Here is a 71160-nt window from a genome sequence, read left to right on the forward strand (position 1 = left end):
AATTTTATCTTTTTGGACACTATTCTATTAAAAATAGGTATGTTTTGAGGACAAAAACTCTTAAGAAAATGATAAATTAAGATATGTTGCTATTGTATATTCAATAAGACCAGAGATTAGCTGTGAGTTATCGGTTGTCGAATAGGAGTGAGAACGTGTTGGATTGGTTTGGGTTTAAGGTGAAATTAGAACCGAATAAATTGAATTGTAATTGATTCGGTTTGGTTTGGGTATACATTTTTTTTTTGTGTATTCGAATTAAATCAAACCGATTAAAAATGGATTGATTTAGTTAGGATAATTAGGTATCCAATGAAATAGAAATTCATAAAAAAAATAAAAAAATGAAATTTTCATCTTGAAGATTCTGTAAGTACAATAAACATGTAATATTAATAGAAATAATTCAAACATGTTAAATACTAAATATATTAAAAATTAAACACATTAAAATCCAAACATATTAAACACTAAAAACATTAAAATTCAAACATATTAAAAGATATATATATATATTATTTAATTAATATATAGTCGGGTCTATAGAGTTATTTCAGATTTTGCACCCTTAAAATCGTTATTCGAACTAATTACTAGAATGAATCATTGATTTAGTTCGAATTAGATCTAATTACTCGTTGATTCTAGAACCAATTTAATTAATTTGATTCAAATTTAAACGAATAATCGTCGAATACCCGTAATTCGTGCTCACCTCTATTGTTGAACATTGAAGATTAACTTCAATTGAACCAAAAGATTAGTCATAATATACATTATTTTAGCAACATTCACACATTCCTCGCTATCTTATTATTTTTAGTTTGGTCCCCATGCTAAGTGCTATAACCATTTGTCAGTCAAACCATTCTTTATGGAACAATGAAGTTATTAATAGAGCAATAATTGAAATTCATAAGGCCATATGATAAGAAGATGACTACCTAGAAGGCCACCCAACAAATTCAGTTTTCTCATTCCAATGATTTGATTATCGATTAAACGCATCTCATCCAACTATACAACTAAAAAAATATATATATCAAAATAATATATATTTTAAACTCTTTCTTAAATTTGAGTTTCGAACAAATTTTCTATTATTAAGAGACGGTTACGGGTAACCCTTTTTATGAAATTTCCATTGAATCAGTAAAATGATTCAATTTTTTACTAATAAAATTCGAATAACAACGGTGGTTTGATGTTGAATAAAAAATGATCACACAACCCCCAATGAGCACATTAGGTTACCATTTCTGCTCATGATTGATCATAGAGTTCTCTCAAACGGTGCAACCGAGTGCGGATCATGTTTGGAGAATCTCTATTTATATACTTTAATTATGTGAAACAAAACTAATTAATTTAGTATTATGCCTAAAGTCAGATCAGTTATTTAATCTTATTTTATTTTATGTACGAACCTAATCTTTATTTATGTAGCTTCGTTTTCATAGTCCATGTATTCTTCTGCATTCGGACATGGATTAAGTTCTTTTTGATTCATGTTATCATCATCATCATCACTATCTATTTTAATCACAAACATATGGAAGTAAGTCAAACTGCTTACTCAGTAAGGAAAGTTTATTATTTGCACCGTCACATACAACTTTTTATATATCTTAGGACTTAAATTACTCCTTCTCCACACTTTAATTCAACATACAACTTTTTATTAATTATCATCATACTTTTAGGCTAGCTAGGAATAGTGATCAAATAAAATTTGAACTTCTTATGTTGCAATTATTGTTATTCGCTGCTCTATTAGGATATCATCAATCAGTTGTTGCTGTAGCCAACTACCTTTTTTTTGTGTGTGTCTAAATTAGATGTAGCCAACCACTGGTCTTAAAAAAGTTTGTTTCTTTTTTAATTTAACTAAAAAAAATCATTTTTTCTAACCAAATATCAGTCAATTTTTTAAATTATTCTTTTATTATAAATTTTAAACTCTAAATTTTAAATTTTAATTTTAAATTTTGAACTGCCAAAAAATGAGAATTAAATAAATAATTTATAATAAAAAATTAACTAATATTAATTAATTAAAATGAGTTTTCTATATTTATCTTTTTAGTGAAAGAAACAGAAAAAAAAAAAGTTAGATTCAACTATAATTTTCTTGTATGTATGAGTATGAATGTTTTGAACTTTAATTTTATTTCTATTGAATATTGATTTTGGTTTATTTTCATACGATAAAAGATTTTTTAGTCCCACAAATTATAATATTAATTTAGTTTCGATACTAATTAGAAAATTACTACTGGGCAGTATTAATTTGTTCTAAAGTAATTATAATGGGATTTGATGTATGAGATAGATGGTAAGACGCTGAGACATAGTTGAAGTTTTTGTCGATACTCTATTTTCCAAAATATCCTTCTAAAGAATAAAAATATGTTGGAAAATATCTTAAGTAATTCTAAAGTATATTAATAAGATATTATGTACACCATTGATTTTGCAATAATTTTAAACTGTCGCTAATCATAAAAAATTGTCGATAAATAGCGTTTTTCTTGTAGTGATGCTCATGGTATATTATTATATCACTAAGAATTTTACTAAGAAATTTTAGAGACACGTTTTAAAAATATTATAACAAAAAATTTCAATATAAAATATAGGTATATGTAATTCTTTTAAGTTTTTAATATATTAAATAAATTATATATACAAATAAAGAATAATTTTTTATTTTAACTCTTTTAACAAATTAAATGTCGACAATTTTTAGCTAAACTCTTATTCTTATTATAGCAACCATTAATTAAATTAAAACACATAACTACTATATAAAAAGACTTATATTAAATAAGAAGTGGTTTTGTCTAACTTAAAGTATGGAATTATAATATTTTGGGTACTCGTTAATATTCTCTTCTTGGGAGAAAACAAAGATAGTAGTATAAATTTGCACTTTATTTCTTTTCTCTTCTGTTACCATGCACGCTTGACGCTTCCTTCTCCTATGTGGTGCCTTTTACTCCACATAAATAAATATATATAATGCAATGAACTTAGTATAAAATTAAGCTTTTCTTATTTTGGTCATTAACGCTCACTCCTAAGGTCCAAGTTAAAACATTACCCTAAAAATACACATAATGCAAGGTCCAAGTTAACATGCATGGAATGGAACATCTCAAAGTGCTAAAGTGCAAAGTTATTAGGAGGAACCAAAATAGAAGAAGAAGAAATTATTTAATCATTGTTTGTTCTATTAATCTTAGAGTATATGTATTTTATGAAAAACAAATAGTTAGGGAGTCAATCAATTTTTTCGTTAATATTAGTTAATTTTTTAAAATTATTTTTATTTTAAAATTTAAATATTAAATATTAAATTCTAAATTTTAAGTCTTAAATCCTCTTAAAAATAAGAGTTTCATATTTTAAAAAAATTAGCTAAAATATTGACTAATTAAAATTAGTTTTCTATTCTTATAAAAAAATATTTATAATTATATTCTATTTTTATTTATAATGTTTTAATTTAAATATTTATAAAAAATATAAAAATAATGCTACCACTACTATTATTATTATTATTATATGATAACAAATGCTAGATAGGTTATGTCTTTTCGTCAATTCATTATATAAAATTTAATGGTGATACGTATATATATATACCATTTATTATAGTGATATGTCTATTTATGAAAAATTGTCACCAAAATAACAATTTTTAAAAAAAAAAAAATTCACCTATTTTATTAGAATTTGTAGTTTAAAAAAAAAAAAACAAGAGTTGATAAATATTATATAAAAACTAAGAAAATAATGAGGGTTTCACTTTACTATATCTAAATGATACCAATATACCATCTCTAATGTCTATGTGACGACGATAACTACTACGTACTACATGTTTATTAAGCGTTAAATAACTATACACATAAATATTATTATATTAAATTGTATATAATAAATTAATAGAAGAACATAATATATATTCACTATTTACCATCATAAAAAGTTTAATTGACAATGTTTTTTTAAATTAATTAATCTAAAATCAATATATTCAAGGACTTGGTTTTTATTTTACTCTTATTATAATATTATACATAAAATTCCATCGATGCCCCATACTTTGTCACATGGCTCTCATAGAAGTTATAAATCAAGTCACCCAAAAAAGAAGTTCTAAATCTGACGTTTAATTAATTGAGATAATCAGGTAAGAGATAAATGCAATTAAAATAAACTAAAGAGTTTTGCATGGTACGGTACAATTTGTATTGTACGAGGGTTCCTTGACTCTCAGTCTCAGGGCAGTTTGCATTCGAAAAATTAAACTAAGACTTTTTCAGAACCTATCGCTGCTTTAATCTAGCAAAATGTGTTTTAATTAATTAAATAATTTTCATAATTTCACTTGTAAGATCTCAGTCCTAGTCACATGTGATTTAAATAAAACTAACCCCATATGGGTTTAACCTCCAAAGCAAGGAAAGGGTGCTTCAGAAATGCTTATGCTCAGAGTTAAACTAATCACTCACATGTGAATGCAAAGTTGAAAATTTATAATAAACTCTATATCCTGGCAAATAATAAAAAATATATAGTTTTGTTATTTGGTTTAATTTTTCTATGCATGTGAAACAGAAAGTTCCAAATTCGCATTATATATATGTGTGTGTGTGTGGCAGTGTCTTATTAGTCTCTTATTAGATGTACTTAATTTAACTTATGTCATGTACTAATGTACATTTGCTATTATAAATTTAAATATGAACCAAGACATCCATCACAAGCACATCAAATTTTGAACAAATGTATGTTAAACCAAAATTTTTTATCAGTTCAACTGTTAAATTAAGGTGTTTTTTTATAGGATAAATTTATATGTAATTGTTTTGATACGAAATTAATAGTTAAAAATTGTTAGATGATAATTTAGTCAAATATATTAAATTATTTAATAATTTTTAAATATTAATTTTACATAAAGACAACTATACATAAATTTTTACTATTTTTTATATATAAATTACCAAAATAGTATCAAAAGTTTATATTATTGATAGAAATAATTACAAAAGATATAATAATAAATAAGCTTTTGAAAAGTTAAAAAATGTTGCAAAAATAACCAAATATTAATATACATTTAAGGCTTTAGAAATTAGATTTTGATGTGATCTTTTATAATTATTTTTAGAAAAATAAAATATTTTTATATTTAAAATTTGGTAATTTTATCTCCAATAATTTTTCATTTTTTATGAATAACTATATTTGTTTAAAAAAAAATATTTATAGATCAAATTTTGTCTTTATTTTTTTTATACATATTCTAAATATTTATCTAAATATTTTTATATAAATTCATATCAAATAGACAAAGTCAGGTGTCACTTATAAAAACAATATACTTTTTATTATGTTTGTTGTATTTTTAAATTATTCAAAAATTTATTTATCATTTATATTTTTTAAAATTATTTTTTAACGATATAAACTTTTAAGTATATTTTATTAATACTTAACCTTTTCTTACATACTCTGTTGCATAAAATTTTATAATATTTTATAATGATATGAGTTTATTTTGTATAATATACAGTGTTAACTTAAAAAACAATGAAGAATAATATTTGATTTAGTAGAATTAAAAATTAGTATATTTTATAATTTATAATTATTAATTAATTATTATTAATATTTTTAATAATATAAAATTATATCTAATTTAATAATGTAAAATTACAGATTTTTTTTGTTTATTAAATAAAGAAGTATAGAGAGTCAATGAAGTATCTGTACAATGTGTACAATGAGAGTTTAGGGATGTTTCGATTCGATAAGATATTAGATGTTTATTATTTCGATTCGATAAAATTATGGGTGTATTGTATTTAAAAAATTAGTAGTATTTTACTCTAGATGTTCATTTTTTAACTCATATTAGGCCAAATAAATAATCTATTATACACATTATACAAATATTTCATTGATTCTCTGATCAGATTCTTATTAAATAACAGAAATGTTAGGGGACCAGCAATTTTTGTGATTTGTAGTCATCAAGTAGTCATCAATGATGTTTTTAATGGTATGATATTTTATCTAATGATATAATATTATTCATTTTTATTTGGATGCATAGTTAAATGCTGGCTAGAATTTAACAAAGATGATAAACTTTCTCTGTTTGATTATTGAGAAATGAGAGTTACAAATACCAAGGTCTTAGTGGTCTTCTATAAATTGGAAGCAACAACCATCATCAATATCATGCAACCCCAAATCACTCTTCACTACTTTCAAAATCAAAAACAAATTCACCAAAAACCAACCATGTCCATCGATCCAAGGAAATCAAACAAGATCAGAGAAATCGTTAGGCTTCAACAGATCCTCAAGAAATGGAGAAGGATAGCAAGCAATAACAACAACAACAACAACAACCACGACGACCACCGGAGCACCGCCGCCAACACCGGCACTACTACGAGCAAAAGTATAAAGTTTCTAAAGAGAACGCTTTCGCTATCGGAACGTGACGTGGCGCAGACGGCGAATAACAACACGGTGGTTCCGAAAGGTTACTTAGCCATTTGTGTTGGTGAAGAGCTTAAACGGTTCGTAATTCCAACCGTTTATTTGGGGCACCAAGCCTTCCAGATTCTTCTGAGAGAAGCAGAGGAAGAATTTGGGTTCCAACAAACCGGTGTTCTTAGGATCCCTTGTGAAGTCTCGGTTTTTGAGAGTATATTGAAAATGGTTGAAGGAAAGAATAATGGTAGAAATAATAATCAGAAGGAAAAGGTTTCAACTACTACTGCGAATCAAGAATGCAAGCTTAGTGCTGAAGAGATTATGAGCTGTTGTTCTTCTTCCTCTGATAATCAACTTGCTTATTCTCACCATCCTCAAAGTCCTTTGTGCAGATAGGAATAAGGGACAAAACAGGAATTTTGCATATTTCTTTTTTTTTTCTAATTTGATCCTTTATGGAGGCCATTAATCCTATGTATTATGAGAATGAGTTTCAATTAGATGTAAAAGAAATTACTAAAGTGAATGGAAATTATGAAAACAATGAAGTAAGATCTTATCAGGGGCAGTTAAGGTTATGTGAAATTAGATAATTGAAAATTGTTAAATAACAATTTAATTAAACTTATCAAATTAGACGACTCTCAACTATTAAAGCAGCTAATGTACCTGAGTTAGTTTCCACCAAATAATGAGTACGAATTAATTCTCCAAGGTAGTGTTTGTTTTGAGGTATTGGAACAGAGACTGAGATTCAGTATCATGTTTGTTCGTTCAGAGATTGGTACTAAAATTTCTGTCTCTGTCCCTAAAATTTCAGTATTTCAGTACCTCTAAAAAGTGAGGACATAGGAGACTGAAATTTTTAGAGACTGAAATTTTAATAACATTTTATACCTAAAATACCGTCATTTCAATTAATTAATTCCAACTTTATCTTTTATACAAATTAAATTAGAGTTTTATTCTTATTTTAATTTTTGTCTCCCACTTTATACCAAACAGAATACTGAAATTTATTTCTATCTTTATCTTTGTCTCTCAGTCTCAGTCTTTTCATCTCTGTCTCTTAACCAAACGCTACACAAATGTTATATAATAATATAGGTTAATTATTGATCTTATTATTGTTAATATATATGAGGCTAAAAGTTGTTCAACTTTGCAGCAGGTTCATTATTTGTTCATCAATCCTGCAACAACCCAAAATCGAAGAACTCACACTACCAAACAGCTTTAAATCAAGTAGGAAACTAATTAACAATGATCATGCAATAGCTAATTTTTAAATTAAATTTGTTATTGTTATTTTAGTGAGGATGCTGGAGAGCTAATTAAGTTTTTAGGAGGTCTAGTAGGTCTTAGATTTAGTTTGGTAAAATTTTTATTTTTCAAAAGCAGTTTATAAAAAATTAATTTTTAAAAGATGACTTTTTAAAAGTTGCAACATTTATGTTTGGTAAATTAAATTAAAAATAATTTTCAATAAACACAAATAACAACAATTGTGTTTGGTAAAATAACTTTTAAAATTAAAAAATATTATAATAGATATAAATGTAAGTATTAAATTTGAAAATTAGTTAACATATGATATTATATTAGATTTTTAAATTTTAAAAAGCAAAAGCTAACTTTAAAAAACTCTATCTTAGGTGCACTTCGATATTTTAAAAGCTACAAATACAAACACATAGTCTTTTAATTTACCAAATATAAAATGAGTAGCTTGAATTTTTAAAAAACACAAATATTTTTTCAAAAAACTTTATCAAACCAAACTTAAGTATTTCAAAGTATTTTAAGAATATTATATTGATATTTTAATAATTTTAGTTATTAATTTCAATTATAAAATATTATTTATTAAAATTACCTATTACAATTTTAATAATACTAATATTTCTAAAATGGTTACAAATTTTCTTAATTATAGTCCTTTTATAACCAACGTGATTAAATTATATTTGTTCTTCCTTTATTTTTATCTGTCACCGTAAAAATCAATTTGATAGTAAGAAATAATAACTTAAAAGACTCTCAATTAATTGAAAGATCAATTATATATGCGCATGGTCAGATACTTTCGCTTTTGATTATGTGGTAGCTAGTGATTATGTCTCTTTTCTTTGACTTATTAAGCATTAATTGAAGCCTGATGAGAGATGAAGGTCAAAGACCAATACCCGCAGAAACTCTTGGGCCATCACTTTTTTGCAGTTTTGGTCATCGTTTGACCGCATAAAAAATATTAAATTTTATAATCAACTTGAGTTGGTCGAGCAGCCAACTCACTCGTCTGCTTAAGTAAGTGTCGGAGGTTCGAAACCCGCTTTGTGCATACAGTAATCCGTTGGCCAGTGACAGACCCTTAAATGGAGTTCAGATCCGCGACGAATTAGTCATTGATCGACCTGTCGAGTTGGGGGATACTGTAAGAAACCCAAAAAAAAAAAAATTTTATTCAACAAATAAATTTTAAAAAGTATAATATAAATTATATTAATTTATATATATAAATTCTAATAAATATATATTTAAATTATATATATTTTTTGTATATAATTTTTATAAATATGAATATAAATGATAACTAATAAAATATTAATCTAAAATAATATTATTTATTAGACATGTAACATTGTTTTAATAATAGAGTATAATTTTTTTATTATGCTACTTATATACTAAAATTAGTCATTAAAATCAGTTAATAGTATAAAATATATATTAAAATATAAATATATTTTAAAAATAAATTAAAATATATAAGTATTTATACAAAAATATATTAATAATTAATTTTAGTGATTAATTTTAATGTACCAATAGCATTTTTGAAAATGTTTAGAATGGAAGTTATTTAACTACCATAGTATAAAAATATTGCTTGTTGGTAATGTTGAAAAAAAAAAAAGAATTGCCACTTGTTATTAAATATGCGTTTAGGTGTAAAGCCCTTTAACTATGCTGGAGAGACTAACACGAGAGATAGGCCAAGACAATGAGGATTTGATGATACAATGCAAGAAAAAAGAATAATGAGTAGCAATTGAAAGCTTCTCTCTAGTTTCTTTCTAAGATTTTTAATCTATCCAAAAAACTCTCCTTCTTGAAATGTGTAGCATTATATGCATACATAAGTCACACAAAAAGTATAATAATAATAATTAGTAAGTGCTAAATTATCAAAATCTATCCAAAAGGTTCATATTGCAGATAAAAAGATGTAAAAGATATGAAGCATAAAATTTTTGTGAAAGATTTAAAAATATAACAAAAATATAAAATAATTTTTTTTATATAAGTGATAAATAATTTTTTTATATTTAGAAAATGACTTATGTATTTAATCTAAATTTTTGTAAAAATATTTAAATAATTAACTATTTAAAAGATGCAAGTAAAAGTAGAACAAAATTCAATTTTTAAACATTCTTTTTTTATAAAAAAATTTTGTTATTCACAAGCGAAAACGTTTGCAAAAAAATATTTATTTAACGTAAAATTACCAAATTTTAAAAATAAAATGCATTATTTTTTTAATTATGTTATAAAAATGTATTAAAATTTAAAATCAAATCTCTAAAATTATTTTTGAAAATATATATCTAGTTAATTTTTAATTATTTTGTCACCTTTTAAATTTTCTGTAATTATTTATTGTTAGTATCTTTTAAAATTTATTATTTTTTTAGCGATATAAATTTTGATGATTTTAACCCTCCATCTTGTTCAATCTAATTTGTTCCTAACCGTATTTAGCATCCTCCCCATCGAGGCTTCAGGGTTTGGAGATCTCCTTGTTTTACTACATTGACTTTAATTTTTTTTTTCCGTATTTTTTACTCTAAAACAATGTGCAAACTCTGCCTATAATACATTCAATGTGCCCTAATGCTAATTGAAAAGTTTACTCAAAATCAAAAGTGCATATGACCTTAGGGTCATCTAGCTAGATGTATAACATATGATAAAAGATAAAAAAAAAAAAAAAATCCTATTTATACATGTATTTTAGTATAGATATATGTGTAATTTAATTTATTTTTAATATATATTTTGTATTTTAATGTGTATTTTATATTAATAACTAATTTTTTTAGTGTATATTTAACATGATTGTAAAAGATAATAATCAAATTAATAACTTAATATTATAATCAATGATTCATGAGTTAAATCTTTTTGAGATCTCAGAGCACTGAAACACACATGAGATCTAAAATATGACAACTAGGTAGTACCATACGGATAATCTATGGAATTGTCTTATAATAAAAGATCAAAATGCCAGGTTTTGTGGATTATTGAAGTGTCATAATAAGCCATTATATTTTGCTAGTAAAATCGCTGAGATTACAAGTTGCAATGCAAGTATTAATCATACACATGTTTCACTGGTCACATAGCAATATAAAATTGCTGCCACTTGCATTGAAATCATGTTCGTACAAAGTTTTCTGGTGGCATATTATCAGGCTTCTATTATGCACATCACATGCATGCCATGCATCCCTCATTTTTTATCCCATTTCATCGGTTAGGTCGTGTTTGGTAGTTAACACTGCACCTAAAGGTGAAAATTTTTTAGTTCTTGTCCTTGTTATTATTATTACTATTATTTTAGAAGGTAAAAACTCAGGTGCAGTCGACTTTACGTGAAGTTGATAATTGAGAGCCGTTAGATGAAAATTTAGTCAAATTAGTCAAATAATCTAATGGCTCTCAACTATCAACTTCGTGAACTTGAGTTTTCACCATTTTAAAAACAACAAGTAAAATTAGAGATTAATTTTGATGCATTGACAGTGTACAATTATATAAATGATCATTTATATCGTTAATATAAAAGATAGTTATTTTTATTGATGTAGTATTATATAATTAATTAAATACACGTATAAATTAATCTATATATTCTATATTGACATCGCATTAAAATTAAATTTATAAAATTAATATCTTAAAATTAAAGCTTTAGAAATCAACCCCTCGTTATCCGTGGTTTGTCACGCATGCAAACTTAAAGAGTAAGTTATTACTTCAAATATGGAATCTTCTAATTAGTTCCAAGAAAACTCCACCTGCAGGTACAGTAGACATAGTACTTTGCTTTTCATAAAATAAAATTGGATTCAAATTTTAAGAATTGTAATTTTTTTTTTTAATTTCTATTATATATTCTAGAAGTAGGTAATAGATGAAGCGATTATTGACTATCAAGAATTCAAGATTTACATAGGGGTAGAATACGAGGGTAATTGACCTTTTTATTAAAACATTGCCGTTTTCCTTTTTTTTTTTTTTCAGAAAAAAAAAAAGAAAAATTCGAGATACTGTACTGCTGGCAAATCAGGCATATATAATATGATTATGAGAAATATTAGATAAGTAAATTATTTTAAACTAAATTAAACTAACTTTTTTCTTTTATGTATGTTCTTATTTTTTTAAGTTAGTTTTTATTATATTAATAAATTATTAGACCGATTTAATTAAATTTAATTACTAAAATAATTTAATAATGTAACATCATCCTCTTATTATTTCCATTTAAAAAAGAAAGATTCCACTCAAATCTGGTAGAAAATTTAATAGTGAAGTCAAAGAGGTATGGCCTTGTACATTGAAAGTGATGAATCGCTTGGTATATGCTGGATGGATGTTACAGTAATCTATTAATATTAAAAAGGATTTACTTAATATATGCGTTTAGAATTTAAGTTTAGTTTATAATTAGCACAATCATTCCAACCAAATCAGAAATTAATCCAATCAAGTATTAATAGGTTATTTGTTTAATCGTTGAATAATTAATTGAACCGTTAATTTTTTTTTTGTGATTAAATAGAAAAGAAAGAAAAAAAGAGACAAAACCAAATTAATTGGCTAGGGTCATATCTAAATCTATTAGATGTTGAAACTCACTCCATGGTTGGCTCCAATTCGAGTGAATGTCCGCGACAGAAGCAGCTGCTTTAGCCATACAATCTGCAACACTATTTGCAGTCCTCTAAATTAAAAGAATAGAGACTCTCCAATTCCAATTCATAACCTCCTGTATATGCTTTGCCAAATCCCATTCCGGAATATCCTTACCAAGCATTCTTTGGTTTACCAAGAAAAGAGCTTCTAAACAGTCTGTTTCACAAATAACCTCACGAAATCCACTCTCCCAAGCAAGAAGTAAGCCTCTCCAAATTGCATACAATTCAGCAAAAAGAGACACTGCACACTTCGACTTTCCCAGTGCAACCTTTCAACCAACATCCATCAGGATTGCGAATGATACAACCAAAACCAGCATAGCCAGAAGGAGGAAACCAACTAGCATCACAATTCAATTTAACAGAATAAACTGGAGGTGGAACCCAATGCAAACAAAGTGAAGGAGGAGACAGAGATTGATGCATAGCAAAAATAGTATGAAACTCCCATACTGAACTACGAATCAAACTCACCACTTTACTAGCACTCCATGAATCATCTATATTAAATAAGTCATGATTCCTGCTTCTCCAAATCCACCAGATGGTCGAAAAGAAAAGAAAAATATTTTCACTCCTTGCACCTCTATAGAGCCAATCATGTAAATTCGAGTTATCTGAATACAGGCCTAAAAGGTTCCAGACCTCCTTGGCACTAGGGCACTCCCGAAGACAATGAAGAATTGATTCAGAACCATTCTGACATCGATGACAGGTGCTAGATAAAGCTAAACCACGACCCAAACGAAACTCTGCCGTAGGAATAGCATTATGAAGACTGAGCCAAATCAAGAACTTGTACTTCTCAGGAATATGCAGTCGCCATACCCACAACCAATTATCATGCTCATTCCAGTCAAACTTTCTTTTGGCTAGCCAACTGTACCCACTCCTAGCTGAGTAAAGTCTAGAAGATGCCACACCCCACAACCAACCCGAACTCTCTCCAGCATTCAAATCCGGATTATAAGCATTCAAATGCTGTTTGACATCTTCTGGAATGATAGAGAAAATATCATGGAGATTCCATTGACCATCTTTCCAAACGTCTCTAATAGTTAAATCAGAGTCAGATATATGTACAAAAGGGACATCTTGAGCAATTGGACCCTCAATACTCCAATTGTCAAACCAAAAAGATTGATCAAGTGACCCAACGCACCAAGAGAAAGCATCCTTAAGAGCACCAAAAGCCTTTGAGATACTCTTCCAAACATGAGAAGCATTGCAAGGGACAGGGCCATCTAAAACTCCCTCATTCCTCATATACTTTGCCCTCAATAGAGCAACCCAAGGCTTGTCCTGACAATGAAAAAGTTGCCACACCAATTTACCAAGTAAAGATATATTAACACACGCAGGATCTCTAACACCCAGGCCACCAAATTTTTTTGGAGTGATCACGGTCCTCCAATTAACAAGAGAAAGACCTTTACCATCAACTTGACCCTTCCAAAGGAACTGTCTCATCATAGAAGATAATTTATCGCAAACCCAATTTGGAAAAAAAGATACCTGCATATGATAGACAGGAATGGATGCTGCAACAGAATTGATCAGGCAAAGTCTCCCTGCTTTATTTAGAAGCCTTCCTTTCCAATTAGCTAATCTTCCCCTCACCTTTTCAATCACCGAATGAAAAGAAGCCCTACTGGTACGGGAATGATTAAGGTTAACTCCAAGATATCTTCCTAAGTCCAAAGCAAAACGTATTGAAGAAACACTAGTAAAAATATCTCTTCTACGAGCAGTCACATTTTTAGAACAAAAAGCTTTAGACTTTTCAAGATTCACTTTCATGCCAGATGCCTTGCAAAAAATGTTAAGAGAATGCATGACCATTTGGACCTGACTCTTTGTAGCCTGACAGAAGAGTAAGAGATCATCTGCAAACATCAAATGAGAAAATTTTGGGCCACCCCTAGTGACAGAAACTGGTTTCCACACACCCTAGACCACCTTATGAGATATATAGCAAGCAAGTCTTTCCATACAAAGCACAAATAAGTAAGGAGACATTGGATCGCCCTGTCTAAGCCCCCTTCTAGGAGCAAAACTATCCAATCTATTCCCATTCCACATAATAGAAAGAGATGATGCACGGACACAAGTCATAATCAAATTAACAGTGATGATAGGAAAACCAAAAGCAATGAGAGTACTCTCCAAAAACCTCCAATCCACCCTATCATAAGCTTTTTCAAGATCAATTTTAAAAGCAAGAGTACCTTTCTTGGATTTTGTGTGCTTCATGAAATTCAGAATTTCTTGGGCCACAATAATATTATCAGGAGCACCACGACCCGGAATAAACCCTCCTTGTAAAGGACTAACAATATCTGGAAGAAAAGGCCGAAGTCGGTTAGTCAATACTTTTGTGATAATTTTATAAACAACATTACACAAGCTAATAGGCCTGAAATCCTTCATAAAGGTAGGGTTATCAATTTTAGGAATAAGCACAATCAGAGTTTCCATGATGCTAGGATTTAAGAACTCTCCCAAAAAAGCGCTCCGGACAATATTCCAAATCTCAGTGCCTACTATCTCCCAATATTCTTTAAAAAAATAAGCTTGAAAGCCATCTGGACCAGGAGCCTTAAAAGGGCTCATACTGAATACTGCTGACTTGACTTCCGCAAAAGAGACAGGGTCAATTAACCTAGCACAAGCCTCAGTACTTAGAGTGGGCATCGGAACATCCCCTAAACAATCAACCTCAACCTCTTCCGTTGTACCAAAGAGATTCTTGTAAAAAGAGAGAGCTTCTTCCTGGAGAATATCTGGATCAGTAGACCAAGACCCATCTCTAACATATAATCCATGTACTCTATTATGGTTTCTACGTACCAAAGTCTGAAGATGAAAGAATTTAGTGTTTCTATCCCCATACTTGACCCACTGCTCTCTAGATTTCTGGTACCAAAAAAGTTCCTCTTGCAACAAAAGCCTATTGTAATCTTCCCTCAGTTCAGCTTCTTTAATTCTCAGAGATAACACATCGGTAACCTCCAAACGCCGTTGAATCTGATCAATCTGATATTCCAGCTTATTTTTTCGCACAAAAATATTTCCAAAAATCTTTGAGTTGAAGTCCAAAGAAGCATGTTGAACCATCTTAAGCCTTTCGGTAACACCTCCAAACTCTTGATTCCAAGCCTTACTAATAACATGTTTATAAGAAGGATGTGTTGCCCACGCAGCTTGGAACCTAAAAGGACGTGAACCTTTCACTCTGGGGCTACCATGACAACGAACTAAAATAGGACAATGATCAGAATGAAGCCTACTAAGAATTTCAGAATAACCCTCAGGAAACATTATCATCCACGCCTCATTAACTATAGCTCTATCCAACCTTTTAGCCAAGTCCCTGCCAGCCTGAACTGCTCTATACCAAGTATATCTCCTACCAGTCACTTTAAGATCAAAGAGCTCACAGTCATCTAGAGTAGTAGCTAATAGACTAGCTCTGTGAGAAGAAAAATAAGCACCTGTACTCTCATCTGGTGCCACAATCTCATTAAAATCACCAACGGCCATCCATGGTCTATTATGGCCTGAATTAATAGAACGCAAATGATCCCAAAGCATACATCTTTTTTCGAATTGAGGACTCCCATATACTGCACTACAAAGCCAAACTAAGTTACCCACACTCACTTTTACTGTGATACATTGGTCAATTTGATCAATAACCACACAAGAAGCATTAGCAATAGAAGATAGAAACCAAATTCCACCCCTGTGTCCTACTGCTTCCTCAATACCAACACAATGAAAACCTAACTTATCCCAAAAATTCTTCAAATTATTAAACATGGTATGAGTCTCAAAGAGAAAGAAGAAAGATGGTTTATATATTCTCACCAAATTTTTGCAATGCACACGGGCCATCTTGTTAGACGCACCCCTCACATTCCAGGCTATGATATTGAAACTATCCATAAAAACAGCAAAAAGAGAGCTCCAATAACAAACTCGAGACTCAACATGATGTCCCTGTCTTCGTCGATCCTGCCTTTAATGGACTCTCAAGTTGCAGCCCAATTTTCTCCGTCAAAACTTGCACCATACCCGCCGTCGATGCTCCATCCTTATCTACTGGTGAATTCTGCAAAGAGTTTGGGCGAGGACGCTTTCGCACAGTGCCATTTGTTGTCTCACCTTGCTGCTGATGATGAACATTGTGCCGGGTCCCCGAAGAAGCCACACTAACCGGTTTTCCAATATTGATGCCCCTGCTTAAATTTACTTTGGATCCAGTTGCATGTGTTGTACGTTGGTGATTAGGCCTTGTCCAAGTATTGGTAGCCTTGTTAGGAGTCTTCTTTACTTTTGGTTGGACCTGATGGGTGCTAAGAGAAGGCTTTTGACCCATTTTATACTTTCCTTTCCTAATCACTTGAGTCCAACCTTCCAAATCCTCATGTTGTGCATGGTCTACATGAACAGCATGCAAATCACTCTCCACCAAATCCGGGACAGTAACATTTACAGTCTCATCTCCAAGATTCTTGCCAAAATGAAAACTTGCCTTTTCCACATGTACTGGATTTTTTGAATTTGAGCTTTCTGGCTGCTTTGCTACATCGCTGATCACCTTGGCATTAGTTCCTCCTCCTGCATTGCTGTCAGTCTTGCACACCTTCATATCATGACCAAACTTGAGACAGGAGCCACAAATAAGGTGAAGACTTTCATATTCAACCTCATATTCAACACCTTCAACAAGAATCTTCTTAGTCAATGGCAATCCTAAATCTATCTGAACACAGGCTCGAGCATATCGTCCTCTTTCAGCTAATTTTGTTGCCAAATCAACCTTAACGGGAATGCCAACTGTAGCCGCAACACGGAGCATTGCATCTTCTTGGTAGCACCAAATTGGTAATCCGGAAATTCTAATCCACACTAAAGTTGCTCCAAAACAGTTTTCACTTGATCTAAACTCTTGATCCCAAGGCTTCACAGCCACATAATTTCCCTCGATCATCCACGGACCTCCTAAGAGAACCTTTTCTCGCTCCTCAGCTACATCAAACTTCACAAGAAAGTAGTCAAATCCCACGTCCAATAAATCAAAACCTCCCTTAATCCTCCATACCGTTCGGAGTTTATGAGACAATGCAGTGTAGCTATAATGTTTACCTAGCACCTTAATCACTATAGCATCCTTATAAGGTTCTGCCAAGCAATTCTTAGCTTCTTGGGTAAACGTGACACTCGGTGGCAAGAGATCTCCTTGCTTCCCAGAAACTACCGCAATGTTATCTCCCGATAGAGTTTCAACAAGTGAAAAAGCTTTAGCAATCTTGGAACCCACAACTTTGTCCCTGAAAGAAACCTTCAAAGGCTTAGAAACCCCTCCCGAAATATGATCCTCCTTTTCCCCTGATGCAATCCCTCCCCCGCTCTCCCCCTTATCTCTTCCGCCGACATTACCGGCTGCCTCACCGTGTTTCACCCTCAAAGTCTCATTCAACCGTTAATTTGAACCGTTAATTTGATTATAATTTAATAATTATATGAATTTTTTATAATAAATAATTTTTTATTTTTAACCGTTGTTTTTAGATTTCAATAATTTTTTTAATTATTTTATTTTTAATTGTTATTTTTAACCATTGCTAACTCGATTCAGCTGTTTGAGAATAAATTTGAGACATGTCTTTATATCTGTTAGTTGCCTTAGTAGCTAAACTAAAAAATTTGGGCAGATACAACTAGAAGTCTGTCGCGCTTTCATAGTTATATTGATGTATGTGTCGTGTTATTAATAAGAACATTATTAAGTTGGCTGATTTATTATAGCTACTTTAGTCATAGATTTTTTTGGCGTTTTTCAAGTTTCAAACTTAATAGGTTTGATACATTTCATTAGTTGTTGGTTTTGAGATACTTATGTTTCTTATGTCGATTAATGATCATTCAGTTACTTTACTATTATTAAACTAAGAATAAATGACTATATGTACCCATGAAAGATGAAAACGCTGACAATTGTATCCATAGCAGATCGAAACTAACTTTGAAGATGCGGTCTGTGTGACAGAAATACCTAACCTTGGTTTGACACTAGCTTCGTTCCTATACGAACCTACGTGGCACTCGACCCCCCCCCCAAACCCCTATCTATGTGGATTAAACCTTTTTTTTTTGCTAACTGTTTGGTTTTTGAGGAACATTGCGCGGGAGAGGAAAGTGTGCCCTAGCAGAGATTGTAGGTCGCGATCGCTTGCTTTCCCAGTTGGAGAAGTCTTGTGAAACACTCCCAAGCGAACAAGGTGAATCCTGGGGTTTCGTCATCGTCATCCCCAAGTCGGAGAAGACAGTACGAAGCTAATACGTAACCCAGGGGTCTCTTCGTGGACGGCGCAGAGGTTACTACCTTTGCTGCACAGCGAACAGAGGTATCTCATAGCCATTGTTGATTAATTTCATGTCATTCCCATTAGTTAGACATATTCTTGTACCTAATCAAATCCTGTAATTGCTGAGAATTGCTAGAAAAGTTGGTTTAGGGTTTGTGTTACCTGTGGTTAGATACAATCTTTTCTTAGCTTGTGTTAGTTATTTTCACTTCCAGGAATGGCCACCATCCATATAATATTGTGTATCAATCATAGAGGACGGTTTGAGAGAGGGCCTGGTGGGTTAATTAGTTTTACTGGTGGTGAAGTCACAGAAATCAATAGGGTGAACGTTGATACACTGAACGTTTTTTTCATATCTGATTTGTTGAAGGACATTGAATATACGTCCGAATCTAATTTTTACTGGCAAGAACCTGGGAAGGAGCTTGATGATGGGTTGAGGGACCTAAGGGTTGATATGGACGTAGTTAGAATGTATGAGGCAGCCGTGAAGAATGGTAACAAAATAAATATTTATACAGAGCATCCGGTGGACCAGCCTGTGTTAGTTGAGGAGAACAATCTGACTCCGTCAAAGAGGAGAATAAAGACATGTGCCAAAAGGGTTCCAACACCAAATAAGAGTCCAAAGAGAAGATTGCTAGTAGTGGAAGATCATGACGATGCTAAAATTGTAGGTAATGTGCAAGTTAGGAAGGAGGACCAAATAAGGGGTGAGGCCCAGGATAGGGAGGAGGTCCATGAAGAAAATAAACAGGCTGAAGTTGAGGCCCAAAAAGAGGATAGTCTCAGTATGCCCCAGGAGACAGCAGATCCACCACTAGCATCATCCCATGAAGCAGGACAGGTTTCTCAGCCTCCTCCAACACCTGTCCTACCAGATCAGCCACCATCAAGTCAGTCCCAACCTTCCCAGCCACCATTTGAAGAAGATCAGTTTCCACTACACAATGATGGTTCAGATCCAGCCCCGCAGTCTCAAGCCAATGTTTCTAAACCTGTTGCACCTAAACAACTTACTCAATACACCCCACAGCCATGTAGGAATCCACTTTCACAATCGATCCATGATTTAGGACGATCCTCTGATTCCAATAGGACCCCCAAAATAATCAAAGCAATCCTTCAGATGAGGTTGATGGATGGCCAAAGGTGAACAAGAGGAGATCAACAAGGAGGCCTCCCCCTACAGGGCAATCCTTCATCCCGAACCCTGATCCGGACAAGCCGCCAACCTTTTATGTGCCAGTTGAGGATGATATTTTTCTGATTAAAACCCTGGACATCATTGCTATTCGTCAGAGGACTTGCATAGCATAGCAAGTGACGATGATACTAAGACTCCAGTTTTTCCTCAGAGCAATGCTGATGCCCCGGTTAGCCAAGTGTGGTTGGAATTGGGGATGGAGTTTGAGACTCTCAACCAGTTCAGGAAGGCTATCCGAAAGTTTAATATCCACATTGGCAGGAGCATATTCTTTGCTCGTTGTGATTCAACAAGGTCAAAGGCTATATGCTACGATGAGGATTGTCCTTGGCAAATCTACTGTGCTAAGAGAACATTTCTCGCAAGTTATTAGGTAAAGACATTTGTAAATGAACACACTTGCAGCAGAGATAATCACTGTAAGTCAGCAGATGGAAAATGGGTAATAGATGAGCTAGAGGAGAGGATTAGAGTTCAACCAAACTTGACAGTGAGGGAGGCTGACCAATACTTCAGAGCTGAGTATGATGTACTCATCAATGAGAAGAAAATTTACAGATCTATGAAGAAGGCGAAGGAGAGGATTGAGGGTTCTGAGATTGCACAGTATGCAAGACTTCGTGATTATGGTAATGAAATACTAAAGACTAACCCTGGCTCGACGGTAAGGATACACACGAACCCTATGCCTGATTCGAATCCTCTGTTTCTGAGGATCTATGTATGCTTTGATGCGTGCAAGAAGGGATTTGTGGGTGGTTGTAGACCTTTAATAGGGTTAGATGAGACCTTTCTTAGAGGGTACTATGGGGGGCAGTTATTGACAGCAATAGGACAGGATGCAAATAATCATATCTATCCTATTGCCTATGCAATAGTGGAGTCAGAAAACAAAAAAAAGTTGGAAGTGGTTTCTAGAGATACTTCAGGAGGACGTGGGAGATTTTCAGGCGAACATGTTTAACTTTATGTCAGATATGCAGAAGGTACCTTTTTTTATTAATGTAGTGCAATAAAATCTGGTGTATTTTGAAGAGAGTCTTCTTCTATATCATTATGCTTGTTTAGTATAGTTGATGTATACAATTGATGTATATTGATGTGGCCAAATGTAAGTTTAATTGTGAACATATGTTAATTGCTGATAGGAGACTTTAGAAAATGTTCATGAATTCTGGTATGTTAATTGCTGAAATGATACTTTAGAAAATGTTCATGAATTCTGCTATGTTAACTGCTGATAGGAGACTTTAGAAAATGTTATTGATTGTTGATATTTTGATTGCTGATAGGAGATTTTAGAAAATGTTCCCTCGTGCTGACATGTTGATTGCTGATAGGATACTTTAGAAATGGTTCATGAATTCTGCTATGTTAATTGCTGATAGGAGACTTTAGAAAATGTTCTTGACTGATGATATGTTGATTGCTGATAGGAGATTCTAGAAAATGTTCCTGGTTGCTGAAAGTGTTAATTATTTTATACCCAGCTACGTTCACCCTGTTTCTAAATTAGTGTTGTTATGACATTGATTTTGATGTATGCCTGCAGGGGTTAATACCTGCTGTGCAGGAGATGTACCCGAATGCAAACCACAGGTTTTGTACCATGCATATATGGCAAAATTTGGAGTGACTTAGAGTTGAAAATGTGTTTGTGGTCATGTGCTAAGTCAACCACAACACAGGACTTCAATGCTGCCATGGATAGGCTAAAGAAGATCAATGTTGGGGCATGGGAATACTTGGATAAGATCAGTCCAAAATAATGGAGCAGAGCACATTTTAGTGAATATCCGAAAGCAGACAACTACACAAACAACAACTGCGAGGTGTTTAATGCCAAGGTGAAGAAGATGAGAGGCAAACCAATAATTACAATGTTAGAGGAGGTGAGGTGTTATGTAATGAGGATTATGGCTAGGAATAAGAAGGCCTTGGTTGGGTATAGTGGAAGATTAACCCCAACCCAGCAGAGCAGGTTAGAAAGGGAGAAGAGAGAGAGCAACAAATGGAGGCTTCTACCAACCGGAGATGATGCGGGCAATGTTTATGAAGTCCAATGTCTCCCCGTGAAGGTGAGTGTGGATTTGGGCAAGGCTACGTGCAGTTGTAGGCTATGGCAACTAACTGAACTACCGTGTAGACATGCATGTGCTGCGTTAGCTTACCAGAACAGGCAACCCGAAGAGTATGCCCATAACTGGCTGACCATGGGTGCATATAATGTGGCCTATCAGTGTTCTATGCGTCCAGTTCCAAGCCAGGAGTTCTCGGAGCACCTAGACACCCTACCCATTCTGCCACCACGGTACAGAAAACCAATAGGGAGACCTTCAACCAAGAGAGATAAGAGAAACGATGCCCCTGCTGATAAGAATGACCCTCACCACACAAAGAGGAGGATTGGGACTATTGTGTGCAAATACTGCCTCCAGGTATGCGTGTCCATAACTGTTGTTTATTGATATCAGTTCCGAATGTAATAATTATCTAATTATGATATATGCGCAACTTACATTAAGTATTCTTTGCTTTAGGCTGGTCATGATAAAAGGAGTTGTAAAAAGAGAAAAGAGGCAATGGGTGAAGGGAGTGCTGCTTCACAAGTGCCTGAAGGGGTTTCTAATGAAGACATGCTGGAAGAAATGTTCTGGGAGGACACATTAGAGGCTGCAGATGCTGAAGCAGCAGCCACTGAGGACAGAAACGATTCTGCAACACCACACCATGCTCAAGTAAGTGCATTACATTAGTTAGAATTCGTTAGTTTGCTGCAACAATCACTTATTGAGCTAAGATCGGTTTGTTTTCTGGATTTTGGCACACCACAGGGAATGCCGCCACCAACAACCACACAACAACAACCTCCAACCAACAATGCAATAACCAGGAAACAGGTTAAAAGGAGAAGTGTTAAGCGACCACCTCCCACTGAAAAAATATAGCAAACACCTGCCCCATCTGCCAATAAACCATCTACCACCCCATCTACACACAACTCTGAAACTACACCACATCCACTGCAAGGTGCTAGTGCAGGGACATCCACACAGTTTGTGCAATTCATGTCAACACCGGGAGTGACTACGGGTGCTACAAGCCGAGGAATAGCTGCTAGGGGTAGACTTCAAAGCAGGGGACGTCAAAAGAAAGATGCTTTCAACGGATCAAAAATCGGTGTCTCAAGTGGGAGCAGTAACTCAACTCCAGTTTGATAGAAAGTCATGGGTTTGGAGACCCAATCAAGACAGGAATTTGAATCTTGATTAATGTTATGTTTTCGTTTTTTTAATGTACTCGACTTTGATCATGAAACTCATGCTGGCATTTGGTTGTTTTGTTATATTAAAGAGCAACTCAAGACTCTTGTATTGTGTAATCCTCATGGTCTGGTTTAGGATCAGTTAGTTAAACTTTATTTGAGGGTGTGTTTTTTGAGCAACCAAACTTGCCTTCTTTGGCTTATGTCATAACTACCATTTTTTGAGAATCAGAATTCACTATTTAGAATGCTTATTTTATCAGTCTTTTAACAGCACCTTCTTTTGATTTTGGAAGAAACCTTGGAATGGACACCGAAAGCATATTGTTGTTATGTTTCTTGTTCTAGTTATACTTGCTTCCTTAGGAGGAATAGACAGAGTCAGGTGAATTTACATTGGCATTGGCTCAAGATAAAATTTACCTAAATTTACATGTTTGCATCAACTACAAACTAAACAAAACGCTACCAGAGATCAAAGATTTCGTGCCTATGTTAATGCATCAGAATTAATAAAAACCAGATCAAAGTTACCATCACTTAAGCATCATGTCATACCAAAGTTCCCAACTCATACACATGTTACAATTTCATCACCAAATACAACTCACAAAATAAATAGAAGGCAACCCCCAACGCAATGGTTGAAAGCAACAGTTTCATTCCCCTAAGTTCACCCCTGACTTCACCCTTGAATTTTTCTAACTTCCTAGCCATCATTGAGGATGCTTGCTGATTTTCCACACCTTTCGTGACAGTCAGACCATCTTCATGCCTTGAATAAGACTGATTGGAATTTCTTTTTGCTAAAGCTCTTGCTAGGCCCTCCCATCCTTCTTCAATTTTATCCACCCACACAAAGTATTTGCAATCTCTTGTCTGAAAAAAAAAAATCAAAGTGTGAACAACAATGTCAAAAATAGATTTCTAACCTGAACAACAACACCGCGTGTACATTACCGCCCACCCAGGACATTTAATGAACCATCTATTAGGGTTTGTCATGGTGCCAGACTTTATCAACACAACATCCCTCCCACACAAGCATTTGTCGTCGAGCATCTTTTCCTTCATCCTCTTCGAACTCGATGAACTGCTGCGACTTCCATCAGTTGCAGGAGAGTTAAATCTTCGCAAAGACATGCCAGGGCTCGCGAAAAAATTCCTTCTCTCCTTAGGTGCACTTGACACTGGATGAGGTTGAACTCGATTACATTTATTGGGGTGTGGTTCGAATTGGGGAAGATGACTCCCTAGGGTTTCCACTTCATGGGTTAATCCTTATAGCAATATTCAAATCCACGTAGATAGGGGTTTGGGGGGGGGGGTTCGAGTGCCACGTAGGTTCGTATAGGAACGAAGCTAGTGTCAAACCAAGGCTGGGTATTTCTGTCACACGGACTGCATCTTTAATGGGTACAAAGTTAGTTTCGGTCTGCTATGGGTACAATTGTCAGCGTTTTCATCTTTCATGGGTACATATGGTCATTTATTCATTAAACTAATGTATTGGATGACAGGTGGTCAGAATATCAGTTAACATTGAGCGAGAAAAGGGCCTAAAATGGCACATTGTAAATTGAGAATAAACTTAATGCAAGCGGGGGATATAAGTGTTAAAGTGGCTTAAGTAGAGAGTTTTTGCCTGAGATTTTTATTGTTAAGTTATGACCTTTAACACTATTTTCCTTTTACATTTCACATGGATGTCCTATAGCTCACTCGAAGTTGTTCAGGTAGTGCATTCCAAGATACTAGAGTCTCGACATACGATGTTATGGAGAGCAGTGATTGCATTAATATACTTTGTGGTTATAGAGTAGCATCAGGTGGATATGGTGCTACCACAGCTGGAGGAATACAATATCGACCTCGTGTAGCTCTAGACATGTATTTCTTAATGATGAAGAATGACAGGGGATGATCGTTGGTTTTCTAGCACCTTATAATCTTAACACCTCCATTGGGATATTAGAGTCCATTATGTTCTCCGGTTTGATGTTGTGCCAAACCCAGATCCATCACAGTTATACTTGAAGTGGTAATATGAGTATGGTAGAGGTTTTTGTCACTGGAGCTCTTCCTTGGTAACTCCAGAGCTATTTCGATTCTGACAGAGACTGCACAGAGAGAATAAAGGACATGCACCTCCCATGGATTAGGTACCTGATGTCTTAGACAGACGTCGTGTTGAACGGCAACTGCATTGGTACCCGAGTAAGTGATCGTGAATGGAGGTAGATCGAGGATAAAATTGCTGCAATGGAGGAAAGGGATCGACTCCCTTAGACAAAGTAGGGGTTGTGGTGGGCGTGGAGGTGGTGGCCATAAAGAGAATGTGTATTTTGTTGGAGGCTCGATTTACATGTAGAAACCTTAAATCTAACTTAATAGCTTTGATTTATATAGAGTAAAGTCTAAAATGAACATGCATGTAAGCTTTTTGATTCTAAGACATTCATGTAATATTGTATTTTGGGTTAACTACAAAAAATGCGCTCGAATTATTTAAACGCGGACAAAAATATGCCCAAATTTTATTATTGACAAAAATACCTTCAAATAATTTAAAAATACAATAACAATATCTAACAGTAAATATATATTTTAAAAAAATACCTTCAAATTGGTAATTATAACAATGCCTTCAAATTGAATTTCGATGCAATTTTTTGCAAGAATGATTATAAAAATAAGATATTATTATACATAAAAATTGGTAATTTTTTGTTAAGTATATATTTTTTTATAATTTTTTTATTAACAACCAATAATACTTTTAAAAAATTACAAAACAATATATACTTAACAAAAAATCATCAAATTTTAAGAATAATAATATTTCATTTTTCTAATCATACTTGCAAAAAATTACATCAAAATTCAATCTCTAATGTATTTTTTGTGAAATACATATTTAATGTTAGTTTTTTTGCAAGATTATCTAACATTAAATATGTATTTCTCAAAAAATATATTAGAGATTGAATTTTGATACAATTTTTACAAGCATGATTGAAAAATAAGATATTATTATCTTTAAAATTTGGTAATTTTTCGTTGAGTATATATTTTTTTTTGTAATTTTTTTGTTGACAACTAATAATACCTTTAAAAAATCACAAAAAAAATATACCTAGAAAAAATTACCAAATTTTAAGAATAATAATATCTCATTTTTTTAATTATGCTTGTAAAAAATCACATCAAAATTCAATCTTTAATGCATTTTTGAAAATATATATTTACTTTTGGGTATTATATTGTGTTTTTAAATTATTTAAAGGCATTTTTGTCAACATGAATCATCTGAATAATTCGGAGACGTTTTTGGTAGTTAATCCTTGTATTTTATTCTATTTGATTAGGTGAATTACTCATATATATATATATATATATATATATATATATATATATATATATATTTTTGGTTTCCCACGGTATCCCCCAACCCGGCAGGTCAAGGACTAATCCGTCGCGGTACTGAGCTCCATTTAAGGGTTTGCCGCTGGCCAATGGGTTGCTGCATGCACATGGCGGGATTCGAACCCCCGACACTTGCTTAAGCGGACTAGTGAGCTAACCACTAGACCAACCCAACTTGGTTTACTCATATATATATATACTGACTCAATAAATAAAAGTCAGGCCCAATAAAGACAAAAAGTCCACCCAAAAAAATGGCCTTTACTAAATACGTGCTTATCTATATATAATTGTCTTTCCAAATTTTTTGTACTATCTCTATCTTTCTAAAAGATTGATAAGGAAAACGGTTATCTATTATGAAAGATGGAATTACTCCAACAAAAATAATTATCAACTCTCTACTATAAATACACTTATATTCTATAGATATAATACTAAAAAACCTACTTAAAATCGTTGCTAATTAACGTTCAAGCTCAAATTAACGTTTCAACCCATGATATATTTGAGGTCAATAACTATTTTAATAATTAACGGATAAACAACTTGGTATAATGGTATTAAGTTATGGCAATCAAATTTGAATAGTGAATAAACTAAGTCTTATAATAATAATAACAGCTACAACAATAAAAATCAACATAACATCTACACGAGAATTTATATCAATCCTTGGAGGCTTGGACCCAAATAAATGCATTTTTTTGACAACCTGATCTAGCTGGGCCAATATTCCTAAAAATTTAATAACACTGTTAATATCAAAGGGAGAAACAAGCCATCTTCAGCCATTTCGACCAAATCCTATTCTTATGATGTTTAGCAACAAGGAAGACAATTTCTTTAATCCATTTAGACCAAGTCCTATTCTTATGATGTTTCCTTGTCAGTTTCACTTCAAGGTGTTTCCTTGTCAGTTTCACTCGAGTGGTTCAAGCCTTCAAGGTTCACCGTGGAGAGATAATAACATTTATTTCAGTTCTAATTTATTATAAACTAATTCTTTTGAATTGAATTAACTCCAACTTTTCAATTCAGTTCTATCACACTTCGTTTCCAAACACACTGTTGACCCTTCAAATTGTAAAAAAAAAAAATTAAAAATGTAAAATGTAATTTTTAATCTTTTATTATTCTCTTTTATATTTATTCTTAATTCCACTTATAAAATTATAAAAAATCACATTTTATTCTTTTAATTATTAAAAAAATTGAGAAACTATTTTCCCAATTTACTTTAGACTAAAATCCCTCCCTATTCTCTGCACCATTCTTTTAACATATTATAATTTATCAACAAATTTTAAAAATACAAACCATTAACTGCCATTACTTAATTTAATTTTTCAAACCATAGCAGAGAAACCTAAGTTGCGTGGACAACAAAATTAATACAAAATCAATCAAGAAAAAAAAAGGGGGAAAACCACGGAAAAAAAAATAACTAATAAATAATTAAATAATATACTTGAGCTTACTAGACCAGCTTCAAAGAAAATCTCAGCAAGTCTGAAGAGCAAAAGGATTTAATTTTCGAGCAGTTTAACGCCCCTCTTGTCATTTAATCGTGTCAAGGAGGCTGCCTGAATTACTACTCGATAATTAAATATTTTCAATTATTTCTTAAAATTATCCAAATTAAAGCATGTATCAACCTTACACCAAAAGTGATACGCTAGATCGATTGAATAAACTTCGTAGGTATCGTGGGTGAAGAAGAGGCTGATTGGGATTTTTTATAGGGAGCTGCATTCATCTCTAAAGCACGAGATTATAGAAGCCAAAGAGCCAAACTCCAGCCCCATAAAAATCACTAAAAGAAGAAAAGAACAAATATCAAACATTAAACTAACAGAGAGAAACTCAACTGCGCCTGAGGAAAACCCTAACCTCTGTTGAAGAATTTAGGGATGCCATGGTATATATAGGAAGAGAAAGAAGATTCAAAAAGGTAGGGTTTCCGTGAAATTTTTTTTTGGTCTTAGCTCTTAGGTAGGGTTTGGATGACGACTGAACTGATGCGGCACTTACTCTAAAATGGGCTCATTTTGGCCCATTGGAAAAGCTGTACAACTGTATTCCAAAATTATAAAAGAAAGGGGCCGAAAAGGCCCAACCAACCACACGCACATGGCGAGGTGCAAGTTGAAAAGAAATGACGAACTTGAGTGATCAGTTCATTCGTCCGTTTAAACAAATGTCGGGGTTCAAATCTAATTTTGTATATGCAGCAACCTATTCACCAGTAGTAAACTCTTAAATAGAGTTTAGATCCGTGACAAATTAGTTCTTAAACTGTTGGATTAGAAAATACCATACACAACTAAAAAAAAAGAAAAAGAAAAAGAAATAAAAACTCGATCAAAAGCAATGCCATCTGGAAACATATCTCTTACCCAAACAATTATGCAACATCTCAATAGACAAAGAGGTGAAACTCACAATTTCCAAAATCAGCTAATTAATTAATATTAGTTTCTTAACATTCTTCTATATTATTTACTGCCTTTAATTATAACTACTACTTAATTTAGGCTAAAATGAAATTATAATTTTAACATTTTCACTACTTGACACTATCAAAGTCAGCATATAATATATAACCATTTATATATTCTAATCTCCTTACGGTAAATATAGTAATTGTTGTATTTAGTAATGAACATGATGAGATTGATGACCGTAGTTGTGACTTGTGGTAAAAGTTAGAACTATTTATTTCTATTTATAATGTTAAAAGTAAAATTATGTACTAGAAAATAAAAAATGTGTACTAATTATTAATATTTTGACTTTCCAGCATATATGCTATTAAATATTCTCAACAAGACTAGAGAATTTCTTTCTCATTATTTTGATTATGGATGGATTTCAAACAAGTTTGGCACGCAACACAACTCATTTCACTCTCATTCTCACACACTCCTAAATCCAAATCCTCGTCACTCATCTCTATCCATTTTTTCTTTTTAAATCAGCATCATCAAATCCATCAATGCCTCATTATTTTGTCCATATTCTATTTATGATGACGAGTTCATGACAATGATGATAAGTTGATAACAACATAAACCCACTCATACATTATTATTATTATTATTATTATGTATATATTTATTTTTTATATTCAGTACTACTTATTGTTAATTATTAATTTTTATAGAAATTATTTTTCCCATTGCTAAAATGCTATCAATTAATTAATTAAATCAAGTTTCCAATCTGGATCCTATTTTTAAACTACAAGTGATTAATTATTAATTAATTAATTAATCTACTGGTTTAAGAAATTAGTTTACTTATCTTGTGTCTCATTCATCCACATTTGATCCAGTTAAATTCATATATAAAAATAGTCAGTTAGAAAAGTGATAGTAATTTAGATTTTGATAGAATTAAAATATCTATTATATCCTTTATACTTATTTTACCTTTTTTCTTTTAAATTAAAAATAAATAAATTTTAAATTTTGAAAAGAAAATAAATTTATTTAATTCAAATTATATTATATCAAAATAAGATAAATAATAAAGGAAAAACATAAATTTTATATTTATTTTATTTATATAAAAAATATATAATATTGTTTCATAAATATATGCTTACACAAAATTGATTTTATTTAAAAATTTTTTTTTGTGTTTTTAAAATTAATTACAAACTTGTCTTATTTTTTTAATTAAATTAAATTTTTAATTCAAATTAAATAAATTTATTATTATATAGCTCAAATGGCATAATCTTTCCGTACTCATCTAAAAAGTCACGAATTCGAGTTTTTCTATCTTTGGTAAAAAAACATTATTGTTAAAAAATATTTTAGTCTTTTAAATTAATCCTAAAAGAGTATTTTATCTTTTTAATTCTTTTAACTTTTTATATTTTGTTTTTGTGATAATTTTATAATAATTTTTTTGTGATTAATTTTATAATAATTTATTAATAATAAAAAATAAAACAAATATAAATTAAAACAATAAAAAAAAAATTTAATCTAACCAAATTTTAATGCTCATCCTTCTCTCTTTAATTACGGAATGTTAAAATTATAGATACAAACTTTTTCTCTTTCTTTTAGTTAAGAGATATTAAAGGTCTATATGATTTTGGATTACCAAATCACGTGCCTTGAATCTTATTTATTATCTTAGCTTTCCGAAATTGAAGGAAAACGGAGGAATTTACAAACTAAAAAACACAACAAAAAAGAGAGAAAAGAAAAAACAAATCATTCCGAGTTTTGATCTGAAAAAAAAAAAAGATCAAAATGAGGATTGAGGAAGCAGTTTCAGCTTCGAGCAAGCACCTCGTCTTCGCTTACTATGTTACTGGCCATGGTTTTGGCCACGCCACCAGAGTTGCCGAGGTTTTTCTTCTTATTCATTCCCTCTTTTTTTTTAAATTTATTTTATTTTTTCTCAATTCTCTCCTTTGTACTCGTCCATCACTTTTCGGTTCAATGCCGCTATTGTTCGCTCTCCTTTGTATCCTAAAAAATCGAATTGATTTTTGTTTATGCGCTTTTCAATTTTTTTTGAAAAGAAATCATTTTTTTTGTGGAAACGGATTAAATATTTTATCATTTGTAAATTGTGATGAATTAAAAGTGCAAAGTAAAATAGGAGAATTAGCTGATTCATCATACATGTTTTAAGATTAACTAGTTGAAAATTTGGCTAAAAAATTCTCCAATGATGATGATTTCAATTGAAAATATATTGTATCTTGTGATTGTAATGTGAATTTTGGTTTGGAATGGATGAGTAGGTGGTTCGGCAGTTGATCCTAGCGGGACATGATGTGCATGTAGTAACGGGTGCTCCTGCATTTGTTTTCACCTCTGCAGTTGATTCTCCTCGATTGTTCATTCGTAAGGTCAGTCTTTTATTGTTATCATCAATGCCTTCTGAAACCATAACTCCTCTCTTCTTTTTTTTCTCTCTCCTCTTCAACTTTTCTTTTAGTTCAACTTTAAACTTTCTAAGTCTTTTTTTTAAAAGAAAAGAAAAAAAAAAAAAAAAGAAAAGATGAAACAAATTGATAATTAAAAAAATAATTACTTTTTGATTTGTATTTTTATGTTTTAGATTTTATAAAAATAATAAAATTCAGAAAAGAAATAAAAAAGAGTACGCACTAGTTAGTGCTCAAACATTGGTGGCTATGGAGTACACATGGATTTAGATTTTTCATTTATTATTATAGGATCAAATTTAAAAGTAAACTAATCAAATTTGAATTATATAAGCTGTTGTAATTTTTATTGGATAAGTTTATTAAATTTTGATAATATAAAATTTTAAATTTTGAATATTAAAAACTAAAAGTAACTAAGTAAACAAGAGGGAAAAAGACAATATTTATAAAATGTTATTTAAGTAAGAATAATACATTATCTAAACATGTTAAAATTAAAAGGATAAATTTAATAATAAAAAAAAGTTATATTTTATACTATTATTTAATGTAGTTCAAATTGGATTAGTTTTGATTGGATTTTATTTGATTTGAATACTCCAATTTTTAAGGCTAAAACAATCCCATCAACTAAATGAATTATTTATATGAAGTTATGAACTGAAAAACATATTTAATCCCTATTGTGAACCCAATGTAAACTCAAAATTTGTGTTATTATCTTTTTCAAGTTTTAAATGACCATATTTCTATTGTTTATCTCTTAATTGGAGTTTAGAAAAAAAAAAGGCAATTTTTAAACTAAATATATAGACATGCACATCTTCAAATGGGTAATGCAAGATTTTTAGAAGGATAAAATGCTCAAGTGAACTTTCAAGTGCTACCTGCAAGGGGGCATGTTCATAAACCCAATGAAAAAGTGCATGTTAGCTACAGCTAGAACAAATGTTGAAGCAGTTCTAGAGTATCAGGGTTAGTTAGGCATCTGAAACATTTACTTTTTATTGCTTTGAGAATTTGTATCCTAGTTTTGTCCAAGGGAAATCTCTTAAAAATCAAAGACTGGTTTCAAAGAGAATGCATATTTATGTATTTATATAAAACAGGTGCTTTTGGACTGCGGAGCAGTTCAGGCAGATGCTTTGACAGTTGATCGTCTTGCCTCTTTGGAGAAGGTATAGAAACCACCAAATTATATTACTTATAGTTGTTATATTTTGGCAATACTTTCTGCTTCTGTTTATGTTGCTGATCGCTTGAGTTGTATTTGGATTAGTATTCTGAGACAGCAGTGAAGCCTCGTGCGGAAATCTTGGCACAAGAAACAGAATGGCTGAATTCAATTAAAGCTGACTTAGTGGTATGGGACATACTCTCTCCTTTTTTGATTGGAATCGACAAGTAAATCGCAATGTTTTGATATTAAAATATAAGTCAAGGGGAGCTGTCTTACTCTAAAAGCTAACAACTGACAGCAAAACAGTTAAACAAAACAGCATTACACAATGAATTATGTTTAATGGATCCTTGCATAACTAATCTGAGATATCAGGTATCTGATGTTGTCCCAGTAGCATGTCGTGCAGCAGCAGATGCTGGTATTCGGTCTGTCTGTGTAACCAATTTTAGGTAACTCAGTTGCATCCTTTTTCCTTCATAATGTTATTCACTTTTGTTACCTAAAGTACTGTTTAAGGTGGAGGGACTATGGATTGCAAGAATATATGCTGTTTGCCAATGATGAATGAATATTTAAATCAATGCTGGGGATTGATTTTAGTTGCCAGTTCAATGCCTTGATTGTCTGTAGCTGGATAATCAAAATTCGCAGTTGCTCGTCATGTCTTGTGCTTGTCCTTACCCTCATTCCATATCTTATGATTTCAGTTGGGACTTCATCTATGCAGAATATGTCATGGCTGCTGGAATACATCATCGCTCAATAGTGTGGCAGGTTATAAAAATTTTCTTTAGGAAATTATCTGCTCCCTTTTGCACATTATTTGACAGAAGTATTAGAAGTTTCTGATTGTCTACCTTGTATCCAGTGTTATTTTGTATTTTTTTAAAATGCATTTGTGCTATTCTTATCCAGATTCTTTTGGGTGTTAGGGACATATTTTTGAAAGTAGAATTCTTTTGAACTGTAATTAGTCTACCTTTTCTTTTTCATGCTATATTTTGTACTTGAAACAAGATATATAACTATATCTGCACATCATTGATTCAGATTGCTGAGGACTATTCCCACTGCGAGTTCCTTATCCGACTCCCGGGATATTGCCCAAGTAAGCCAGTTCTTAGATAATTAAATTACAATAGCCTAACATTAAATGAAATCCTCCTAAATTTCGTCTTGGATATAGTTAATGATAAATGTGGCATCTATTTTTGTAGTGCCTGCTTTTCGTGATGTTATTGATGTTCCTCTTGTTGTGAGGAGGTTGCATAAATCTCCAAAAGAGGTACTGCCAAACAAAACTTTGCGGAGCTGTTTCATAGGATGGTTTAACTCCTAATCCATGAACTTTTAATTTTCTTTGTTGAAGGTGAGGGAGGATCTTGGTGTAGCTGATGATGTGAAGTTAGTTATTCTCAACTTTGGTGGACAGGTTATTACTTAAATCTTTATTATTATTATTATTAATAGTAGTCTTTTCTCTTTCTTTCTTTTTTCTATTTTTTAAAAGAAAAACAGAACTTGAAGGCAATTGTTCTAGGCTTCTTTGTTTTTCTTACTCGTTTTTGTACTACGCACTGCGTTGTAAGCGGCTGTAAAAAATCTCCCACAAAAATTTTTGCTTTCTTCCTTCTCCTGAACTCTATAAAGCCAGTTAACAAGACAAGTCTTTAGTGCACACACAATCTTTGCCAAACATACTAAACAATGCATTCAATAAAGCCAGTTAACAAGAACTGTCATTTGGATATTGCATGTTTTCACTCTGTAATTTAGATTTTGATAAAATATGGTAGTCCCTAAGAATTTGAATGTTATGCCTTTGTGTCTATGAGAGTATGTGAGCCAAAAATTCTAAATATTGAAATCTTGTGATATTTGTGGTTCTAAGACTCTAAACAGAATCATGCTCACCATCTGACTTCCGACTTCTGCCTATATGATTTTGTTTTTCTCCAGCCAGGAGGATGGCAGCTAAAGGAGGAATTCTTGCCACCTGGCTGGCTGGGCTTGGTACGTACTCCTTCTCCACCATTCTGTTTTGAGTTGTCACATTATTTTTTATTTTTACTTTTTACATACATGTTATTTGGTGATCCAGGTTTGTGGAGCTTCTGAGAGCACCAACCTTCCTCCAAACTTCAGAAAACTTGATAAAGAAGCATATACTCCTGATATTATTGCAGCATGTGATTGTATGCTTGGTCAGTTTGAGGCTTTAATTTTTTTAAATATTAATTTTGTGAGTTGTTGTTGTTGTTGTTACTATTATTATTGTTATTATTATTTCAGGAAAAATCGGATATGGAACTGCAAGTGAAGCCTTGGCATATAAGTGTCCTTTTGTCTTTGTACGTAGAGATTATTTCAACGAAGAGCCTTTCTTGAGAAATATGCTTGAGGTACTACCTCTCTACTTTCTTTATATTAGTATAAAGTATTTTTCCACCTCTTGAGTGCCTAAGTAATTATCTATTTTTTCTTTGGTAGTTTTATCAATGTGGCGTTGAAATGATTAGGAGGGATTTACTCACTGGTCACTGGAGACCTTATCTTGAACGTGCAGTAAGTTTGAATCCCTGCTATGAAGGAGGCATTAATGGTGCTGAGGTATCATCTTATTCTTGAATTAATTGACTCATTTTGCGTAGGTGCTTTCATAATGCTTTATTTGTTAACTATCATGTAAACTTTAAGAATTTCCCCCCAGTATAGTTTCCGGAATAAACCAGAGTGGCTACTTAATGGAAAATGTTGAAACTAAATGGATGGTAGGAATTTCTAGTTATCGAATATACATGAAATGAATTGTACCTGGTGCGCTTGGATCCATACAGGTATCTGACATAATCAAAATCAAATTTTCTTATGATGATCCATTGCACATGCCTTCTGAGGTCATCATACATGAAATAACTTAACTAAGCAGATCATAAATATAGATTGTTTGCTGGTAAACTATCTGCTGTATATCAGTGTAATGCATGTTTAAATTCTTCTATTGTTGCTCCTTGCTACACCTTCGTTTGCATGTAGTAACGTGTCATGTTTAAAATTTTCAAATGTAGATGGCTGCCCACATCCTACAGGAGACTGCATTTGGGAAAAATTATGCATCAGATAAGGTAAAGGACTATTGATACCTATTAGTTATGGTTTTAGTTCACAAGCTTCTGGTTTCATGAAGATTTGGAGAAAAGACTGAACATGGACTTAATAAATGTGCAGCTTAGTGGGGCAAGAAGATTACGTGATGCTATTATTCTTGGGTATCAACTGCAAAGGGCCACTGGCAGAGACGTCGCAATCCCAGAATGGTATGTAAATGCTGAAAGCCAACTTGGCCGGCGACCATCAGATCGGCCAGCAGATTTTGAAAGTGCTTTGGTTGAATCGTAAGTTTCATTTTACTTCAAGTGCTCGTAATCTTTTTTGTGACTATAAAAAGTCTCTTTGGTTTTATAAAAACGTTCTTGTTTTAAATGCCTCTTTATTTCCTTGTATTCTTTCTTCAGTGTAATAGATGACTTTGAGATTCTGCACGGAAATGTTCAAGGTTTTCCAGATACTGTGGCTTTCTTACATAGCTTAACTGAATTACATGCGAACCCCAAAAGGCGGGAGAGTAGGGCTGCAGCTTCTCTGTTCAACTGGGAGGTCTTGACCATTGCCATTTTTTTATTTGTTTTATTTTTGTGATATTACACTACAGATGTCCTTTTTGTTATTGGTTCTTTCAATTTTTGATGTTGAATCATTATGACAGGAAGAAATATATGTGACAAGAGCTCCTGGAAGGTTAGATGTCATGGGTGGTATTGCTGACTATTCTGGAAGCCTTGTTCTTCAGGTTGTATCTCTATCTCTCCTGTACAAGCATAACATTAGTGATATGTAAAGTTAAGCATCAGCACAAAACATGTCCCGGAACTAAAAGGTCAATACTTTAATTGACAATTACTTGAAAGAATAAAAGTCTCATAGGTGCTTCTTGTTGAGATAGTAATGTTACCGTACAACATATATTTTCATTATTTGTATATTCCAGTGCTACTGATAGAGTTTTGCTTAAAAAATCTTCCAAATAGTTGAGTATTCTTTCTATAATAATGTAAAAGAGTTAATTGTCCTAAAAGTTAAAGCTATTAATTAGGTAGAGCCTTATAAATAGTTACTTCAGAATGTTATTGACCCAACAGGTTATTCCAGAAAATATAGACAAATATTCACTCAAAGGAGCCTGCTGTGTTGCTGTGCAAATTCAATTTGAGATATCATATTGACATTGCTTCTTTTGTAACATTATCTTGTAGATGCCAATCAAAGAAGCCTGCCATGTTGCTCTACAAAGGCTCCATCCAAGTAGACATAAGCTGTGGAAACATGCTGCGGCTCGACAGAATGACAAAGGAGGAGAGGCTACTGCTGTTTTACAAATTGTATGTTGAAAATGTGCAAAGCTTCTAAATAGTTTGTTCAATTAACAATGACTGCTGGTTTATATATTTTAGAATGATATGCTTGACAGTTCTGATCACAAGAATCAAAAGATACAGCAAGCCCAGTTGAAGAATATAGATTTAGCACCCGATGAGGCCTATCAATATAGGCTCTCTGGAGAAATAATGCACAAATCAATGTGATTCCATATTATTGATATGAAATATGCTATTTCTATATAGTCTAACCCGAGAAGTTGAAAACTTGTGAAGCTTAAATTGTAAAATAAGATGGAATATGGGGGGTGTTTCTGAACTCACTCTATTTGGATGTTCTTTTGAACTATTATGAATATGTGTTTCTGAATGATACAAGATTTGACATTATAGGTTGGAAGGAAATATATAAATAGCTTTATCAGTTTTAGTAAATGATTACTTCATGTGCAGGTGTCATATGGCTCAGAGCTTGGCTATCGTAGTCCAACATTTGACATGGATTTGTCTGATTTCATGGAAGATGGCAAGCTAATGTCTTATGAGAGAGCAAGGAAATATTTTGCTCAAGATCCATCCCAAAAGTGGGTAGTAGATATGCATCACTTTATATGCATCTTAGGCATTTAGAACATTCTATTATTATACTAATTGAATGATTAACTTCACAGATGGGCAGCATATGTTGCTGGGGCAATTTTGGTCTTGATGACTGAGATGGGTGTGCGTTTTAACGACAGTATCACCATGATGGTAACTCCTAATTCTCTATTAAGTTATTGAATACTTGGTTTAAACAAAACAAATATGGAATAAGTTATAACTGTTAAGGTTTATCTGCTTCTCTAACAAATGAAGGAAACAAAGTATATTGAGAAACAAAGTACTTAGAGATGTAATTCAGTATATACTGTAAAGGTTTGAAAACTTTCATTTTCTTGTTATGCATAGATTTCATCAGCAGTCCCTGAAGGGAAAGGTGTATCATCTTCTGCATCTGTGGAGGTCGCCAGTATGTCTGCAATTGCAGCTGCTCATGGTAATAAGCTCTTTTCCAATGTTCTGTTTACAGGGACTAAACTTCAAGCTCTCCTTTCTTATCACACAAGATTCATTGTTTCTTCTCATGAAAGAAAGCTACACCCAATTTTTCTGCAAACAAGATCATTTGAATTCTTTTTCTTATATATTTTGTTGGGAAAGAGTTAATTTTTCTGTGATCTTTAATGGTCATGTTTAGTGAAAGCGAAACGGATCCTTATTTTGTGCAAGAAAATATTGATTCCATTATTTTCTATATTTGCAAATCAGGATTAAATATCGACCCAAGAGACCTCGCTATACTTTGCCAAAAGGTTGAACTTCATCCTATATTCCAATCAAAATTCTCTATGATATTTATTTATCTCTTGCATGCATTTCAATTAATCAAACTTCATTCTCTTACAATATTCGTTAGGTGGAAAATCACATTGTAGGAGCACCATGTGGCGTCATGGATCAGATGACTTCGGCATGTGGTGAAGCCAACAAACTTCTAGCTATGATTTGCCAGGTATGCATCAGTACAAGCTACAGGGAACAGTGTTTCTTATTCTTTAGACTTGATATCATTGGTGCTGCTTGTTATTGATGCAGCCTGCAGAGATTGTTGGCCTTGTAGAGATTCCCAACCATATCCGTGTCTGGGGAATTGATTCTGGAATAAGACACAGGTATATGGACTAACAATATTTGGGTTTTTCCATTTATGTTTGACCCTTTCTATAATCTTTCACATATACTGTCTTTGAAATGCTGATCTTTTACCACCCTTGGAAAATATCAACCTATTCCATATTCCCCGTTATTCTATCTTCATGGTGTTTGAAACATCCTAATTCCTAATTGTCATCTATTTCAGTATTGGAGGTGCAGACTATGGTTCTGTCAGAATTGGCACCTTTATGGGTCTGAAGATGATTAAGTCTAAAGCTTCTGATGAATTGTCTGATATGCAAACTAATGGGCTGAACAATGATGAAGTGGAACAAGATGATTTAGAACTACTTAAACAAGAAGCTTCCTTAGACTACTTATGTAATTTGCCTCCTCACAGGTAAATTCCATGTTTATTTGAAAGGAAATCATGAGTAGTAATGGCTTTGAAGGAGTAAGAAAATAATTAGATCATAATCTATCAATTCACTTCCCATATTGCTGGTGTAAGTAGTAGTACCACACTATACATTCGCGCAAATATAGAATTCCTTCTTTATACGGATTTCATTTACAGATTTGAGGCTCTTTATGCTAAGCAAATTCCAAACTCCATTATTGGTCAATCATTTTTGGACACCTACAAAAATCACAATGATCCTGTCACTACTATTGATGACAAGCGAACTTATGGAGTGAGATTTCCCACAATGCATCCCATCTATGAAAACTTCAGAGTTAAGGTAAGTCTTGCAACCTTTTGCTGTAATAACCTGCTAATTATGTAATCAGGCGAGCATAATAGTTTTTATTTTCCACTTGGAATTGCTAAATGCATCAGTCATTTGTTCCCTATCTTGCATAATAGTTTCTTAATCAATTCCTTGGTGTGCAGACCTTCAAATCACTTCTAACGTCAACAGCTTCAACTGATCAACTTACTGCCTTAGGAGAACTGCTATATCAGGTACAAGCATGATTTCAGTTGGCCAACTTAGTTCCTTAATATTTTGTATTGAAGAAAACTAAAATATAAAGAAGGAAAACAGTTTGGCTTCTAACTAATTATGATTTGCAGTGTCACTATAGCTACAGTGCTTGCGGACTTGGCTCCGACGCAACAGATAGGCTTGTACACTTGGTGCAGGAGGTGCAGCATAGTGCAGCCTCTAAAGCAGAAGACACAACATTATGTGGAGCAAAGATCACTGGTGGAGGTTCTGGTGGAACTGTTTGTGTAATTGGTAGAAACTGCCTCAAGAGCGGTGAACAAATTATTGAGGTATCTTAGTTTCAAATTTTATTATGAATAGTATTCCATTGTAAATCACTTTTCAGAATTTTCTTAAACCTTGAACAAATTTTGATTTCAGATCCAGCAGAGGTACAAGAAGCAAACTGGTTATTTGCCTTTTATTTTCGAGGGTTCATCGCCTGGTTCAGGAAAGTTCGGGTACCTGAAAATACGCCACCGAACTGGTTCCAGATCCGATGTCAGGATGGGTTACACCAGTGACGAAGGGAGTCCGATATGATCGGGTCTTGCATTATTCAAGCACCTTGGAAATCATTGCTTTTAAGATGTTGTACACTTTCACCAATTATTAACATTCTCATTAGTAATTTTATATTTATGGTCAGAAGCAAAGTTCCTGGCCGGTTTATAATATTAAAGTGGTGAAGTTGGATTATGTAATTACAGCATTACACCATTGGTGTAATATTATGAAACTCACTTGGATATACCATTTGCGCACCTTTGATAAAGTTTCTTATCCTACTATTAGCTGTTGTCAAATTAATTTTCTTCTACAGTCACAACTGGCAAAAAATGTGGTAGCAGTTACATGAATTCTTATTCTTATTACTAAATCTATTGCTAGGTACACGTCTGCATGACTGTTAACGCCCAATTTGTGAGAACTTTTGTTTTCTTCTTGTTCCAAACGCTCTATACTGAACAATAGCTTAGTCCATCCAAACGAGGTGTAGCTGATAATGGTCTAGCTCGTCGGAAAAAGATCATAGAATAGATTGGTAAAATGAAAAAATAAATTTAATCCAACTAGAAGGAAATACTCCAAATTTTCCTACCAATCCGAAGTGAGTTCCACTAGTTGCGACTAATATTATTAGAGTTGTTAGTAGTTGGAGAGTTAAGATAGTAATGGCTAGTAGTTAATAGATGGATATTTATGAGGTTAATAGGTAATATCTCTATAAATAAGTTGACTATCGTATTATATAACAACAATTTCAATACGACAACAACTTTACATATAATATTATCTTTTTATTCTACTCTTTTTCCAGAAATTTAACAGATACCTTAAATTAAATTCTTGAATTTGTTATATCTCTTTGAACTAATATAGTTTTGTAATCAATTCACAGTTGAACAGAAGGCAACGCATAGCGAATAGCTTACATAAGTTAATACTTAATAGGAGAGTTTGGTTTTGAAATGTGTTTAATTTGTCCGGTTCATATGAGAATGAGTTTTTTTCGTTATAACACAATAAGCCATTGGAATCCTTGATTCGGGTTAAATTATGAGCAGTAAAAAAGAATTATTGATGGCATTATGAGCAACGATATTTTATTTTATTTAGAAACTCGCTTTAGTTATCTTCTTCTCTTGGCGGAGTTAAATGGCAAAATCTATTGTTAATTAATTATATATTATTAAATATTTGTTTAAAAGATTTATTTTTATGCACCAATATGCACCAATATGCACCAATAATGTAAAAAAAATTATACAAATATTTAATCAAAATTACATGTTTAGATGGTTTTTCAAATGCACAAAAATACGGAGAGATTTAGTAAAATATAGATACAAAACTAAAAGATAAATTATTATTATTATTATATGAAATGGGATATTAATACTACGATGGCGTTTGAGCAATAAGCCGAAAAGGGAAACCACTGCCTCTACGTTTCCACTCTTCCTTCGCACCATGACCGACACCAACAACGCCAAAAACGACGACGTTGATGACGACGCCGTCATTCGCCGCACGCGTTCCCAAGCCGCACCAGATTGGACGGTTACCGAATCTCTAATCCTCGTCAATGAAATCGCCGCCGTCGAAGCTGACTGCTCCACCGCGCTATCGTCCTACCAGCAGTGGAACATCATCGCCGGGAACTGCGCCGCTCTCGACGTTGGCCGGAACATGGGCCAGTGCCGCCGGAAGTGGGACTCTTTGCTCTCCGATTACCAGAGAATTAGGGCGTGGGAGGAGGAGGAATCCAAGAAGAAGAAGAAGAAGAACAATGCGCGCGGTGCGTGTTCTTATTGGGCGTTGAAAGGGGAAAGGGTTCGGACGCTTCGGTTGCCGGAGGATTTTGACAGAGAGTTGTATAGGGCGGTTGATGGAGTCGTCAGGGCTAGAGAAGAACGAGGGGAGGTTCTGGTTGAAAGTGATAACGAAGAAGCTCGAAATGAAGTTCTCGATGTTACTGTGGAAATCGGTACGGTACGCTTTGTTAATTTTTTTTTTCTTCTTCTATGATTATTTTAATTTTTTTGCTTTGACGAAGTTTGTTTATTTTCTGGAAACCATAATTATGCTGGAAACCAAGAGTTATCACTCAGTTCATCGTCTAAAGATTAATAAATATAGGTCACATTTAATCAATTGGGTTGGTCGAGTGGTTAGCTCACTAGTTCATTTAAATGCAGATGTTTGAATACTACTTCGAGCATGTAGCAATTTACGGGCCCACTGACAAACTTTTAAATGGAATTGATTAGTCTTTGCCTGCCTAGCCGGGAGATACGTGAGAAATCAAAAAATAAATATAGGTCACATCTAATAACTATTGCAAAAATCCTCAAAATAAATATAGGTCACATCTAATATATATTGCAAAAATCCTCGTTACCTAGGAGTCTTTAGGTATAGAAAACTAGAAATAGCATTACTCTTCAAAATTGGTGAACCTATATATATATTTATAGGTGTCACTGCTATGTGGAATATGTTTGAACTGAGAAGGAAGGAGATAGCAATTTGCTACTATTTTGTAGAACAACAGCTCCTGTCCCCTTCTGTAACATGTTTGTCTCCACATTTTCTTAAAGAAAACCAATTTCTATTAGAACATTGCCAAGCATCTTATAGGTGCTTGTCTCTGCAGTTCTTAGAAGTTTTCTGGTGATTTGAACTTTTATTAATGAATTTGACAATTAGGGTCCAAACGGAAACGGCAACGAAGTAAATCTGAGAGACACCCGGAAGATAAACATAAGAAATGCATCCCAGTTGAGTCTTCAGGAGACCAATCTAGAGAACATGATCAAAGAGGTTGCCATGTACAAATGTCCAACAAAAACCATGAAGAAGAGCTAGAGAAACATGATTCAGATGATGAATATTTGAAAGATTTCCTAGAAGATAAGTCCAAGTCGAAATCTAAAGCAGAAAAGACTCCAAAGGATAAATTAGAAATCTCAGTGAAGACCCCTGCCGAAGTAGAGCTTCAAGAAAATGATGATACAGAGATGCCGAAGCCAACCTGTTTAGAAAAGGTAGCTAGTAGCAGCAGAGAAGAGAATGAGGAAACAATGGCCCTGAAATTGGTAACAAGTAGTAGCAGAGAAGAAAATGAGGAAACAGTGGCCCTGAAATTGCAGGAATTGGCAGTGAAGATTCAAGCAATTTGTAATGAATCGGCAGACTGTCAGGCAGCTGGCTCACAGAATGTTGAGGACTACCTTACTGAATTTACAAGATGCCAAGGGGACAAGCTCATAGAAAATCTGGCAACTTTTGCAGATATCGTTAAAAAACTATGTGGTCTTCTCCAGGAGTGTAAATAAGCAGTTCAATTCAGTTGATGTAATTGCTTTTGTTTTATCCTTCTTGGTTAATGTTATCATTTATCAAGAGTAGAATTGTCATTTCATGCCAAAGATTTATTTGCTTTGCTATAATCTGTAGCCCCTAGTATTCGTGTTAGTGAGATGCCGAGCAGTGAGGTATCCCATCTTTAGGATTAGGGTATATTTTTGGAAGATGGATAAAAATGAGAAAATTTTGTTGATGAAAAATCCTTCCTTTTTATCCCTCTATGAAATAGACGGGCAGATTAAATAATGGTCAAGCACTCAAGTCAGAAAGATGTAGATGCACTATATGCCGACTCCACTGGGGATCGAACCCAGAATCTCTGGTTCCGTAGACCAGCGCCTTATCCGTTGGGCCATGGAGTCTTGAGTAATATTTATTGATAACTAATATTTATTGTTTAAATAACTAAGCCACAAAAACTTTTCCCACTAACATTTAAACGGTTAGTTGGTGGTGAAAGTTCAGATGCAATTAACTTCATTTGAAACTGATAATTGAGAAATAATTTAGTCAAATTTATCAAATTATTTAATAATTTTTAATTACTAGTTTTATATAAAATTAAAATCCACTTGAAGAGTAAAAGTTTGTTAAACTTGGTTTGAATTTAATAGTATTTTGAAGGTATGAATTTAAAAATAGTTCATACAATATTATTTTTTAAGTTGGATTAGTCCACCTTCACTGTGATCATTATTTCGAGACTCCTGTCGTCGCTATCAATAACACCAGCAGAATGGAAAAATGAAATTAGTTGAATTTGGTCCAAATAAAAAATATATGAGGTAAATTCAGGTTATAAAATTGCCTATTCTTTCTACTATTTACCACTTTTTCAATGTCTTCAACATTTCCAAAATCACAAAATTTGGAAAAGTCTATGAAAAATAAAGTTGCCTCACAAAAAAAAATTCTGTGAAAATACTTACATGAAAAATTTTGGGTGATAATTTTATTGCACAACAGATTCTCAGACACTTCTGACACTTGTCCTTACTGCCTAATCCAAGAAGAAACCATCTGCCATGGTCTCTTAGCATTGATTAATGAAAGTGTGTGGAACGATCACCGAGAGTCCTTCTCCCATTGGTGGCAGAAAGCTTGCATGGGCGGAGCTGAAAATCCTGATAAACGCCGACTAAACACATTTCTGGTAGTGCTTTGTTGGAATTGTTGGAAGGCAAAGAACCGGTACGTCTTTGACAAGAAAATGAGTTATGCAGATCAATTGGCTCAAGACTCCCACAAACTTACAAACAAGATTCTGAAAGCAAGTCTTGCTTGAATTTTTGGTTTACCGTGTTTGAGTTATTCGCATTACTCTTTCTCTTTATTTTCTTTTGTTTTGGCACCTGTGTTAGTATCATTTTGGAGGTTCCCACTTCTTTTATTGTTTCTAATTTGGATCTTCTGATCTTTTTTTAGCTCTAATAAATAACATATATCTTTGGAGAAAAAATATATAGATAATTTATATTTATAAGTACACAATTTTATTCTAATTTATATTTGATTTAGCATATAAATACAATAATAATAACAAAACAAAACCAGGGCACACATATATATTTATAGACATTCCTTGCTGGGTACATATGATAAACATTCTCTCTGGACTTGACTAAATTAATAATGTTAAGCTTAAGACAACACAACCACCTTACTCAGAATCCAAAGTACCAGAGACAACTCAAAGGCAAAAAGAGTATGGAGCAATCCTCTGTCAAGTGTAAACCCATACAGCGTTATTCCCCCTTTGTTGTGCTGCAAGTATGTCACTGCAATGAAAAATAATGGGACTAACATAAGCATCATAGACCAAGAGGTTTCAATCTCTTTTTGAATGACATTCATATTTTTTGGACCAAACATGACTTTTGTCTTTATCGTGTTCAGCTTCCGCATGTATTGCCAGCTAAACATTATTTCTTATGTAGGATTTTCAAACTTGCATATCTTGTATGTCAAGAACTAAAATTATTTTCATAGAGATGGACTTATTGTATAAATTGCATGCCTGTAATGTGCACATTATGAAAACATGCACAAATAATCCAGCATAATCACTCAGTTAAAAATTAGCTAAACAACAAAGTACTGTCATGTTAACTAAATTAAAGATCATAAAATATCTCACCTAAGGCTTCCCTGATTTGGAATGTAGACAGTTGTTGTGGGATTACTGATATGCGTATGTCTGAGGAATCAGAATCACTATTATCACTGGCTAGTCCATCAGGTATTTGGGCCTTGCAGTGTTGGGATTCAGCAGAGGCAATGGTTACTAACAAGTGCCATCTCGTGGCTATGGCCACTATCCCTTGAGCTCTGTGTGTTATTCTTGCAGCACCCACCAGGCACAGCATGAACCCACTCAACTGCACTGCTGAACATATCTACATATATATATAAAGATAGAAATTGAAATTCAACTCCATCTTTCATGAATAGATAAATAATAGAATGGTTATTACCAGAAGATCTCCAGAATTGAAGAAGGTCTTGTCAGATTTAGAAGCAAGAACGAGCAAGAGAGCACCCAACTGGCTAACAGTGATGGTGACCAAGCAGCCAATGATGAAGAACCTGTATCTATGGCTTGTGAGCCACAACTGCTTCCTGATCCTCACATGTTCCCCGAATATGAGACTGGCGTCGGAGCCGCATCCTTCAAAGAGCTTGTGAACCCCTTCAAACCTCAGCCTCTGGAGCTCGCAGGTCAGTCTAAAGAGCACACACAGCACCAAGAACACCAGTGTTCTATAAAGCCATGACACCAGAACCAAGACAAAGGCGGTGGAGTTGAGGGGGAACGTTGGATTGAGGTGTGGAGCAGAGATCTTAACGGCGGAGAAGAAGATGATCTTGTGGGCCAACTCAAGGAAGAAGGACGGAAGCATTATGTAAGCCAAGTATCTGAAGGACTTGTCCAGTTCTACTTTGTATCCTCTTCGTACGTAGCTGCTGTCGTCTCTCAACATGTCCAGGAACAGAAGCTGCCTTAGCCCATACCTGTTTCCATGCATCCACAAGTTTCATTAGTAATGTTTAAAATTATGGATAAAGTATATTGTTAGAATACCAGACTAAAAAAATTGAGTTGATGGCTAAGTAAAGAAGGAAGGATGAATAATTTGTTTAGATTTAATCATTGGTTTTACATACATACCTTCGGAAGAAACAAGAGAGGGTGAAGAAGGCAATGATGGCGAGTGTGGATTCCGGCACCTGAACAAGCTTGTTGAATGAGATTGGATCATCTTCAGGGGAAGACGCAGGGACTCTGACAAAAATGGAGGTTAGAAGAGGCACAACCACGGCGAGGAAGATGAAGACCACATAAGAGATAAGTTTTCCAAAGCATGAAGAGTGGTCAAGTGCACACCACTTTAGGCTAATCCGAAAATTTCGAAGCTCGTCATGCATCATGGATTTTGATCTTTCATATGATGGCTGCAGCAGCAGGGGAATGTTATTGTTATGGTTGGGCTCTTCTTCATCGTCGGCGAAGGACACACGCCTTCGGGAGGAATTAATGTCAATGGTGGGTTCTTCATTGGTAGGATTCATAGTTGAAGGAGAGTGTTGTTAGAAGCAAGAAAATTGAAAATCTTGTGTTAATGATGAGTTGTAAGTAGTGGAGAGAAAATCTAGAGAAACAAAGTTAGGAAGCTTGCTTTGTCTCGTGAGTCTTCTCCTTGCCCTGTACTAGAGGTTTCTATGTGCAGCCAAGAATAATCAATCAACTGCTTTTTCAAATAACTAAGATCGTTATGTATTGTGTTCCCCCTCTCTTATGCTGTCGAAACTTTTCGCACTTATTTATTGGAACCCCGCTAGGGGACAATTGAAGAATCCTCACAATGTATATAATAAGTTATTTATTTAGGAATAAATAATGAAAACTATTCTCGGTTATTTCACGTCAAATTTCAAAGTTTAAATCCATCGATTTCAAATTTTAAAATTTTAAAAAATTTAGTTAGTTATTCTAAAAAAAATAACCATCTTAAACTTTAATTTATCAAAATATTTCACTCCAGTATCCTCTTCTTTCTCAACTGGTTGTCACTCTACCTTTATCAATAGGGAAAGTATGGAGAGCCAATAAAATATTTGTATAATGCGTACAATGGAGGTTTAGGGAGTATTATAGATATAACAATTAGTGTTACCTTTTTCCATCAGCGTAAGCTTCTGGGATGAGTGGTATCATGACATGATATTAGAACTCTAGATCCGAAAGATCAAGAGTTCGATCCTTAGTAAACCCCAAAATCAGCGTACCTGAATGGTTATTTTGAATATTATGGGTGATGTTCATTTTGTAACTCGTATAGTCATTGGCTCCCTAGCAGGACTAATGAATTCAGCACGTATGAAAATGAGAGGGATGCAGTTTTGTGTTGTTCACTGTCTTTGATGTGACTCAAACCCGCCCCGAAATATAAAAATATCCAAATTTTCAAGACTCCAACCATTATTTAACATGGTAAAATTCATTTAGAAAAATATAAAAAGAACCAACTCTTCTTCAAAATTAAAGTATAACCACAATCAATACTAATGTTGTCTGATAATACCAAATATTTAAATCAATACAAATAACATAATATTATGCATTAATCTAAAGTCTTATGCATTCTAAACATAAAACATTAACTTATAGTCTTATAATGACTAATAACACAAAATATTAAGGTTTACAATACTTAAATTCCACATAAAAATAGTCATGATCCATCACTAATAACACAAAATATTAATTGTGTACGATGACCGGGTTACTGGGTCGACTTCAGGTGACCCAAGCTATAACCCGAATCCGACCTAAAATAATGACCGGGTCTATTTTTGAGACCCTTACCCGACCCTAAACCCGATAAAATCACATCAAATTAATCCCTAAAGTGTTCGAAACTAAATCAGGCCTTCGAAGCGGATCGAGTCATGTGTGCCCCTAACTGTTTTGAATCTTTATTTGGATTATATTTTAAATTAAAAATAAATAATAATTAATTAATTAATTTAATTATCATTTGATTTTAATTACAAAAATATTCTCATTGTACATACACTAATTAGATTGATTTCCATACTTTTTCTTATATCACTCACAAAATAGTTAAGTTATCTTCGACACCAAGTCTAACTATTTTAATTTCTTCCACCATAGTTATTAACTTTAAGCGCATCTTATTTTTGGCTTCTACCGTTATAAATCTTTTCTACTTTAACTACTACTGATGAACTATTTTTTTTTACTATTGTTAAGCTTTTTTTTTTGGTAAAAACTCATCAAGTGCAGTCAACTTCACGTAAATTTGATAGTTAAGAGTCATTAAATGATTTGATTAATTTAACTAAATTTTCTGAAAGGTATTTACAAATTTGATTAATTAATATTATTGATATTATTATTAATATTATTATTAATATTAATAAACGGTTACTAACCGTTTAGTACTATTTGGTTGAAGAGACACAACCTTTTAAGGATTGTATATGTTCAAAATATTGTGTCTATTGATTAAAGGAACACAACTCTTTAAGAATTATGTATGTTCAAAACATTGTATCTATTGTCAATAGAAAAGACACAACCATTTGTACACGTAACTAATCATAATTGCTACGTGCAATATGTATAAATAAGTCTTTGTCCACTATTTCAAAAATAGTAGCACTAAGTGTACATTTTAAGAAATCATTAAGATATTTTTTTTTGTTCAAGAGAGTTGAGAATTTCTTACTATTGCTAATTTAGAAATTCTTAGGTTTCATTGTATCTTGGGAGAGTATTGTCATCAACCCTATAGTAACTAAGTGTGGGGACAAATATCTCTCTAAAGAAAGCGATCTAATCGTGCCTTGAAACCACTACACAAATATAAGATTTTGTCATCTTCTCATAATAATATACCCAACAATTTTAGAGAGATATTTCTTGAAGATGACACAAGATCAAAACACTACATTCAAGGTCATGAATCAAGAGTTCGTCAAATTAGATCGCTTTGATGGAATGAACTTCAACCGTTGGAAAGACAAGATGATGTTTTTTCTTTCAGTTCTCAATCTTGCATATGTGATTGACCCAAAGACTACACCAATTACCGATGCCGCTGAAAATTCCACATCGGAAGAGAAAGAAAAGATTGTTTAATTGAAGAAGAAACGTGATGAAGATACTTTTGCATGTCGAGGTCATATTCTCAATACTTTATCCGACCGACTCTATGATCCCTACATGTCAATTCAATCACCATTAGAGATTTGAAAATCTTTAGAAGAAAAGTATAATACCGAACGACAAGGAACAGATAAGTTTATTATGATAAGATATTTTGAATTTATTATGAATGATATTATGATCAAATTTATGAATTACAAATTCGTGTAAGTAGACTTCGTGATCTACAAGTGGTGATCCTTGAATCATTACAAGATGAAGAATATTTATTTTAATGAATTTGATAACTTTTGTGAATTATGTGGTATTGTGCATGATCTTCCACTCAATATACTCCGCAACAAAATGGTTTGGCGGAAAGAAAAAAAAATCGTACGTTAGTGGATATGGTTACTTTAATGTTATTAAATGCAAAATTACCTAACAATTTGTGGGTGAAGTATTATTGATATCATATCATATCCATAATAAGATACCATCAAGACATAGAAAGGTTTTTCTTTATGAAATTTGAAAAAGGAAGAAAACCTAATTTGAATTATCTAAAAGTGTGGGGGTATTTAGTCTTTTATCGAGTTCCTGATCAAAAGAGAATCAAATTAGGGCCAAGAGTCATAAAAGGCACTTTTATAGTATATGCTCAAAATTCTAAAGTATATAAATATTAGACTTAGTGTCTAATATAGTTGTTGAATAAGAGAGGTAGAATTTATTGAAAATAAATTTATCAATTATTCAACTTCTGATTTAGAATATCCCAAAATGATACAAATGTTTCACAACAAATATATATGGAGCAACTGGAAAGCTATGTACTACCCGGAAATGAAAAGAAAGTTTTCAAATTAATTAAGTCTTTGTATGGGTTAAAACAAGCGCCTAAACAATGGCATAAGAAGTTTGATTCAGTTGTGTTATCAAATGGCTTCTCACATAATAGTGCGGATAAATGTATTTACTCAAAATTTACTAAAAATTATGGAGTAATCATTTGTTTATATGTTGATGATATGTTAATTATCGGAACAAATTTAGAATAAATTCGTATAATGAAGGAGTATCTAACTTCTAAATTCAAGATAAAGGATTTGAATGAAGTTGATACAATATTAGGCGTAAAGGTTCATAAGAATGAAGTTGGCTTTACTTTAAGTCAATCTCATTATATCAAAAAGGTATTGGAAAAGTTTGATCATCTCACAATTAAAGAATCCAATACGTCGTATGTCCTAATCTTAAATTAGAAGGAAATATGGGAAGACCTATAGCACAATTAGAATATGCTAGTGTTATAGGAAGTTTAATGTATGCAATGCATTGTACTAGACTTGATATAGCATTTGCTGTGTGCAAATTATCAATGTTTACAGGAAAGCCTAGCAATCAACATTGGAAAGTTATAACAAGAGTTCTTGGTTATCTCAAGAAAACCATAAACTTGGGATTACACTATAGTGATTATCCCGCAGTTTTAGAAGGTTATTCCGATGCAAGTTGGATTACAAATTTTAGTGACAACAAATCCACTTCAGGATGGATTTTCACCATTGGTGGTGGAGCAATAAGTTGGGTCTCAAAGAAACAAACATGTAATACACGTTCTACTATGGAGGCTGAGTTCGTAGCTTTATCAGCCGCAGGTAAAGAAGCGAAATGGTTAAGAAATTTGTTATATGATATAAAGCTGTGGCCACAGCAGACGACAGCCATTTCAATCTTCTGTGATAGTGAATCAACCATGTCTCGAGTATATAATAAGGTTTATAATGGAAAGTCTAGACATATAAGTTTGAGACATGAATTTGTGAGGCAACTAATAGATGATGGTGTAATTACCATCACTTATGTAAGATGTCAAGAAAATTTAGCAGACCCTTTAACTAAAGGTTTGTCAAGGGATAAAATCAAAGAGACTACTGTTAAAATGGGATTAAAACCTATTATTGCTAAGTGATGGGAACCCAACCTTATTCTAGTAGACCACTAGTTTCAAAGTTTAATGGGTAATAACAAGTTATTTAGCAATTGGAGCACTAAGGTATAGGATTTAGTGCTATTTACAATAAATTAGAAGGGTGAGTTTAAACTCTTAATGGAATGATAATATTATCAATATTCCGCCTATATGAATATAAGAGTGGTGCCGCTCTAATAAAAAAATTTAGAGGTTTTATTTTCGTAAATATTCATGAAACCAGGATATGAGCACAAGGCCATATAAGTGCTTAAGATTGTAAACTCTTGAACTTGGAGGGTATAAGTAATGTGTGTGATTTTTGGTACTAGCATTTGGAGTATAGGTTTAATCGATTAGACACCTATTACTTCGTTAGAATTTTAAAATTTACACTAAAAAAATGTTTAATTTTAGTGACACATTCTTTATGCATATACTTGTATGACATTTAAATTTTGTAAATAGTGGAGGATTGAATGTTATTTACAAAGTTGATTAATTAATATTATTAATATTATTGATATTATTATTAATATTATTATTAATATTAATAAACGGTTACTAACCGTTTAGTACCATTTGGTTGAAGGGACACAACCTTTTAAGGATTGTATATGTTTAAAATATTGTGTCTATTGACTAAAGGGACACAACTCTTTAAAAATTGTGTATGTTCAAAATATTGTATCTATTGGCAGTAGAAAAAACACAACCATTTGTATACGTAACTAATCATAATTGCTATGTGTAATATGTATAAATAAGTTTTTGTCCACTATTTCAAAAACAGTAGTACTAAGTGTACATTTTAATCAATCATTAAGAGATTTTTTTTTTGTTCAAGAGAGTTGAGAATTTTTTACTATTGCTAATTAAGAAATTCTTAGGTTTCATTGTATCCTAGGAGAGTATTGTCATCAACCCTATAGCAACTAAGTGTGGGGACAAATATCTCTCTAAAGAAAGCGATCTAATCGTACCTTGAAACCACTACACAAATATAAGATTTTGTCATCTTCTCATAATAATATACCCAACATTTTCATCTAACAGCTCTTAATTATTAACTTCACGTGCACGTTGACTTTACCTAAATTTTTATTTTTTTTTAACTTGGATTGTTGAAATCTTTTTCACTAGGATGAAATATTTTCTGACTTCAACTAATTGTATCATATTGTTGGCACAACGGCATGGTTTTCTACTTTGACAAGATTTTACTGTTTTTGTAAGATTTTCTATTTTAGTATAATTTACTGTTTTCGGAAGATTTATGGTTGTTCTAAGATTTTCGCATTATTATATATTTTCACGAGATTGATCTTTCCATCAATACTAAATTAGTGCACACGTTAATCACTTTAAGCTGTGAATCTTGGGACTTTGTTGATACCTTTGGAGATAAAAATGGTGGTAAAAATATAGCAAGAGTAGAGAAGAAACTAAGGCAATTCTTTATTTGTTTTGTACAAACTTTCCTCTAATCTTAATTTGTCTCCACTGACATGAATTCAAGCGTAAAAGAGTTACTAGTGAATTTTTTGCATGATACATACAATAAAGATTGCCTAATTATTTTACATTCACTTGATCAAGTATTACAATAATAATATTTTTCACAATGATATTCTCGATCATTCATTCTATGCAAAAAGTAAGGTGTTTATTATTTTGAATTTTGATGAATAAAAAAATAGTTATAAATTTATGATGACAAGGTGCTACTTTGCAAGGAGCAGGTGCAGGTAACGCTGCTTCTTGTGTTGGATCATCAAAGTTATGTCAATGCAATCAATAAAAAAGAGCTTATTATATACATATACAAAAAAATACAATGATATCTTAGTTATTTAAAATTTACATACAGGTGTCTTTACTAGAAAATAATATTAAGAAGGGTCAAATAATTTAATAAATTTAACTAAATTATCGTCTAACAATTCTTAACTATTAATTTGAGTCTTCACCTTGCCTTAGCTGCACCTAGAAACCTTTAGTACAGGCCAAAGAGAATACTCACGATCACGAGATAAAGCATGGTTTCCAACTTTTTTGTGTAGATTTTCCCTCCACTAGTTACAATTCGTTTTTTTTTTTTTTTTTTTTGCACTCCAAAGAAAACACACAACACAAGATTTTCCCTTTAATTTTCTTGCTTCTAACAACACACTCGTTGAAACAACACTGAAGGAACATGAATCCTACCAATGAAGAACCCACCATTGACATTAATTACTCCGGAAGGCATGTGTCCTTCGCCGAAGACGAATGCCGTCCAGCCGAAGAAGAGCCAATAACACAATACCATCCAAGCAATAACAATAACATTCCCCTGCTGCTGCAGCCATCATATGAAAGATCGAAATCCATGATGCATGACGAGCTTCGAAATTTTCGAATTAGCCTAAAGTGGTGTGCACTTGACCACTCTTCATGCGTTGGGAAACTCATCTCTTATGTGGTGTTCGTTTTCCTCGCCGTGGTTGTGCCTCTTCTAACCTCCATTTTTGTCAGAGTCCCTGCGTCTTCCCCTGAAGATGATCCAATCTCATTCAACAAGCTTGTTCAGGTGCCGGAATCCACACTCGCCATCATTGCCTTCTTCACTCTCTCTTGTTTCTTCCAAAGGTATGTACGTAAAACCAATGATTAAATCTAAACAAATTATTCATCCTTCCTTCTTTACTTAGCCATCAACTCAATTTTTTTAGTCTAGTAATCTAACAATATACTTTATCCATACTTTTAAACATTAGTAATGAAATTTGTGCATTCATGGAAACAGGTATGGGCTAAGGCAGCTTCTGTTCCTGGACATGTTGAGAGACGACAGCAGCTACGTACGAAGAGGATACAAAGTAGAACTGGACAAGTCCTTCAGATACTTGGCTTACATAATGCTTCCCTCCTTCTTCCTTGAGTTGGCCCACAAGATCATCTTCTTCTCCGCCGTTAAGATCTCTGCTCCACACCTCAATCCAACGTTCCCCCTCAACTCCATCGCCTTTGTCTTGGTTCTGGTGTCATGGCTTTACAGAACACTGGTGTTCTTGGTGCTGTGTGTGCTCTTTAGACTCACCTGCGAGCTCCAGAGGCTGAGGTTTGAAGGGGTTCACAAGCTCTTTGAAGGATGCGGCTCTGATGCCAGTCTCATATTCGGAGAACATGTGAGGATCAGGAAGCAGTTGTGGCTCACAAGCCATAGGTACAGGTTCTTCATCATTGGCTGCTTGGTCACCATCACTGTTAGCCAGTTGGGTGCTCTCTTGCTCGTTCTTGCTTCTAAATCTGACAAGACCTTCTTCAATTCTGGAGATCTTCTGGTAATAACCATTCTATTATTTATCTGTTCATGAAAGATGGAGTTGAATTTCAATTTCTAACTTTTTATATATATATATGTAGATATGTTCAGCAGTGCAGTTGAGTGGGTTCATGCTGTGCCTGGTGGGTGCTGCAAGAATCACACACAGAGCTCAAGGGATAGTGGCCATAGCCACGAGATGGCACTTGTTAGTAACCAATGCCTCTTCTGATTCCCAACACTGCAAACCCCAAATTCCTGATGGACTAGCCAGTGACAACAGTGATTCTGATTCCTCGGACATAAAGATATCAGTAATCCCACAACAACTCTCTATATTCCAAACCAGGCAATCTTTAGGTCAGCTTTTCTAATATTTTCATAACATAGATGATTTCACTGAAGAGAAACAATATTTAACTAAAATTATTATCTTTAGGATAAAATATTATTTTCATCTTCAACACTTGAAATAAATCTTAAGTTGATATTTAACTTTTAAATGTTTTATTTTAGTCAAAAAAGAATTTAAATTTTTTATTTCATTCTCAACAAATTTTAAACATATTTAATATTATCTTCAATTAAATTTGACTCAAACAATTAGCATAATTTAATAGTGTTATACGGTCATCTAGCGAAAGAATTATCTTGATTCACTGTTCAAATTGATTAATTTAAAAACCAGGATCAATTTTATAATAAAGTAAAACTGGAACACTAATTGATTGCTATTTTCCTCTACAATCTATGATGCTTATGTTAGTCCCATTATTTTTCTTCGCAGTGACATACTTGCAGCATAACAAAGGGGGAATAACGCTGTATGGGTTTACACTTGACAGAGGATTGCTCCATACTCTCTTTGCATTTGAGTTGTCTCTGGTGCTTTGGATTCTGAGTAGGGTGGTTGTGTTATCTTAAATAAGCTCTTCATTTCTAGTTTAAAAGTAGGTGATTTTTAGTTGGTTCTCTTGTAAATAAGAGATTAGTTACTCTTTATGACATGACATGTTAAAATGATTATTAAAAAAATTTAATTGTGTCATCATGACTAATACTAATTATATTTTTAATTTGAGTTTTAAAACCCAAATCATACAATTATATTTGATACGTCGCCACATACCTCGGCCGCACAAAAAGCTCAGAACGTAAACAGATAAGACCGGGCCCACTTATTTGAAAATAAAGAAACGTGCTCAACAAATTTGATCACCAAAACAGAATACGATAACCAACCTACAAACTCGGACTTATCCACAGCAAACGGGTAAAACAACGTCTATAAAGCCAAACTGATATTCTCGGCTAAAGATCAGGTTCTATTCTCAATCTTCATATTTACTTGATACACTCACTAAAGATTATTATTGACTTGAGCGTCGGAGTATCTTTTGCAGGTATTCCCGCCGCGGTGTTCAGTCCTGGCCGACGTATAGTTCTTCCTCTTCGTCAGCAGCATGCTCGGAATTGCTAAAGCTCGGCCACCCCAGTACACGGACGAATTACTTGGCGCCCACTGTGGGGTCCGAATATAGCTAACCCCACTACCCTCTTTGCTTAATCTTTTACTCTGTTTTGCAGGATTTCCGATCCTCGAATATGGCTGACAATGAGAACCCTCAATCCACACAAGCTGAGCTCCTAGCTCAAATCACTGAACTTCAGGCAGAAGTGTGGAGGTTAGCAATTGACAAAGCAATCCGACCAGTGGCGCAAAAGAAAAGAAACCTCGGAGAAGAGAAAAAACAAGCAGCACTAGAAGAAACCAAGAAACTCCTCAACGCAGGTTTCATCAGAGAGATCCGCTTCACCACATGGCTCTCAAATGTGGTAATGGTAAGGAAAAACTCAGGTAAATAGCGCATGTGCGTCGACTTTACAAATTTAAACAAAGCTTGCCCTAAAGATGTTTACCCATTACCTTGCATTGATAAATTAGTTGATAATGCTTCCGGTTTCAAAAGCTTAAGTTTTATGGATGCATACTCTGGTTACAACCAGATTCTAATGCACCCAGAGGACCAAAGCAAAACAGCTTTTATAACAGAACATGGAAATTTTTGTTACAAGGCAATGCCTTTCGGTTTAAAGAATGCATGGGCGACGTATCAAAGACTAATGGACAAAGTATTTCGACAGCAAATAGGTCGGAATATGGAAATTTATGTAGATGATATGGTAGCAAAAACGTCTGCACAAGGTTCACATTGTGACGACTTGTTAGAAGTCTTCAACCAAGTCCGAGCATACAACATGAGGCTCAACCCAGACAAATGTGCCTTTGGAGTTCAAGGAGAAAAATTCCTCGGCTTCATGCTAACCTCACGAGGGATAGAAGCAAACCCAGAAAAATGTAATGCAATACTGAACATGGCAAGCCCGAAGACAATTAAGAAGTCCAACAACTAGCAGGGAGAGTAGCTGCTCTGTCACGCTTCCCACCTGCAGTGGCAAACCGATCTTATCATTTCTTTTAAACATTCTCTAAGAGTAAGAAATTTACATGGACAGAGGAATGCAAAAATTCTTTTATGGAGCTCAAACAGCTCTTAACATCACCCCCAATACTCTAGAGACCAGAAACAGGTAAACCATTGTATTTATATTTATCAGTATCTAACCATGCTATAAGCTCGTCCCTAGTGATTGAAACAGGGAAAAAGCAAAACCCAGTATACTTCATTAGTAGGGTATTACAACCAACAGAAACAAGGTACCCAAAAATAGAACAGCTGGCGTTGGCACTGATCACCACGGCAAGGAGATTACGACACTACTTCCAGAGTTACACAATAATAGTACGAACAGACCAACCCCTAAGGCAGATATTAACCAGACTCGAGCTCGCGGGACGATTAATCAAATGGTCCGTCGAACTCTCTGAGTTCGACATTCAGTACGAATCAAGAAAAACTCTTAAATCACAAGTACTTGCCGACTTTGTATCAGAGATGACTAATGAAACACAACCTACAGAAGCCAGTTGGAGTATACATGTAGATGGAGCTTCAAACAGAGAAGGCAGCGGAGCAGGGATACTGCTAAAAGAAGGAGACAAAGTGATAGCCGAGCAATCACTACAGTTCCGCTTCAACGCAAGTAACAACCAGGCAGAATATGAGGCTCTGCTAGCAGGATTGAAACTCGCCCAGCAACTAAAGATACCTCGGATAACGATTTATTGTGACTCTTCACTAGTAGTGCATCAAATCAAGGGCGAGTACCAGGTAAAAGATCTTTTGTTAGAAAAATATTGGCTCATAACAAAGGATCTCATCTCAAAATTCAGCAAATTTGATATTATTCATGTAAACCAAGAACAAAACACCAGAACCGATGTGTTATCCAAATTAGCCACAACAAGGCAAACAGAAAACACATCGGCGCTGTCTCAACTAACACTCAATAAGCCGAGTTTCGAGTAGGATACAATTTTAAGCATCATGCAGGTACAAGATTGGAGAACACCTTTTCTCGATTACATCAACACAGGTGCCATACCAAACGAGGAACCAAACTTGCCGCTCTTTCGAAGAAGAGCAAGCTTCTACATAGTGGTAGGAAACACCCTGTACAGACGAGGACACTCCCAACCACTCCTCAAATGCATCAGCAAGGATGAGGCCGAAGAAGTTATGGCAGAAACACACGAAGGGGTCTGCGGAAACCACGTCGGGGGCCGAGCACTGGCTGCCAAAATATTACGAACAGAGTACTACTGGTCAACGATCAAAGAGACTTATCTCAAAAGTCAAGGCAGCGACAATTGTCAAAAGCACGCCACCGTTTCAGGAATCCCAGCCGAAAAGCTACACACCATAGAGGTAAGCTGGCCTTTTGATAGGTGGGGGCTGGACATCCTCGGACCTTTTCCAAAAGCGCCAGGCCAGGTAAAGATCCTTTTAATATCAATAGACTATTTCTCTAAGTGGATAGAAGCACAACCACTAGCACACATAATGGCAGAAAAGGTGAGATCTTTCCTATGGAAAAATATCATATGTAGGTATGGCATCCCGAGAGAGATAATCTCGGATAACGGGAGACAATTTACAGACCATAAACTTGCTTCTTTCCTAACAAATTTCAAAATTACACATCATTTCAGCTCAGTTGAGCACCCGCAAACCAACGGGCAAGTTGAATCAGCTAATAGAATTATCTTGCAGGGTTCAAAGAAAAAGCTCAGTGAGGCCAAGGGCGAGTGGGCCGACCTCATTCCAGAAATCTTGTGGAGTTACAATACTACAATACAATCTGCTACAGGAGAAACTCCCTTCAAGATGGTATATGGTGCAGAGGCACTAATCCCATTGGAGGTCAGCATTCCAACGATAAGGACCGAGTTTTACAATCAACAAAACAACTTGCAGGCCCGAACAACCGAGCTGGACCTCGTAGAAGAAGAAAGAGACATTTTAACCATAAGGCAACGAGCTATGAAAATGTTCATAGAGTGAAGACACAACAAAAGAGTGGCACACAGATCCTTCAATGAGGGAGATCTCGTACTCAGAAGGACAGAAGAAGCACGGAAGCTCCCAGCACATGGAAAATTAGGAGCAAATTGGGAGGGACCGCTCCGAGTATTTAAGAACCTCGGCAAGGGGGATTATAAGCTAGAAACCCTAAGAGGAGATCAACTTCTAGGAACATGGAATGTCTCCTCACTAAGGAAATATCAATCATAATACATATTGTAAATCTGCGGATGAGGGTACTCTTTTTCCCCTTCGAAGGTTTTTTTCCCAAACCACATAGGTTTTACTCGAAGAGGGTTTTAACGAGGCCGGACGCCACAAATCATTGTACAAATGTCATTACTATTGCAAATAAACCATTAGTGTTATCATAATCCTGATAACTAACATATCTTATAATCAAAGAGCTAACAGTTAAACCGAGCTTCATACTCGGAAACCAACAAACATAAGCCGAGAATAATACTCGGAAATATCCAAAAGGCAAAACAAAGCTAAACACATGTCCAAGGCCAAAGAGCCATACATAAGTTTACAAAACGAAACATAAATAAAAAAGGCCTAATCTGCCTTGTCACCAATGCTGGACTCCTTGCTATCATCTCCAGCAGCAGCCTCATCATCCATAAGTTGGTCATTGACGACCACCTTAGTCGCATCTAGGTTTGTAACATCGGACTCAGGGACTAACACCTTCACCTGAGACACGGCTCGATCGAAGCCTTGTGCAAAGGCCTCGTAAACCTCATGCTCCAGCTCTTTAATCCTTGACTCCAAATGATCATTCTCACCTTTAACAGTCTTAACTTGTTCAGCAGAAGCAAGTTGAAGATGTCTCTCCTCAACAAGCTCGGCCTCCTTCAAACTCAGAGAAGAGGACAACTCAGCAATGGTTTTTTCTTTCTCTTGAACGGCCGAGGATAACTCAGCAATATCTAAGGAAACCTTGCGCTCCCTCTCCAAAGCAAGTTCTTGGGCCCTTCCGACAACCACAACACGCGCACCAATCACCTGCAACAAAGACAGAGGAGTCAAAACGGCATAAAGTACAAACAAACAAAGCAAATTTAATTCCTCACCTGCAGGAAACGGCTTGTCCCAACATGTCCGACCTCATCAATCATCTTCATATCATCAGGAAAGCAGCAAAGCTCATCAACCATAACAGAAAAGGGATAAATTTTACCCCCACAGAGATCGAGCAGGCACGTCCTCCAGATAACCATGCAACCTTTTTTGAGACTCGTAAGCCGATTCCACTCTCTGGAGCTCCATAGACGAATCCCCTCTCTCCAAAAAAGTCTCAGCAATCTTATCTTTCACATGACCCTTCTTTCGCTTCGGCTTATAGGTCGGATCAGGTTGAAAGGCAGGACCTTTCTCAGCATTTGTAGTCGAACCTTCCTTCTCCCATTTTTTCCGCTGATTGAAAAATGACTTCAATCCGGCAGTACTGATAGTAGGAGCCTTGTCACCTACACGAAAATTGGCAACATGAAAACAAACCAAACAAAACGCAATAGCAAAACAACAAAAACTAAATTACCTAGGTAATCCAGAACAGCTTGCCTATCGGTATCCCATTTCAACAACTCAGATACAGACAACAGACCTTTCAGACCCAACATCTCAAACAAAAACTCCATTAAAATCTGGTCATCAACCGACCTATCATCCACATCCAGAACTTGCATCGGCTCAGGACACCATGACAGAAGAAATTTCTCCACAAGGTACTCGTTTAGGTAAAAGGAAAACTCCTCAGGCACGCTCCTAACCTTAACGAACATGGTCTTAAAATCTTTAAAAGAGGACTTATAAAGACCAAAGATAGCACGGCGAGGATAACTACTCAGGTTAACCCAGAGCCCACGACCAACCCCATTAGCTTGGAATAACGAAAAGAAGAGCCTAATAGACGGAGGACAGTTAAGGAATTCCATCAAAATCTCGAAAGCCCTCACAAACCCCCACGAGTTAGGATGAAAAAGCTGACTAGGAGCACAATTCAACCAGTAAAGAACATCACATTCAAAATCAGTGAAAGGAAGCCTAACTCCTAGCTCAATAAACAAGCAGCTGTACATATAGAAAAAGGCTCAGTCATCGCGACGATGAAAAATACGATCACCAACATCACAGGGAGGTATCTCTATCCTAATATCACTACCGCTCCTAACCCATACGTTAGAACCTAGCACATCAACCAACTCCATATCACTAAATTGAGAAACATAACCCTTAACCTTAGCATCAACCCAGCTATAAAGATCACCCTCACCTACACCAGCCTTTTCCTCTTCCATACAACAAGCTAAAGAAAACCAAAATGAGAAAGAAAGAAGGAACAGAGACGTGAATTAGCACTCACCTTTTTTGCTCATTTTCTCCAAAACGTAGAATCCCCAAATACAAAAAACCAAAAGGTGCAAGCACGTTTATTACACAGTAAAGAGAGTAGTTACATATGAAGCGTTACCTTCCAATCCGAGCCATAAAAAAACCCACGATCAAAACTCAACCAATCACACGGTTAGGGCACCTTGAAATTCGCAGCACAAATCAAATCAATCACTCATTAAAGCGCGAAGAACAAAGCAAGCATTAAATGCTACAAACGTTTCAAATCCACCCATAGAACTAAGCCGAGCTTGGGGGCTGAAGGGCACAGACGCAAAAAATCCTTGGCCGAGGTATATGACATTACCGAGGAAAAAGCTCGCCTTTGTTCTGTCCAAACCAAGGCAAGCTTGGGGGCTATGATACGTCACCACATACCTCGGCTGCCCAAAAAGCTCGGAACGTAAACAGATAAGATCGGGCCCACTTATTTGAAAATAAAAAAACGTGCTCAACAAATCTGATCACCAAAACAAAATACGATAACCAACCTACAAACTCGGACTTATCCACAGCAAACGGGTAAAATAACGTCTATAAAGCCGAACTGATATTCTCGGCTAAAGATCAGGTTCTATTCTCAATCTTCATATTTACTTGATACACTCACTAGAGATTATTATTGACTTGAGCGTCGGAGTATCTTTTGCAGGCATTCCCGCCGCGGTGTTCAGTTCTGGCCGACGTATAGCTCTTCCTCTTCGTCAGTAGCCTGCTCGAAATTGCTAAAGCTCGGCCACCCCAGTACACAGACGAATCAATATTAAAATTAAACTATGATTAACTTTTTAAAGTGGTCATTCAAATTCATAATTTTTATCATTTTAGTTCTTCAAATACAAAATTTACTAGGAGATCAATTCGATAAAGACACTAAAAATGTCTTTTTTTTAAAAGACATTTATATGTGTCATGATATTATTGGACATCTTTATTAAATCGGTTAATAATTTATTTTTTAATAAACCAGAACAAAATCGGTTTATTATAGCAACAATAATAAACCCAATTGTCCGCACTATAATTATTAAACTCGATTTGATCCGACCGATTTACACAATCTAAACCGAATCATGTTTAAATTTTTTGATAAAAAGACAAATATATCCCTTATTTTTGTTTAAAAAAAAAAAAAAAACCATAATCTAGTGGGTTATGTAAATTGGTCGGTTCGACTTGATCTAATAACAATTGGGTTTATTGTTATTGTTATAAAAAAATCAGTTTTATTCTAGTTTGTTAAGAAATTAAAAAATAACCAGTTCATTAATACGTCCAATAATAACGCGACATATAAGTATCTTTACAAAAAGACATTTTACGCGTATTTATAAGAGTATCCTCAATTTACTATACTAGTCTTCAAGATCTAACGAAGGACATCATATTAGTGTCTGAACCCTTTTTAACACTAAATTAACAAATAAAATACTAAATTAAGTATAATTACCATATTACTAGACACATAATTAAATGATGTCGTTTTATTTTAACGTTTAAACAAAAAAAAATAAAAAAACAAAAAAACAAAGAAAAGTTTATATGAAAAAGTTTTAAAGTATACAATGCATACATACTCCCAATTTGAACGGTTTCAAAAATGATTTATCAAAATATATACACTATTCAAACTAAACAAATAAAAAGAGATATAGTTAAAAGATATACAAAAAGTGTATATAAGTCCAGCTAAACACCCAGCTCTCTAAGCATTTTGTGATAAACTTACCTTTTCTAAAAATTTAAATTGAACTTTTGTATATTTTTTTTTATTTATCTTATATTAAATTTTATTTTAAGATCTAACAAAAATTAAATTTTAAATTTTGTGATCAAATAAATTTTTATACTATATTATGAAGCCATTTTTTCATAAATTTAATAAATTAATAAAAAGAGACATATAAATAATTATATTTTTAATACGTTTAAAATATTAAAAATATATCATAAACTTAATAAAATGACGGATATTAAAATTATTTTCTTCTATATATTTATATAAATTTTAACCAAACAAACATCTAATATAATTACTATATGCTATGGGTGTATTAAACAAAATCATTGGAAATGAGGTCCAAAATATTGAAGATAATATTCATCAGAAAAGCCGGCCTAGCTAACTCATATTTTCCATGTAAGACTTTGTCAATGTCACCCTTTAAACCATTAAACCTTAATTCACTATGCATGCTTCTTTTGAATATCGATTCTCTTTTTCGTCCTCATCATTACAAAGAATGGAGTGAATATTTAAAGAGTAAAACAGTAAATATTAAAATATATAATTATTTTTAATTTATATGTATAATAAATAACAATGTAATAATAATAATTTTAGAAATATCATATTAAAAATCATTTTGTAGAGGAACATATATATCAAATTATATATAGACAAAAAATGACAATATAAATAGAGTCAAAAAATTATTACACTGACATCAACATTAACTTTAATTTTAATATTGGAAGGGACCTACAACTATAAGGTCCTATACGCTAAAAGTTTTTCAACATAATTGTAACTTTATTTTGTCTACAGTTATTTTATATTTAATTATTATATTATAATATATTTAAGGGACTATTCAGTTAGCTCAATTTTTAGTTCAAAAATCCACACGAATACACAAATTTAACAATTTGTAGAGTTTATTTGTGAATACTTCATAATCAATAAGTCTTTCAAATATTAACCTATTTATTTTATTATTCAATTTAATAAATATAAATAATCTCTTAAAAAGAATTAACCAAGATGGACTACAAAAATAATCATTTTTAGCGACTATTTATTTTGTTTTTAGCGGCAATAAAAATAGCCGCTAATACATTTACCGCAATTAGACATTAGTCGTCTTATACTTTATCGCTAAAAGGTTTTAGCGGCAATTATAACATTTGATAGTAAAGACCTTTCAAATGTTAACCTATTTATTTTATTATTCAATTTAATAAATATAAATAATCTCTTAAAACGAATTAAGCAAGATGCATGAAGAAGCAAGTAATAGAGATACCAAATCAAGATTATGTCAATACAAATCTTTAAAATAGAATAATAAAAAATCGAACGACCAAGATCTAATGACTATGCAATGAAAATCTGATGATCCGGTATGACCGAAAAAATTCACAACATATGATGAGTTTGGAAAACTCTAAACTAATATTTGTGATGACTAAACATTATTAAAAACAATTAATTACAAAATTATTAATCTGATTTCATTTAACATATATTGATTAAATAATTTTGTTGCAGGTATTATTGGGCCGAAAATGAAACTCTGGTGCAAGCCCAATATGTTTATAATTGCTCAAAGCTTTGATATTAATATATTATGATCATTGTGGCTGAGACAATGTTGTGTTTTAATTGGGCCGAAAATAAAATATAATTGCTACAAGCCCAAGTGTGATTTTATTTCTAATTCAGCTTTGATTCAAAAAATGTTCAAAGAAGTATGGCTGAATTATTGTGATATTATTTGGGCCAAATTGAAGTTATTATTGCTACAAGCCCAAATTAATATTGATGCTACAAGACCCAATGCATGATCCGAATCCACTAAGCATAGAAAGCAAAGTTCCATTGCTTCCAACGGAACTTCTTTACTCATCATGAAGTGGAATTCAAAATTTTATTAAGTAAAGCTAATAAATGCATGGAAAATATGAGAGAGAAAGTTTCATTGACATGATTGATGGCATTAACATTACACACCGCCTAGGGAAGTAAAAGCAACATTTACTTGTGTAATATGTTTATTATATTGAATTGCTTTTTCCAAGTTGTTTATTCTCTCTCATCTCTTTCTTCTCTTCGGACATTAACCAGGAAACAATGGAAGCTATGTTCAGCTACCAAAAGAAAGAAGGAGCTGCATGCATTAAGACCATCAAGCTAATGATGGCAAGAAAACATACTAAAATAAAAATGAGTTGTGGCTGAGATTTTCACCAAATATAGTTAGATTTGGTGAGGTAATCTTGAGCTCTTCATGCTCAAAAAGGAAGAAGAAGATTCGGCCAGCAAGGTGAGATTCTTGGAGGCATGGCTTGTCTTTGATTCTGCTCAACCACCACAGGAAGTAGTTAGAGTGGCAAAGTGATGGTAGAGGCAGAGATTGAAGCAGATGAAGTCATCATCATCATGAAGCATCAAGGGCCAGAAATCCATCTTGGAGAGCAAGCCAAGGATGGAGAGCTCGGATTGATGAAGAGTGATGACCAAGGAAGGACTAGAGGTAATTGCATTTGGTTAATGCATGGTTATCTCTTCTCTCTCTGTGTGGCCGAACTGGTTTCTTGAAGGAAGAAGAAGTTGGCTTGGGTTTTTGGCTTCAAGGGTGGAGGCTTCTCTCTTCTATAAAAAAGGAGAACATCCACTGTTTGGAGCAAGGAGTTAGAAGTAAGCTGTGAGAGTGCAAGGCACAAGATTCTCAGAGCTACCTAAGCTTACAGATTTTCTTCTCCTTCAATGTATTCTGTTTTATATTTTTCTGTTTAATTTTATCATGTCTTGAGTCTCATGGAAAAAGGCAAACAGTGAGGTTTGTATGAAAAAATCATAGAGCGGAAAAAGGCAGAGAGTGCAAAATTAAAAGAAAAAGCCATAGATGTCTTAGATTTCATTTGTTCATCTATGTTGTGTTTCATGATTCTGTGAAAATCTCCTTGTAAGTTGGGTTAACACTTTACAGTTTGTAATCAGATTGGTTATAGTGAAATTTCATCATGTTTGTGATGGAGACTGGATGCAGGCTGCACTGCACTTAGCAGCTGAACCAGGATATATCTGGGTGTAATCTTCTACTCTTCTCTACTACATTTCTGTTTCTACTACACAGGAGCAAAAACCAAAAATATCTCGTGCCAAGTGACGAGACAAAAAGAAAAGTCTCGTGGCTAGGGACGAGACAAAAGAAAAAGTCTTGTGTGAAGTGATGAGCTAAAACAGAAAAGTCTCCTCTAAATCCAGCAAGTGTTAGCAAGCAAAAAAGGGGGCTAAACCACGAGACAAAAGAAAAAGTCTTGTGTGAAGTGATGAGCTAAAACAGAAAAGTCTCCTCTAAATCCAGCAAGTGTTAGCAAGCAAAAAAGGGGGCTAAAATTCAACCCCCTTCTCTTAGCCACTGAAATCATCAATTGGTATCAGAGCTTGGTCTCAAAGAGATCAAGCTTTGCAGCTTGGAGAAAAGATCCTTATGGCAGAAAACAGTGGCGCAAATGTGGTGTCCTATAATCTGACTGAAGGTCAATCGAGCAACAGACCTCCTTTTTTCAATGGGAAAAATTATACCTATTGGAAGGAGAGGATGAAGATATTTGTACAAGCAGTGGATTACAGACTTTGGAAGATTATTCTGGAAGGGCCTCAATTTCCAACTACCACAAGTGCTGAAGGAGTAGTCTCCCTTAAACCTGAAGCAAGATGGACCGAAGAAGATAGGAAGAAGGTAGAGTTAAATGCCAAGGCAATAAACCTGCTCAACTGTGCTATCAGCTTTGAGGAGTACCGATGGGTATCACGATGCACAACGGCAAAGGAAATCTGGGACAAGCTACAAATCACTCATGAAGGAACCACCATTGTAAAGAAGATTCGGACAGACATGTTGAATAGAATATGAAATGTTTGCAATGAAGGAAGGAGAGTCCATTGATGAACTGTTTGAACGGTTCAACGCCATCATTGTTGGCTTATATGCTCTGGGAATTACACATTCTGAATCTGTGCTAGTGAGAAGAGTATTGAGATGTCTTACAAAAGAGTGGAAAACAAAAGCCTTAATTATTTCTGAGAGCAGTAGCTTAGATTCCATGACACTTGATGATTTGAGAGGAAATTTTCTTGCTTTTGAAAAAACCTATTTGAAAAAAGATTCAAAAAAAGAAAGGAATTGCTTTTTCTTCTATGACTAACCCTCTGGATGAAGAATCCAGTGATAACTCCTCTGAACATGAATTGTGTTGTTTGCCAAAAAATTCAGGAAAATGATGAAGCTTAAAGGCAAAGGCAGCAGCTCAAGGAGAGTGAAGAAAGACCTTAGCAAAGTAACTTGTTACAACTGCAAGAAAATGGGGCATTTCAAATCTGATTGTCCCAAGTTAAAGAAGAAGGAGAAGCCGAAAAGAGGAAAGAAGAAAGGACTGATGGCCTCATGGGAAGACTTGGAGAATGACTCCGATGATGATGATGAAGAAACCGAGACCAAGTCACAAACATGTCTCATGGCAGACCACATAGATCAGGTAGTCTTTCACAACCCTAACATTGAGGATCTTCATCTTATGATAGACCACCTTTCCGAAAAAATAAGATATTTTTTGTTGGAAAATCAAGAACTAGAACAACAAATCACCATTCTTAAAGCTGAAAACAGTTTTCTTAAAGAGAAAGTGAGAGAGGCCAAAAATGCTTGTGATCTTGTTGAAGAAAATAAGCAGTTAAGAGCCCAAATTAAGAGCTGTGAAAGTAACCATTCCGTTCTTGCATATGTAGATTGCTTTAAGCAAAATGAAGAGTTGCTTAAAGAGGTTAAAAGGCTTAAGGAAGACTTAGCCAAGTTCACCCAAAGTTCTGAAAATCTGAATCACATCTTGGCTAGTCAAAAACCTCTTTATGATAAGGCTGGGTTGGGGTTTTATAAATCTGCTAAAAAATCTCATTTTGAAAATATTGCTTCATCTTCTAATGATACAAGATTTCAAGATCCCACCTACTTTAACAAAACAGCAACTCCAAGATTTTGTAGACTATGCAACCGAAATGGACACTTTTCCATTCAATGTTTTTTTGGTGAAAGAATGATCGGTGATAATGTTTATAAAATTGTTTTTTATTACAATGGCTTAGGACATAGAAGATGGTTTAACGTAAAAGGATCCAAAAAGATTTGGATACCTAAAGTTACTTAAACTTGTTTTGTAGGTGTGCCTAGCATCCAAAAGGAAGGAAAATATGTGGTATATGGATAGCGGATGCTCTAGGCATATAACCAGAAAGACAACCTTCTTCATAAAGCTTGATGAATATGATGGAGGGCTTGTCACTTTCGGTGATGATGCAAAAGGAAAAATTGTGGCTGTTGGGAAAGTGGGTAAAAATTTCTCATCTTGTATAAATGATGTTCTCCATGTACATGGCTTGAAACATAATTTACTTAGTGTTAGTCAATTATGTGATTTGGGTTTTGAAGTTATTTTTAAGAAGTTTGTTTGTTTATTTGTTTGTGAGAAAACTGGGAATGTTCTCCTTGAAGCTAAAAGATGCAACAATGTGTATGGATTAACTCTTGAGGATTTAAAGGAACAAAATGTAACATGCTTTACATCTTTTGAATCTGAAAAATGGCTTTGGCATAGAAAGTTGGGACATGCTAGCATGTATCAAATTTCTAAGCTAGTCAAAAGAAATTTGGTTAGAGGAATTCCAAACATCAAGTTTGATAAGGATCTTACTTGTGACGCTTGTCAATTGGGCAAACAAGTAAAATCCTCTTTTAAATCAAAAGATGGAATCTCAACCAAAAGGCCATTGGAGATGTTACATATTGATCTTTTTGGTCCTACTAGAACTCAAAGTTTAGGAGGTAAACACTATGGTCTTGTGGTTGTAGATGATTACTCTAGATTTGGTTGGGTACTTTTCCTTGCTCATAAGAATGATGCCTTTCATGCTTTTTTCACCATTTGCAAGAAAATTCAAAATAAAAAGGATTTGAAAATTGTCCATTTGAGAAGTGATCATGGAAGAGAATTTGAAAATCAAGACATTGAAAAATTCTGTGATGACTTAGGAATTTCTCATAATTTTTCATGCCCTAGAACCCCCCAACAAAATGGGGTGGTTGAAAGAAGGAATAGAAGCCTTCAAGAAATGACTAGGGCTATGTTATGTGAGAGTGAAATTCCTAAATTCTTATGGGCTGAGACTGTGAACACAGCATGTTATATTTTGAATAGAACAATCATTAGAAAAGTGTTAAAGAAAACACCTTATAAGCTATGGAAATGAACCCCTCCAAATCTTAAGTATTTTCATGTTTTTAGATGCAAATGCTTTGTGCTCAACAATAAGGAAAACCTTGGAAAATTTGATCCAAAATCCTATGAAGGAATGTTTGTTGGATATTCCACCACAAGCAAGGCCTATAGAGTTTATCTCAAAGAGCATAGAACCATAGAGGAATCCATACATGTTACTTTTTGTGATTCTAACTTAATTCCCAGTATTGTGAAGGATATTGATTCAGATTGTGAAGAGGCTGGAACAAATAAAGAAAATCCCAAATCTGTGCAAAATAAAGAATCTGTCAGCCCGGTTTTGTCTCGTCAGATTGGAGGAGACATTTCCATTTTGTCTCCTAAGCAGGCACGAGCAACTGAAACAGTAAGACCACCAGAAGTTCATCAAAGCTCTATACCTGTCCGAAAGCCTAGAGAATGGAAGTCTATGAGGGGTTATCCTCATAACTTCATCATTGGTGATCCCTCTCATGGTGTAACAACAAGATCCTCCACCAAAAGGCAAACCGAACCTAGCAACTTCGCTCTCTTGTCACAAATAGAGCCCAACAATGTCAAACAAGCTCTTAAGGACCCATCATGGGTTAAAGCAATGCAAGAGGAGCTTGCTCAATTTGACAAGAATGAGGTTTGGACATTAGTACCTCATCCGGATGGTAAGAAGGTAACGGGTACTAAGTGGGTATTTAAAAATAAACTTGGTGAGGATGAACAAGTTGTTCGTAACAAGGCTAGATTAGTGGCCCAAGGTTATGATCAAGAAGAGGGTATAGATTTTGATGAGTCTTTTGCTCCGGTAGCTAGAATGGAAGCAATTAGATTGCTTCTTGCCTATGCTGCCCATAAGGGTTTTAAAATGTTTCAAATGGATGTTAAATGTGCTTTCCTT

At 33.8% G+C, this 71160-nt stretch overlaps 7 protein-coding genes, 2 non-coding genes and 2 pseudogenes across 10 annotated transcripts; 6 read left to right on the forward strand and 5 right to left on the reverse strand.

Annotated features, from left to right (window-relative positions):
- The first annotated feature begins 6258 nt into the window (after positions 1-6258).
- Positions 6259-6919, forward strand: LOC107648457 (uncharacterized). Its single transcript, XM_016352313.3, has one exon. The coding sequence runs from the start codon at positions 6259-6261 to the stop codon at positions 6916-6918; it is 660 nt and encodes a 219-aa protein (XP_016207799.1). The 3' UTR covers position 6919.
- Positions 6920-16613: 9694 nt separating this feature from the next.
- Positions 16614-18940, reverse strand: LOC148563023 (uncharacterized; annotated as a pseudogene).
- A 5003-nt stretch (positions 18941-23943) lies between these two features.
- On the reverse strand, positions 23944-24504 carry LOC148563024 (uncharacterized). The gene is made up of 2 exons (XM_088489808.1): positions 24322-24504; positions 23944-24240 (listed from the first exon to the last, which is right to left on the reverse strand). The coding sequence occupies exons 1-2, from the start codon at positions 24502-24504 to the stop codon at positions 23944-23946; spliced, it is 480 nt and encodes a 159-aa protein (XP_088345934.1).
- Positions 24505-28251: 3747 nt separating this feature from the next.
- Positions 28252-28375, reverse strand: LOC148563025 (small nucleolar RNA snoR77). The gene has a single exon (XR_015891502.1). It is a non-coding gene; the product is annotated as a small nucleolar RNA snoR77 (small nucleolar RNA).
- Positions 28376-30819: 2444 nt separating this feature from the next.
- On the forward strand, positions 30820-40792 carry LOC107605171 (L-arabinokinase). 2 transcript variants are annotated; one of them, XM_016306949.3, is made up of 29 exons: positions 30820-31157; positions 31559-31666; positions 32818-32886; positions 32988-33071; positions 33264-33340; positions 33599-33665; positions 33942-33999; positions 34109-34176; positions 34261-34323; positions 34851-34904; positions 34993-35095; positions 35184-35293; positions 35382-35501; positions 35960-36016; positions 36120-36286; positions 36407-36548; positions 36658-36741; positions 37205-37330; positions 37781-37911; positions 37999-38080; positions 38279-38366; positions 38639-38682; positions 38787-38882; positions 38966-39042; positions 39231-39425; positions 39603-39768; positions 39921-39992; positions 40104-40307; positions 40399-40792. In XM_016306949.3, the coding sequence occupies exons 1-29, from the start codon at positions 31059-31061 to the stop codon at positions 40558-40560; spliced, it is 2973 nt and encodes a 990-aa protein (XP_016162435.1). In that variant the 5' UTR covers positions 30820-31058; the 3' UTR covers positions 40561-40792. The 2 variants fall into 2 exon arrangements, with proteins under 2 accessions (XP_016162435.1, XP_088346001.1); XM_088489875.1 differs by lacking the exons at positions 30820-31157; positions 31559-31666 and adding an exon at positions 32539-32683.
- Positions 40793-41917: 1125 nt separating this feature from the next.
- On the forward strand, positions 41918-43973 carry LOC107605170 (sequence-specific DNA binding transcription factor). The gene is made up of 2 exons (XM_016306948.3): positions 41918-42508; positions 43231-43973. The coding sequence occupies exons 1-2, from the start codon at positions 41992-41994 to the stop codon at positions 43857-43859; spliced, it is 1146 nt and encodes a 381-aa protein (XP_016162434.1). The 5' UTR covers positions 41918-41991; the 3' UTR covers positions 43860-43973.
- Positions 43974-44179: 206 nt separating this feature from the next.
- TRNAR-ACG (transfer RNA arginine (anticodon ACG)) lies at positions 44180-44252 on the reverse strand. Its single transcript has one exon. It is a non-coding gene; the product is annotated as a tRNA-Arg (tRNA).
- Positions 44253-45366: 1114 nt separating this feature from the next.
- LOC107605169 (uncharacterized) lies at positions 45367-47596 on the reverse strand. The gene is made up of 4 exons (XM_016306947.3): positions 47060-47596; positions 46365-46902; positions 46028-46286; positions 45367-45668 (listed from the first exon to the last, which is right to left on the reverse strand). Exons 1-4 carry the CDS (start codon positions 47458-47460, stop codon positions 45532-45534), a joined length of 1335 nt encoding a protein of 444 aa, XP_016162433.1. The 5' UTR covers positions 47461-47596; the 3' UTR covers positions 45367-45531.
- Positions 47597-51335: 3739 nt separating this feature from the next.
- On the forward strand, positions 51336-52037 carry LOC148563026 (secreted RxLR effector protein 161 pseudogene; annotated as a pseudogene).
- A 2132-nt stretch (positions 52038-54169) lies between these two features.
- LOC107648456 (uncharacterized) lies at positions 54170-56349 on the forward strand. The gene is made up of 4 exons (XM_016352312.3): positions 54170-54668; positions 54826-55363; positions 55446-55704; positions 56132-56349. The coding sequence occupies exons 1-4, from the start codon at positions 54235-54237 to the stop codon at positions 56266-56268; spliced, it is 1368 nt and encodes a 455-aa protein (XP_016207798.1). The 5' UTR covers positions 54170-54234; the 3' UTR covers positions 56269-56349.
- A 600-nt stretch (positions 56350-56949) lies between these two features.
- LOC107647530 (uncharacterized) lies at positions 56950-59810 on the forward strand. The gene is made up of 5 exons (XM_016351602.1): positions 56950-57202; positions 57290-57703; positions 57964-58577; positions 58800-59174; positions 59520-59810. Exons 1-5 carry the CDS (start codon positions 56950-56952, stop codon positions 59808-59810), a joined length of 1947 nt encoding a protein of 648 aa, XP_016207088.1.
- The last annotated feature ends 11350 nt before the right edge of the window (positions 59811-71160 follow it).

Source organism: Arachis ipaensis, chromosome B6, assembly GCF_059453495.1.
Source record: "Arachis ipaensis isolate K30076 ecotype BB chromosome B6, ASM5945349v1, whole genome shotgun sequence".
In the NCBI taxonomy this organism is placed as follows: domain Eukaryota; kingdom Viridiplantae; phylum Streptophyta; class Magnoliopsida; order Fabales; family Fabaceae; genus Arachis; species Arachis ipaensis.

Excerpts from the sequence above, each read along its gene's own strand:
- LOC107648457 (XM_016352313.3), top strand. The coding sequence starts at position 6,259 with ATGCAACCCCAAATCACTCTTCACTACTTTCAAAATCAAAAACAAATT.
- LOC148563024 (XM_088489808.1), bottom strand. The coding sequence starts at position 24,504 with ATGTCTTTGCGAAGATTTAACTCTCCTGCAACTGATGGAAGTCGCAGC. Across the intron at positions 24,241-24,321 it reads TTAAATGTCCTGGGTGGGCG|ACAAGAGATTGCAAATACTT; the intron begins GTAATGTACACG and ends TTTTTTTTTCAG.
- LOC107605171 (XM_016306949.3), top strand. The coding sequence starts at position 31,059 with ATGAGGATTGAGGAAGCAGTTTCAGCTTCGAGCAAGCACCTCGTCTTC. Across the intron at positions 31,158-31,558 it reads ACGCCACCAGAGTTGCCGAG|GTGGTTCGGCAGTTGATCCT; the intron begins GTTTTTCTTCTT and ends ATGGATGAGTAG. Across the intron at positions 39,993-40,103 it reads TAGGAGAACTGCTATATCAG|TGTCACTATAGCTACAGTGC; the intron begins GTACAAGCATGA and ends TATGATTTGCAG.
- LOC107605170 (XM_016306948.3), top strand. The coding sequence starts at position 41,992 with ATGACCGACACCAACAACGCCAAAAACGACGACGTTGATGACGACGCC. Across the intron at positions 42,509-43,230 it reads CGATGTTACTGTGGAAATCG|GGTCCAAACGGAAACGGCAA; the intron begins GTACGGTACGCT and ends TTTGACAATTAG.
- LOC107605169 (XM_016306947.3), bottom strand. The coding sequence starts at position 47,460 with ATGAATCCTACCAATGAAGAACCCACCATTGACATTAATTCCTCCCGA. Across the intron at positions 46,287-46,364 it reads TCAATTCTGGAGATCTTCTG|ATATGTTCAGCAGTGCAGTT; the intron begins GTAATAACCATT and ends ATATATATGTAG. Across the intron at positions 45,669-46,027 it reads CCAAATCAGGGAAGCCTTAG|TGACATACTTGCAGCACAAC; the intron begins GTGAGATATTTT and ends TTTTCATTGCAG.
- LOC107648456 (XM_016352312.3), top strand. The coding sequence starts at position 54,235 with ATGAATCCTACCAATGAAGAACCCACCATTGACATTAATTACTCCGGA. Across the intron at positions 55,364-55,445 it reads TCAATTCTGGAGATCTTCTG|ATATGTTCAGCAGTGCAGTT; the intron begins GTAATAACCATT and ends ATATATATGTAG. Across the intron at positions 55,705-56,131 it reads CCAAACCAGGCAATCTTTAG|TGACATACTTGCAGCATAAC; the intron begins GTCAGCTTTTCT and ends TTTTCTTCGCAG.
- LOC107647530 (XM_016351602.1), top strand. The coding sequence starts at position 56,950 with ATGGCTGACAATGAGAACCCTCAATCCACACAAGCTGAGCTCCTAGCT. Across the intron at positions 57,203-57,289 it reads AATGGTAAGGAAAAACTCAG|TTGATAATGCTTCCGGTTTC; the intron begins GTAAATAGCGCA and ends TTGATAAATTAG. Across the intron at positions 58,578-58,799 it reads AAATCAAGGGCGAGTACCAG|GTACAAGATTGGAGAACACC; the intron begins GTAAAAGATCTT and ends AGCATCATGCAG.